Raw genomic sequence first — 50909 nt, forward strand, 5'->3', positions numbered from 1 at the left:
ATTTACTCCCCCCATCATGTTGACCAGTGAAACACCATTTTGCCTCCTGTTGTTATTCACTGCATACCTATGTTGCATGAAAACATTTCATAGGTGTCATTTCCTCGTTTTTAAAATATTTTGAAAACGTTTCTTATTCCCATTTCGGACTTTATTTATGCTTATTTTTTTAGAAAAACATTCGATTTCACGTTTCCATTTCCTATCAAAAACATTTTTTATTTCTGTTTTCGTGCAACATAGCTGCATATCCCTCAGGATAAACAGCACAATAGGAGGTTTTACAAAGCCCATTTGCTCTCATATATAAGAAGAGAGCTCTTCTTCACAATAGTTGGACTCAGGGAAAGAGTCACATTTATATACATACAGTCTTTTAGTTCTTCTGTTTGCTCTTTTATAAAGAAACCATTTTCACGAACTCATGGCATTTTAATCACAAAAGAACAACTGTACAGTTAATACTAAAACCAACCCTCTCATTTCCTCTCAATATATAAACAAAGAAATTCTATGCAACAAAAATGCCACCAGATATGATTCTAGCAATGTTGCCTGCGTAAAATTCTATGGTGTGAATAGATCATTTCACGATCTTTGTATCCGTAATCCACTCGGAATATGACAGCTTTGAAAGGACTATCATGGTGAGAAAATTTATCAGTTTGTTTCCTCAATGACATTAGGTGGTCTAAACAAAAAATGTGTTCTCAGTGGACAAAGCTCCCTGCTTAGTGAGGGTAGGGATGAGTTCGTACTTGTAAGCAACCTTGCCATTGTTTTTTTTTTTTGCAAGAAGACTAGTTTTACAACTAAAACCTGTGATCTTCTAATCACAAAAGAATAGCCTTATTATTGTTATCAAAACTCCCCTTACATTAGGGGGTTCAAAAAACAATAACTCAAAAGAACACTGCAATGGGGGCTGGTTTAAGCAAAATTTGAGAATGATTCCTCTGTAAAAATAAACATAAAATAGAAAAGAAAGAAAGTATCAAAATAGCCTCAAAGAAGCAATTCAAGAGTTCTCGTGCTCAGGAAACATGTGCCAATCGGAAAAATTCCTGTTTCAAACAGATAGCTTGATCTCTAGATTCAATAAATATAGATTGATATAAAGGTATTTGAGAATCAAAAGCTATTTCACAAATGTTGCATAAAGGCAATAGTTCATGTGCAAGGAGTGACTTATTTATGACCAAGGAGATGACTTACTAGAGTCTCTGGATCACAACAGAATTGGCTAGTCCAGCCTGTTCGATTGACTGGTCCAGATCGGTGAGTTGTTTGGGAGGGAATCCCACTGTCTGCAGTTGATAGGTCCTTGCACCGGAAGGCCTAGAAGCATCAATGAAGGCGCGGATATCCCTGATGGTATGGTGGAAGTTGAAACGTGAAACCATGCGTGTACCATCTGACAATCTGAGCTGAATTGAGGTCAAAGGTAAGGAGTCATCCATGATTAGACCCATGGAGGGTGGTGGAGCAGTATTGAGGGAATTGGTAGACGCTGTTGGCTCCGCAGCTGCAGTGCTGCCTAAAGTTCTTCCAATGCCCTGAAATGGTAAACTTCGCTGCTCTGGTACCTGCACAGAGAAAACCCAAGCTGTGTTAAGTGCTGGACATAGACAATGAAGGGGAAAACTGTAAGACGTTAGAGAAAGAAATAAGAACATACAGGACAATTTTCTTCTTTCCTGGTAAGATTGACGTGGACTACAGTTCTCTTATCTGCTGGCTCAAGTTCTTTTGGACACTCGGACTTTCTGATGCTCTGCGTAAGATGCAGGAGAAATTTAAGACGATGTCCTCATAAATAGAAAACTGCAGATGACTGCATATGATCAAAACCCTTTTGTGGAAAAAATGACACATATTCCATCTAAACTTGTATCAGTTTGGAAACGTAACAGCCAGCTGTAAGGTTAATGGGAGTCATCAGTGGAATAAATTCCCTTCAACACTAGCATAATAAAGGGATGCCATCAGAGGAGATAGACCATCTTACACGAGAACAACTAATCAACTGGCCAGAATAGGATATAACCATAAATCTCCCATGAATTTCATTAAATTCATTGAAATGGTCAATGGAGTAGGAGTCTCCCTGTAAGTCAAAAAGTGAGCTTTCAAATGAAATACTCAACCATTCAAACTTTTTCCAGATTTGGCTTGCATATATTCTGAAGCAGAAACCTTTAGCAAGTTTTTTCACATGAAAAATGAGGAGGAAGTAGAAAAGTAAGAGAAAAAAAAAAGAGTAGCTATTTCAATTCACCCCACAATGCTAAGGGTTGTTCTTCAGAGTGCAAATTATGGATCATTAACGAGATTGGGACTCATCAAAACTGCTCAGGATCAAAACTAATTCAATACTACCTCCAAGAAGGGTGCATTCTCTGGATCATCCAATCTTTGCAATGGACCACCATCCACTGTGAATCCATTACTCCAGAAAACGATATTGTGTGTAATGACTTCAGGCTGCTGAGGAGCAGGTGTCCCAGTCTCTCCTGAAAGTAATCTCCCTGTTCCAGTAAAGCTTCGTGAGCTTGATGATGGTCGAAGGTCATTGAAAGGTCCTTCTACAGCTCCTGCTTCTCTAGCTTCAGTGAAAATTGAATCCACATCATTGATTTTAGACGGATCTTGGACATGCATTCCACTGAGAAAATTAACAAAAGATGAATGTCAGAAGTAAATAAATGTCCATTGAGAATCATTTGATTTTAGCACTAAAAACAGATATGTTCAAATGTAATTAGAGGAACCTGTATGGTTGAAATACACAAATCAGAGACATTTATTGATTATTTCAACAGTTAAATGCAAGCATTTCAGTTAAATTTGGCCATAAGATGTGGTTAAAATATGTGCCAATGGATAAAATCAAGTTTTTGCCATAAAATGATAAGCATGCCTCTAATCAATTGACTCTAAGCATGTTGGTGCTTTGTATGGCCGCACATATAACTTAACATCCTCATATTTGTTATGCTCAAATGTTGCACATGTTGGTCCTTTAGTACTTCGCTATCCAACCTTTTGCACCACATAAGAAAGCAGATCTTATAATTGTCTTATAAAATTTTTCTTTTAACTTTAATAAAATCTTATCATCACATAAAACATTGAATGCACTTCTCCACTTTGATCATCTTGCCTTAATTTTATAGGAAACTTCCTCATTAATCTCCCCATCTTTTTGGATGATTGATCCAAGACTAAACCAATCTTTTATTGGTATGACTTGATTTTCCAGTTTTGCATAACATCATCCACACATATTTTTTACTAAACTTGCATTCCATATATTTGATTCTCACTCTACTCTACTTAAAACCTTTAGACTCTAAAGTGTTTCCCCATGTCTCAATCTTAGTATTCATGCATTCTTTTATCTTACCCACCAACACAATGTCATCTGCAAATAGCATACAACATGACACCTCTATTTGGATAGTTTAGTGAGTTCATCTATTATTAGGACAAATAGGTAAGAGCTTAAAGTAATTCTTGATGTAATCCTACTTTAATATGAAAAGCCTCTCCCTCACATGTTCTGACACATACTTTTGCTCTGTGAAACATATCTTTAATTGTCATAAGCTTTTTCTAAATCTATATACACCAAATGTAAATCCCTTTGTTTATCTCTATATCTTTCCATTAGGCATCTCAGAAAATAAAAGAAAAGATACAACCATTGATGAATCATACGTGATGGAGGATATCGGCATGAATTGAGCTAACTTTTATGTAGTTCCAAATTTCCAATGCAGCACAAGTATGGGATCAAGGTTTTTAACATTTAGTCAAAAAATTTAAAATGAATTGAACAATGAGAAGTAAATTGGACAAAGAAATCATAAAATTCAAAAGGTCCAATGAGAAAATAAGGCATGAACAAATCCAAATAAAGCCAAATCCAAAATTTGATACTCCATTTGACCGACGTATAAGACTAGCATAATAGATCCAAATGAGATTAACTAGTCACCATATTACACCCCCCATCCCAAGCAGAAACATAGAAACACAAGTCAATCATCTCATGGTGCCCACTTATAATCACTTGAGAGCAATGAATGTGTTATAATCAACTCTCTCTCCAGCCAAACCCCCTGCCCACTCCCACCTCCAATGCGTGCACAATGTGTCCATAAGGGTGCATCCAATGCACGAGGCTCCCTAATTTATGAGGATTGGGGGAATCTTGTCTTTGGACACACCCTTACCCTAACCAAATTTCATATTAAATTCAATTTCAACCATATTTATTTAAAGACTCATACTGGCATGCATAATGAACACCACCTATTTGGTGTGGATACCAATATTACTAGCAAAACTGAATGAAGGACCTATGGAATCCTAACACAGTAGCATAAACACAAAAAAATCATTCATTTATCACAAAATAGAATGGCATGACAGTACCATTTTCATCACCACAACAAAAAAACTTGAAATCTATGCGATTTTGTAACACACCCTAACCTTAATCAAAATAGAAGACAGATATCGAACATTAATACTTTCACAAACTTCTTTAGCCAACATCCAGGTATGTACTTAAAGAATTCCAGCAAAGGATTCAGCATAACAAAACTCAGGCTTTGAGTCTCCAAAACCACTTGGTAGGGCTAAACAGCACTACAGGTAAGCTTCAGCATTTGTTCAAGAAAGCAATGCGGTGCTAATGGGCAAAGCCCTCTAACAAATGTCTAGAGTAGCCAATTTTCATATTTACTTTGTGTACAAAAAATTAAAAAATAAAACCCTAAACGGCTATAAAGAGGTACACGGAGGGTATGGATTCGGAAAAATTAATAATGAGGGTAAGTCTATTCTAGATTTTGCTATGGCATATGAGCTCATCATAACCAATACTAAGTTTAAAAAACGGAACGAATACTTAATCACATATAAAAATGTCACATCAAACACCCAAATAGATTACTTCCTCATGAGACAAGAAGATCGGTTCTGTTGTAGAGATTGTAAGGTGACACCGGGGGAATGTTTAACTACTTAACATAGACTTTTGGTACTTGACGCCCAAGTAAGAAATCGGAAAAGAAAAAATCACATACAACAAAATTCAAGAATTAGGTGGTGGGATTTAAAAGGGGAAAAACAATTAATTTTCAAAGAAAAATTAAGGGGTAGAAGGGAATGCAATGGAATGGAGAAGGACAGGCAAACCAATGTGGAGGGAAATGGCTACTGCCCTGAGAAGCATGCCAAAGATAGTCCTTGGAGAGACAAATGGTAGAGCCCCAAACCTTAAAGAGTCTTGGTGGTGGAATGAAGAGGTACAATTGAAACTTAGAAATAAGAAAACTTGCTATAAGGCTGTATATCAGTGCAACAATTAATAAAACCTAAAAAATTATAAATAAAACAAAAAAGACAGTAAAAAGAGCTGTAAGTGAAGCAAGGTCAAAAGCATATAAGAATCTATATAAACGACTTGATACAAAAGATGGAGAAAGAGATATATATATAAATTAGCTAAAGCAAGAGAAAGAAAAACAAGGGATCTAAACCAAGTGAAATGCATAAAAGATGAAAACTAAAATGTATTAGTGAATGAGGGAGCGATTAAGGAGAGATGGAAGGAATATTTCACAAAATTATTCAATGATGGTAGGAACACAAGAGTTAGGTTGGAACATCTTAGTAACTTTGAAGGGAATGTGAACTATACATTTTATCGACGCATAAGTTCAAAAGAAATAAGACAAGCATTAAAGAAGATGAAAAATTATAAGGCAGTGAGACCGAATAATATACCAATAGAAGCATGAAAATGCATGGGAGAAGAGGGCATCTTCTGGCTAACGAAATTATTTAACGCGATCCTTAAATAAAAAAAAAGATACCAGATGAGTAGAGCAAAAGTACTTTAGTTCCTATATACAAGAACAAAGGAGATATTCAAAACTATGAAAATTACGGAGGAATTAAGTTAATGAGCCATACTATGAAACTCTGGGAGAGAGTAATAGAGCAAAGGCCTAGAAAAGAAACAGACATCTCGAAAAATCAGTTTGATTTCATGCCTGATAGGTCAACAATGGAAGCTATATACCTATTGAGGCGCCTAATGGAAAGGTATCGAGATCATCAAAAGGACCTGCATGTGGTGTTTATAGATCTAGAAAATGCCTATGATAGGGTCCCTAGAGAAGTATTATAGAGGGTTTTAGAGAAGAAAGGAGTCCGAATAGCCTATATACAAGCCCTTAAGGACATGTATCACGGTGTAGAGACAAGGGTCAGAACATGCGGAGGGGATACTAAACCGTTTAAAATTACAATGAGACTGTATCAAGGTTCTGCACTAAGTATATACTTCTTTGCTTTAGTAATGGATAAACTCACTAAACACATTCAGATAGAGGTGCCATGATGTACGCTATTTGCAGATGACATAGTGTTGGTGGATGAAACAAAAGAGGGAGTGAACACTAAGATTGAGTTGTGAAGAAACAATTTAGAATCTAAGGGATTTAAATTAAGTATAAAGAAAACAGAATATATGGAATGTAAATTTAATAAGAATGCAAGAGTGGAGGATGTTATAATAAAATTGGAAAATCAAATCATACAAAGAAAATACCATTTTCAATATTTGGGATCAGTGATTCAAAAAGATAGAGAAATTCACGAGGATGTCACGTATAGAATTAAGGCAGGTTGGCTAAAATGGAGAAATGCATCAGGAGTGTTATGTGATGGTAAAATCTTATTAAAACTGAAAGAAAAATTCTATATGACAGCTATAAGGTCAGTTTTGTTATATAGCTTAGAATGTTGGACAATCAAATACCAGCATGAGCAAAAGACGAGCGTAGCGGAGATGAGGATGCTAAGATGGATGTGCGATCATACAAGAAAAGATAAAATTAGAAATGAGCTTATTCGTAATAAAGTAGGAGTAATGTCAATCGAGGAGAAGAATATGAGAGAGACTAGACTAAGATGGTTTGGTCATATGAGAAGAAGACCAAGAGACACTCCTGTGAGGAGAGTTGATGAAATACAACAATTAGTCAAAAAAAGAGGTAGAGGCAGACCGAAGAAAATTAAAACTGTGGGAAAGATATTAAAGTTTGATATGAAATGTATGGGTCTAAATGAATATATGACAAAAAACAGAAATACATAAAAGTCTAGGATTCATGTAACCGACCCCACATAGTGGGATAAAGGTTGGATATGTTGTTGTTTATGTATTTGTTAATCATCGAACAATTTATCTTTTCTTTTTTAAGTATCTCACAATTAAATCTGTACTAAACATTTAGTTGACTGTTATGTCATTGCCCCATTAGAATCATAACTTTAAATAAAGGCCTGCAGTTGAAAGCCGTGTACATCATCAGCGAAGTCCAGAATTCAATGAGAGATATCAGAACGTTACATGTATAGTAGCAGTAGGGAAGTAACGATAAGCGGACAAATGTGACAGGGAACTATTTATCTAATAGACACAAATTTAGACATTGAGATCCTCCACCTCTGCATAGCCAAAATATGGTAAAGCAGCCACGATCACCAGTCTCCTTCACTCACATTCAACCAAGTATCATAAGTTACCAAAAAGTTAAGACTCTTCAACTGACCGACCCTTGTGGGTAATACATTAAGCTATCATCAGCATTTATACAGAACATAAATGATAAGCAAAAATCATTTGCCAATTATGAAGACCCTATGAATAGCCTAGGAAACACACAAATTTGCAAAACCAATCCATCCCTGGACTTTGTAAAATTCTGGAGAAAATACTCCACCCAGAATTACTCAAAAACTTATGTGCATACTGGCAAAAAACGTAATGCCAAAGAATCAATACCCAGCTTCCTTCTCTCTTTTCTTGCATTTTCCCGGTAACTAAACAGGCGGCAAAGGGCGAAAAGTGAATTAAAAAAAAAACAATTGGCATGTTACAGAATATTTTATACTCTTAAAACGACTGATGAATGGAGCTCAATTGGCATACGAGGAAGCTATATATATCCAAATATAGACCTAGATTCCGCACAAAATCTCATCTGGAATTAACGAAAGGTAATGAACTGCAACTAAGAGCCACCAGAAACAAAAATTTTGAAGAATCAAGCTCGGTTTCCTTTCCATCATTTTCTCTTGCAGTCTCTAGGGAACAAAACGCAAGTCAAAGAAGCACGCACCTCTTCTGGCCACCGGCGTTGTACTCCGGGGGCTCGTAATCAGAATCACTACCAGAGCCATCTCCCGACGGCCGATTCAGATCGGACAGCGTGTGAACCCCGCCGACCGTCCGGCTCCCGGAGGGCCCCTTGCCCGATCGCCGGCCGCGGAGATTGTAACGGGCGGCCGCCGGCGGAGACGGCGAACGGGAGCGCGAGGGAGACGAAGGCGGCGAGGCGGACGGCGAAGGCGACAGCGATGGTGGACGGTCCCGGGGCTGGAGGCCGGCGTCGGCGGAGGCGACGGAGGTCTCGTAGTAGGTGGAGACGGCGGCGTCGAGGTCAAAGTTATGGCTCTCGAGGAAGAAGAGGGCTTCTTCTTTGGACGAAGAGGTGATTTCGCAGAATGTGTTGATCAGATTGGTGTTGGCGGCTGTGTTCTCTTCTTCTGCAGCAGTAGCAGCTGCTGCTTGATCGTTCGCCATTGTCGGATTCCCTTCCACTCTTTGCGTGCTCGACACTTATGGGATATTTATTGGGTTGAAAAGGATCCTGGCGCACGACGTCGTTTGGCGGACTCCCCCGACCATTAAAGTGTCCTTACAAATCGTCACTCTAATCTATCTACCTTTCAAATTAAAATTAAGTATAGTAATTTGAATAATAATAATAATAAAAAAATGGGGCCACCGTAAAGCAAAATGATAGAATTGCCTTTGCGTTAAGGTTCGTCATTCCCACTAATATATTGCGGCCATCAAAGACTATTTGTGCAGACGAATAGCGTTCTCACGTCATTTTCTTTTTTCTTTTTATTGGATCCTGACATCAATTATATTGATTTTTATATTATTTATCGTCTACTTAGAATCAACTATAATAATAATAACAAAGGTACAAGTTGAATCGACGGTGATACGATGACCCAACATCAACGTTAATAGTAGTTTGAGTTTATTTGTAATATTTTAAAATTTAAATATTTAAAATTAATTTTAATTTTATTAAAATTAAACTCCATAAGAGACTTAGAGGCTGTTTGGCTTAGCAATTTGACCGTGTATAAATTACATAAACAACTTTAAAGCTATATAACTTTTTATGATGAAGTGTTTGACAAGTATTAACAGTTTTAGCATTATATAGCTTATCAGCTATTTTAACAGTGTTGGACAGAAACTGGTGCGCCCCAGCTTTGGGAAAAAAAGTTAGAGAATTGACCGAGAAAAATACCATTTTGCCCTTATATAATTTTCATATTTACACGCGTGTTCCTTGTTACCGTTACATCTTCTTTCCCTATTCCCCGAAACTCTTTCTCCTATCTTTTCCAGAAGGCAAAAGGTCTACCATTATCGCACTATCGCCGTTGTCGTCTAGCTAAGCCGTCGCACACAGCCTCGTGTTGGTGGGTCGCGCCATCGCAGCATCTGGTTCCAAATCTGCCGCCCAGCGCCGTCAACCGACCCTTCTCCATTATTGCCGTCTTCGTAGCCCATCTCAGCCGCAGCTTCCCAATCTTCCTCCTCCTCCAAATCCGCGGTTGCCGTCACCTTGTAGGTCTCCTCCTTCTCGCTCTGTCGCTATTCTTCTCATTGCATGTAACGTATATATATATATAACACAAATAATATATATTATTATTATATATAATATATATAGTAATATTATATTAATATATTTTTAATAATTATGTATAATTTGTTAATATTTAATAATAAAATTTTATATTATTCAACATTATGTCTATTTTGATTTTTTTGGGTCAAGTTTTAATAGTTTATTAGTTTTTTCAAACCAAACACATAAATATTAATTGATAGCTTAAAAGTATATTTATTCAATCACAATATCAGTTTAAACACTATCTAATTTTTAACTTGAAAGCTAGATAGCTTAAAAGCTATGAAAAAAATCGATGAGCCAAACAACCTCTTACTGATATTTTAGAAAATTATAAGCTCTTGGAAGGGATAGGGAAGGAGAGCCCAAACATAAATTCACAAAAGATTGTGCCTAAATGTAATTTAATAAAAATTATAAAATAGGCTTGATTTGCTAACTTAAAGGAGATGAGTTTGAACACATAATTGGATCGAGACAAATCAAATTGGGTAGAGTCCAATATTTAGTAATGTAGACGAGATTAGAGTGAATTTGTGGGATTTAAGTTTGTTAAAAGTCAACAAACGAATTAAAAGTTATTCGAATTTCAAATTGGTTCAAATGCATGACGAATTAGTTAGATAATCTATTTTGAATCTAAATAAAATTCAAACGAGTTCAAATTAAAACATATTGAAAAATGGATATCAAAGTAGGCACTATAATACAAAGGTACTACAAAATTTATATAAAAATAATCAAATTAGAAATAATCGAATTCGAAAAATTGTGAAAAAAGTTGTCCAATATATGACAAACAACTTAGGTAAGTTATTTTAAGGCAAAAATATGGGCAAATGATTATGAATCGGATTAAACCGTTTCACAACATGCAAAGGTGACATAAAAGATAATATGTCGATATATTTGATACCAATTTTTCAACCACAAACAATATAACGCCCCGCTTTTTCGGGCGCGTTTTATAACTTGGGGCAATTCTGGGACAAATTTTTTTTCTTTCAAACACTAAAGCTAAACCACATCGTTCCTCGAATCATCCCAAAATTCCCAATCATTAATCTCGAAAGAAAATCATTATACACATCAAATGCGGAAGTAAAGATCGAAACTTGATATCTTAATATTAATCATAAATAAATTCTTATATCTTCAACATTTCTCAAAACGTTCAGAATCTAAAGTAGCAGAATTTAAATATAGGGGCTACGTAACATACATTTCATTCTTCATGCACTCTGCTAAGTGCCACTTCATGCATCATTTATCATTGAATCTGCTACAATCTCCATCTAGAACGTTTGAATATTTTAGGGGCAAAAACCCAAATTAGATGATGAATCATCTAAGTAAGGGTACATAATGTTATATCATGTGTGTATGCAATGTTTTACCTTATAGGTGTCAACTGCACCCCTCATGTTACCTATCATTTTTGCGGCCCCCTCTTTCGAACCCGAGGTGTATGGGTGCACCCTTGGTAAGGTAGTGATGCCAGTTCGTACTCCTTACGGTCTCAAATGCGAGTGATAAATGATATCAACGTGTATTTATGCATTTCATAGTCATGTCATGTATTCAATCTACGTAATGGATACATATCAAAGCATGTCAATATGATGAAAATATTTTCGAGGAACATAAATCACTTACAATCCAACCATTTTCCATAAAACTAACTTTAATTGGGGAGTACCACTTACATTTTCAAGCTTATCGGGCTACCTCGATATCCGTGCCTTGCCTCTTGCATCGCCTCGATTCGCGTGCCAACCTCAAAATTTGCACGAGTCTCTTCAACTTCAACCTCAAAGCATCCTAATCACCATAATTATTTAAATAAATATTAAAACCTATTTTTTCATAATTTCTGACATTTTCTATAATTTTCTCTCTATTTCTTCATATTTTTCCTTAATAATTCCAAATTAAATATTTCTAAGAATATTTTCTCAAATATTTTACTATGAAAATTCATAAAATAATATTCTGGAATTTTTGAAATTTTCTAAGAAATTTTACTCACCTTAACTTAGCATCCTCGGTTTCCTCAATATGCGTGCTATATTCCCAAAACGCGTGCCCGAACTGTTCTCTCGCCCAAAATCTCTGAAATATTAATAAATATTAAAATCCTATTTTTTTCTCCCTTTCTTTTTCCTCCTCCTCCCGCTCCCTCTTGCGGGACCTGCAACTCCCTCTTCCTTTTTTGTCTTTTTCTTTCTTTCTTCTTCCTTATCTTCTTCTTCTTCTTCCTTCTCTTCTCTTCTTCCTCCTCTCATTTCTTATTCTTCTTCGTTTCTCTTCTTTCCTCCCTGGCTAAACCAGCATCGCCCGCGGCCGTCGCTGCTGCCAGCGGCTTCCGCCTCTTCCAGCCGCTGTACCGGCCGCACCGTCACCTGCCACCTGCGGCTCCACTACTTCGGGTCGTTTCTCGGCCCACTGGTCACCTCCGCACCTCACATTGCTGCCTCGGCCATCGCATGACCGGCTACCTCTTCTTCCTTGACCACCATGGCCGAGCATCGAAGCTCTGCTTCGCGGCCATAGCTGCTGGAAGTGGCCACTCTCGAGCGCTTGCTCTCTCTCCCTCTCTCTCTCTCTTTCTCTCTCTCTTCAGCGAACTATCGCTTCCTTGCTGCTCTTAAACAGCCAAAACGTATCCAATTTATAGACCCCCACCTTGGCCACCACTCCACCTGTATACATATAAATATATATATATATATACAGCACTATTGCATGCTTGCCCGCCACGCACATCAGAAAATCCCTATAAATCTCGCTGCCATTCCCTCAAATTTTGCTGACATTCTCTCCCAATTGCAGTAAACTCTCGGCCAAGAAGATGGCCTCACACGCACAGCGCACAGCCATTTATATATATATATATACTATTTATTATATATTACACATATATATAAAAATTATGCATTAACCCCAAATTTTATCTTAAATTCATTAGAATAATTATTTAATTACAATACTATCCTTAAACACTGAATTAATTGACATTACGATGCTGAAAACACAAAATTAATAACTTGAAACCTAGTTAAAAAGGACGATTTCGCCCCAGTGCCTTATTGAGCTGTCGTTTCATCCCGAAACTACTGAAGGGTTGCTCGTTACGCAAAATCGGAGCCCTCCTAGGGTTCCGTTGATTTTTCGAGAGTCTCCTACCACGATTTGATTTTACAGCCTAAATGACAGCTGTATTTTAGCTGTACCGAAAACTGTTTCCGATCCGATTTCTTTCGATATCATAAATCCTAACTCGGAACGTATATCGAAATTATATCATTTTCCTTAGACAATTTCACTCCGAGACATTTCCTGCAGTTGATTCAGTACTTATAACTGCTTTCAAGCCACTTTTTCGATATTCTACACTCATCGAAATTACGTATCAACCTTATCTTCACATGGGGTATTACAAACAAGAAGTATTAAAGTGAAAAATTGATGGAATAAACTAAAATAACCTAGAGTAAATCATGACAAACTTATTGGGCAATTCAAGAATTGACCAAATATATTCTAAAAAATCTCTTGGATTCGTCCATAGCCAATTTGAAACTTGAAATGACAAATAAATCTTGCAAAATCCTAAGAAAATCAACCAAATTTGGCAAAAATCTACGAAAAAATGAGTGCACACATCTTGCATATACAAATCTAAAAATTAGACTAAAAAGGATACAATAAACGTGAAAAGGATAACACAGATGTTTAAAATAACTAGCAATGACAAAAATGTGTTAAGTGATGACTAATGATGGTCGAGGTGATTGACGAGGTTACTGTTGCGTGTTTGGGTTGTGAATAAAATCAACTAAAAAAAATCTATTTTTTCTTTAGTTTGGAGGTACAAATGAGAAAGGATGAGAAAAAAAAAAAAAAAAAGGAAGAAAATGAGAGAAAATCAAGATTTTGAGCCCTTAAGAAAACTAGTCCAGCAACCTAGTTTAGTTGGAGAATAGTGAAATATTTGAAAATTTTAAAAATCTTTGGATATTAAAACTACTTGTTTGAATTAATTGAAATTTGTATAAAATGAGGGCTTAATGATAATTCGATAAATTATCAAATCTAAGGAGGAATTCAAGAGGACTTAATGGGAACATAGGAAGATATAACGCTTAAGTATAATTTGTTAAAAATTTTAACATGGGTTAATTGGACTAAACTAAATAACCAACTTGGAGCCTAAAATTTGATCAAATTAGATCAAATTGGGTTGAACCCAATACAAGTTTCATAGACAACATAAAGGCGAACCTATGGGATTGAATTTCATCGAAAATTGTCTACTTTGGACCCATATAAAATCCGATTGGGTATCGGTTGAGACAAACTAAAAAATAAATATCAAAATAGATATAGCCAAAAACACGATGGTACCTTTGCATCCCAAAATAGACAATTAGATAAAAAAAAATGATTAAGATTGTGGAAATACTTGTCGAGACACACGAAAAACAATTTAAAAAACGAATTGGTGTGATTAAAATAGGAGTCGACAACAAAATATATCTCTTAATGAAAAAAATACAAGAAGTAAAAGATTAAAAATATATATAATCGACAACAAAATCATAAAGTTGATGTAAAAATAATTGTCCAATCTCTCGACCTCGATTAGGTTACCAAATTTGAGATCAAAATCGATTGAAAGACAATCAAGGGCTAGAACAACACGTCAAAAATTGGAAGGCTTGGTAAGATTCAGCAAACTTTTAACGAGAAATTGACTAAGGCACATGGCAAATTGGGAACTCAAAATGAAAGTTATTAAAACCATAAAATGTGACATTTAGGCTTGTTTTTGAGCATCTTAATAAGAGTATATGAGCAAGATAATGAGAAAAAAAGAGATTGGAGATTTTTTGGTGGTCAAGGGAATGGGGAACTCGTTATGGGAACAATTTCAACTATCTTTCAAAGATAGAAAAAGTACAATGTTTGTTGGTGGCGACTTCAAGGTAGCTAGAAGTGATTGCTGATGGTGGTTGTAGTGGCAAGGGTGGCCAAATTGTTGTTGGCGGTGAGCGGTAGCCTTGGAGAAGGAAAAGGACAGGAATTTGTTTGAAAAGTTCAAACTTTGCTAGGTGACATTTCTACCCCAAACCTTCAAATTATTGCACTTAAACCAATTAGGTTTGGTTAGTTATGAATACACCCTCTATTTTCATTCAAATTTCATGATACCTTGCAAATGGTTTGTTATTGCAATTATGACCATTGACATTGCATGAATTGCATTGGTGACATGAGATTCATGCATATTATAGTACTAGCGAATACCCGTGCCTAAAGTACAGTATAAATAATATTAAGATTAAAATATAATAATGTTTACTAATATTGTAAAAAAAAATTATAAACATTGAATAAAAAATAAAAGTTAGATTTATTAAATCTATATAATAAAACACATCAATAAGTGCTCTATAATCTGAACAAATTAAATTAAAAATTAAATATCAAATAATACATACTAGCTGCTGCCTGCCGCCATGACCGCTACCATCAACAGGTAGGGAAGGAGAAAATACTTAACAGGTTACAATTAAAAGGAGAAGAAAAAATATAAAAAATAAATTTGAAATTAACAAATAGAGAAATTGTCTTACATTAAAATAATTTTATTTTTATTTTATGAAGAAACAGTTTTTAGTTGTTTACAATTAAGAGCATCAGTATGTAAATTTAATTTTTATTAAAAATAAATTTACAAAAAAAATCTTAATTAAAACTAAAACTATATTACATGAAATAAAGGTGAAAAACAAAATATAACATTAAAATTTTAAATTAAATATAAAAAAATTTAGTACCTCTGTAAATCATAGCTCATAAATCATCATTTCTTTATATCCACACAACTCAAATGCACTTCACAGTCACAAAGATATCCCAAAAAATTCATTTACAAAAAATAAAAATTAGAAAATCATGTTCAATTGAGAAATATTTTTAAATAGACATCCAAAAAATTTGTTCTTCCAAAAATTGGTTTACAGTTTGTGGAATGCAAAATAATAGACCAAAATACTTTATCTAAAAATTTGTTAATAAATGGAAATACATTAATATTTATATAATTTATTTAAAAATATGTTAATAAATGGAATCACTATAATTTACGTTTTCATTAACAAATCACTATATATATTATATTAACAAATAATAGTTGTTAGATTAAGCATGTGGGTCAGCACTAAGCTAGAGTAAGATAAAAACATAGGACCTCCCATTAAACTGCAAAGGGTGGACTGTGGGTTGAGGATTGTGGAACGTGAGTAGTGGTGCTTTCTCACTTGTAGAGGCAAAATTGTTCGGAGAGAATCATGCTCCCTTCCCACGACCCAACAATTTATTTCTGATTTCAAATTAATTAAAGATTATAGCTATCAATATACAACAACAATTAAGGAACTATAATATACACACATTGACTTATACACACAATTAAGGAACTATAATATTTACTTATACACGAACTAAAGCTATCAATGTACAACAACAATTAAGTAATTTTATTAAGTAAATTATTGACCTTCAATCAATTAAAGGAACTAAATGCATTGAAACTATATACACACAATGCAATAGATACACACAATGACTATATGCACACAGCGACTATATACATACAATAGATACATACACACACAATGAGGAGAGAGAGAATGAAATATACATACATACACACACAATCGCGATGGAGATTTAGGGGCAGCAGATATACATACACACACAGTGAGGAGAGAAATAGATAAGGTGGTTGGGTTGAAGATGACTGAGCCCTAGTCTTCTTAGATAACCTAGCAGTGGATGTGCTATCACACTGACACAAACCAACAAACAGTGAAAAAAACTAAGAATCTGAGATGGATTTTGAAGAAATAACATATAGATTTTTATTTTATCTTATTTTTCCTTTTTTTTTTTATTTTCTTTTCTCCTTCCCATCTTCTTCTTCCTCCAGCTTCTCCTTCACGCACGGCCAAACCACCAACGCCAGCTGTCTTCAGCCTGGGCCCTCGCCAACCATCATCGCAGCCTTTCCTGTCGCTGTCTGCAGCCTTCTAGCCATCATAGCGACGTCAATGCTCGTCTCCGATCGCCATCTATGGCCGCTAAGAGTCGCAACATCCGATCGCCATCGGTCGGCCATCGCGGCTTCAAGCTGCCGCACCTAGCTGCGAGACCAGCTCGTCGTCTGCCACCTCTGGCCACTCTATCGTCGGTCGTTGCTGCAATCGGCTCTACCGGCCAACCCATGGCAGACCACCGTTCGGCCTTCACTGTTTGCTCTCTGTAGATAAAGAGAGAGATGGGGGGTTGGCCAGAGAGAAAGGGAGAGGGAGAGAGAGGCGTGAGTAAGGGAGTGGGTAGTCTGTAGATAGAGAGAGAGGACGACCAGAGAGAAAGAGAGAGGCGTGAATGGGTGGGTAGGGTCTGTTAGAAAGAGCGATGGGGGGTAAAAAAAAGGGCAGAAAGAGTGGACGAAAATTTAAAATTGAAATTGATCTCAACCATTCATGCATAATGAGAATTCATCTCAGTCATAGGATGGAAATATATTAGAGATATTTTCAAAAACTGTTGTGTTTTATTATATGGATGGTATAAAAATTATTATTTATTGCACAGAAATCCATATGTTATGGTACACAAAAATTCATATGTCATGATATACATGTATACATGACCATATCATTATCTATCTGACTTGTTGGATAATAAGTGAATGAATTATTTATCAAGGTGATGACTGGCATTTCACTTTAAACTAAATGACTAAATGATGTATGTTTGTTTGATAAACGATAAATGGTGATCATTACATCGTTCATTAGCTAACCCGACATATTCCCTTGCACCAACAAGTGATTCGAGCATGTTTACACCTAATTTTTCCAAGTGATGTAATTTGGAAATTCAACATTTTTTTCAATAATTTCATTTTTAACCAATTTTTTTTCAAAATTCTGTTTTACTCCCTTGACTAACCAAGCTCAAAATAAAAATAAAAATATATAAAGCTAAGTTAGGCATTGAGAGTTTTAACACAGAACGTGGCATAGATCAACTTGAAATTAGGGTATAATTACCTTAAATAATTCATTATTCCCAAATAAACTTGAATAAATACTAAAATTGATTATTTTCCAAATAAAGAAAAATCCACAACTTTAGACATAACTAATGCAACTTGAAAAGCTATAGCAAATTCATAACTTATTTAAACATCACATATCACATAATTTCCTTAAATTAGAAATAAATAACAAAAATTAGGCAATAGCAGTTTGGAAACTAAAGTTCCACCGTTTCTTTACATTTTATTAATATACTTTGTCTACTTAACACATTTAGGGGCGGATCTAAAGAGACAGGCATGAATTGCAGTCAGTGCCAGCCTTAGCCCTCCCTCAATTTTTTTATGAGATTTAGACTATTTGGGAGGGGAGGGAGGCTAAAATCACTTATGAATCTGGAGACACTCCTCCCTCAAATTCATCCTTAAATCTACCCCTCTCGACATATTTGAATATGCCAATAAAAGATATAAGCATCTAATTAAGAGTAAGAATAAATTTATATATAAATATAAAAAATAATATGTCATATTTCTATATTACAAATTATCACTCTCTAACATCGAGGTTGCACAACAGGTAATTCAGAATAACAAATGAATCTACTTCTGTCACCAATTAGTACATGGTTATCATGCACATGAAATGAAATTGTCAAGAAATGATGATATTGTTCAAATATGTTGAACATGAAATGAGAAAAAGATAGCCACTCACACAAATTTTATTATGCTTGACTATTTAAATATATGTGCCTATCTTGGTTTGTGTCAGATTGTTATTCAGACCTTTACTTATAAGTGTCCCAAGTCTCAAATCATATTTTTTAAATTTTTTGACATTTTTTTCAAGATTTTCCTGTAATTTTTATTTTTATTTTTTTCCTTCATTTTCCCTCTTTTATTCTCCCCTATTCCTCTTTTTTCCTTCCTCCTTATTTTCTGGCCCAAACAAGTTCAAAATTGTTGAATTTGAGGCCACACTAGACTGACCTTTTTTTAACAATTTATGATTTTTTTCCAACCCTTTTAAAATTCACCGATCTTAATATTTTGCTCTTAATATCTTCCTCTTTGTCAATCTATCATGCTTGTCCTTTTGTTCACAAAAAGCTCATGAAAAACCCTTAATTTTTGTGAGAGAAGTCGCAACTCCAGTAAAACTTAGACCTTATTCTCTTTATTATTTTGAGATTGTTTTTAATTTTTTAAAATAGTAAAAATATGTTTATTTTTATATTTTTAAAAATAAAAAAAATTCAAAACAACAAAAAGTCATTTTACCTGTTTTAATTATAAACACGGTTAAAATTTCAAAACGCGAAAAATACGATTAAAATTTTAAAAAGCGAAAAATACTACAGACAAAAAGAATATTTTTTCAACAATCTCAAAACAGACACTCAAACACACACATAAGTAAAAATGAATTTAAAATTTAAAATTTAAAATTAAAAACTAAAATACAAAAAAAACAATCTCTTAATTTTTTCGTCAAACTTATATCTCTCTTTAATCTCAACCACAACATCTCATGTTTGTCCAATTCAAACTCAAAGGTCCCAAGAACAAAAGCTCTCTGTTAAAAGCATTCAAAACTACATCAAACTCAATTTGGACTAACTTTTGTGAATTTCCTTTGACTAAAGCTTCCAAATTATGGACGAATTAAACCAATCCAAAGGCTTTTCCAGCAATAAGGTTATCATCAGCCTTATCCAAGAGGTTCAAATTTTAAAAATTTAGTTTAGTCCTTTTATTTATTTCACCAAGGCCCAAACAGCTTCTTATTATTACGCTTAGACCCATTCTAGCTTACAAAAATTTCATTTTGACCCCTTCAAAAAAATTTATTTTCTTCCTCCAAGTCCCTAAGATATTTCAAGAATATATGCAAATCAATCCCTAAGACATTTCAAAAAAATATTTGCAAGTCAATCCCTTAGTCATTACTAACCTTATCTTAATATTTATAAAAAACTTTATCCTTAAATTTTAATTTATTGTATTATTTTAATCTTATTCACATATTTAATATATTATATTATTTTCTAACATTTTCAAAATCCCCCATTTATTTTTCTAATATTCTATCAATTCTCATAATTTTTTGAGATGTTATCCATAGTAATACCTATAGTTTCCTTTTATTGTTTTTAAATTTTGGGGCATTGCAACCTTGTAAGGAAAAGAGAATGTGGTAGAAAAAAAAAATGGGACTTGTAAAAGTTTACCTTGTCTGTATTTTAGTTGTTCTTGAAACTCTTGAGTCGACTTTTTAAGTTAAATGGACTCGATTTGGGACATGTAATAAATTTCATTTCAACATAATTTCAATTCTTACATGATTATTTAGGTTCAATCTCGGAACTTTAATTAATCACCTTAATTGTAATTAAGAATTTAAGTAGGGAATTCATGAAAATTATTAGGTGTAAATGTGATTTTTTTTAAAAATCTTGCTTTTCGAGACAATAATGCACTAGAAAAGTTAGGCATTACAAAAACGTGCAAATGACAATTTTGGTGGTTTTTGATATTTTTTGTCGCAACATGGCAACGATGAGTATTATATATCAAAAAAAAAAAAAGGAAAATGCTTTTTTACACATAAAATAGCCATTTTATATATTTTGCATATGCTCTCAAATTTTGTTCAAATTGCACCAAAAACCTTGCAATTTACATTTTATTGCACATGAGATTATTTTATTGGCATAAATTACACTACATTCTTAAAATTTATGCACAAATGTAAAGTTTTTGTTTATTACATTAAAACTCACTTTTAATAACACACATTCATTTATGACTATATCATTACTTATTATGACTTGACTAATAAATAAGAGGATATATTGTTATCAAGAAGGTGAATAACATTTCATCTTGAACCAAATTACAGAGATTCAATTTATAAATAATAAATGGTAATTATCACATCATTTATGTATTTTATTATATGAACGGAAAAATTATTTTTGAAGTGTCATTAGGTTATTCATCGACTAATTCAATATATTCAAATATGGTTAACCAAACACATCTAAGGGAAACAAAAAGGTGGTTGAATAGAAGATTATATTTTAGTATTAATTTTTTGTACATTAAATTTTTTACAATTCTTGCAATTGGCTAGACGCAACTTGGGCATGTAATATTTTTATTTCAATGTTTAAATTTCAGTTATTGAATATCAATTAGGTTTGATCTAAATTATATTTCGTGTAAAACTCTGATTAGTCATCTTAATTATAATTAAAAGGCTAACAAAAGAAATTCATGAAATAATGTAGGTGTAAATGTAAATTTAAAAAATTTCCAACTTTCTAGGATAATAATGCATCTGAGAGATCAGGGCATTACATTATTACTTGATTCACTAAACCTAGACATCAAATTTAGTTTGGCTTTTAAGTGAGAACACTGTCAAAATAGCATTAAAATCAACCTAAATCTACTACTTAGACTAGGGAAGCGTTTGGGATTGACTTTTGTTAGATTGATATATAATATCTCCAACTTAATAATGACAATCAGAACTTAAAAAAAAAAGGTCATTAATAGTCTATTTATAAAATTTTAAATATATTCCTTTGCCTTATAAAGAATAAATTAACTTTAACTAATATTTTTAAACGCATTCTCAATCTAAAAAAAAAATTAAAACTTAATTCAGTCAATTTTAAATAATTTGATTACTTTTTATACATTTTAAATTTACTGAAATAAGATCAAAAGATGAACCAAACACTACAGTCATTATCTCATCTCTGTTTGGGATGTTGCTATTGCCTGGATGTGACATGGAGGCAATGAAAGCATGGCATGGACCACACTAAATTGTTAGTCTTAATGGTACAAGTGTATTTTTATAAAACTTATATATATATATATATATATATATATTTTCTTAACGTATCATCACTAGTGCCTCTGCTGCTCGACTCTATGATTTCAGCAAGAAATATAAATCAGTGAACCCAACAGTCAATTTCTATTCTTAGGGGAACCTGACATTTTTTTAATTTTCAGAATAGTCCCTGTCTGCTGAGTTTTCTCCCCTAATCAGGATTCAAACACGAAACTTGAAAGTCCAAAGAACAACATCTTAGTGGTTTTTCCTTTGCCAATTAATCTATGTCTCGGGGGCCAAAAAAAAATAAAATTTATTCAAAATTCAAATTAAAACTTATATATTTTGATGATAAGGAAAGTTGTTTAAAACTTTTAGATGAGTTTAAGAAGTCTAAATAATTATAGATGGTTGAAGAATATTATTTATTTAAAAATTCATCCCCTACTTTAACACTCATTCGAATGTTCAAAGTCTTTGTATGTCTGGACCTCTCTAAAACCTTATCTTCTATTGTAAACTTTATTCAAACATCTTAATAAGCTCTCCCAAACGTCTAAATGAAGGCATATCTTTGATTGTGCTATATTCAAAAGCTTAGATCATGTATTTCATACATCTAAATAAATATGATCACACATATCCTTTTCAAGGTTTTATGATCGTTAAAAGGGCACAAAAGAGAAGATTTTTTTGAACCTTGTTTGTGACTAATATCTCTATTAAAAATCAAAATTTCTTTAAATTATTTTATTACAAAGCAAGTCAAACAAAATTGATCCCTACCAAATTGGATATGTAGACTTTTTGTTACATATATATTATTACGCTAGTATTTTGGTAATTTCATCTAGAATGTGTTTGATTATACACATTTATTATAAAAAATATATAATTATTATACATATTTTCTATAAAAATAATCAAACACTCTTAATTTTTCTATAAAAAATATGTGTATAGTATAAGTATTTAAAACTTATTTTCATAGAATTCATTTTTCAAGGGGTTTACGTGATATTTGCTTTTTAAGTAATCATTACCTAGAATTAAATTTTAGGTAATGTAATCAAACACACCCTTAAAATTTGATCACTTCCTCATATTTTTAATGTCCATTAGATTAAAGAGATATTTCTCCATATTATTGTCCTCTACTTTGATTATACATTTGTAGGTTATTGATATCTCGTTAATGAACAAAAAGGTAATCTTTAACGGGACTTACAAAATTTGTTTTCTTTTTCTCTACTTTGCTAATTTTTGAATTAAGAGTCATAAATAAAGACCTCTATAGAACTTTAATATAAATAGAAATTTGAAAACATTTAGAGTGTGTTTGATTGCACATATTTATCATAAAAAATGTATAATTATTACAATATTTTCTATGAAAGCAATCAAACACTCTTAACTTTTCTATGGAAAAATGTGTATGGTACAATCATTTAAAGTTTCTTTTCATGAAATTTATTTTCCAAAGGGGTGGGGTGATTTTTTTTTTCTAGGCAAATATTACCAAGAATTAAATTATAGGAAGCAATCATTTACCACAGAAAATGTGTAATTATTACAATATTTTCTATGGAAGCAATCAAACACTCTTAATTTTTTTATGAAAAAATGTGTATAGTACGATCATTTAAAGTTTCTTTCTATAGAATTTATTTTTTAAGGGAGTGGGGTGATTTTTTTTTTCTAAGCAAATATTACTTAGAATTAAATTTTAGATAATGCAATCAAACACACCCTTACAAAAGTATTCAATTCTCTTTGAGGCAATGAAAGTGTACTATTGAAGTTGAAGCATTAAAGAAAATCTTTATTTACACCTTCTTTATTTGTATTGTATTTAAAATTCTATAAATTGTAATTTTGTATGTGTGTATGTGCATGTATATGTAATGGATCACTTAAAAGGGTGAGAATTTTCACCTTAGTAGTGTGAGATTTATTCGTATTTACAAAAAGTTTTTAGATTTGGCAAGCGGTTTATTAAGCATTCAATTCTCTCAAGACGACAAAACGTCTATTGTGGGAGTTGTGGAGATTGTTCTTATATGCAAGACGATTTTTTTATTTCGATAAAATAGTCTCTATTATTCTTTAAGATATTGTGTGTTAAAATGAGCAAGATAAAGGAGTATCAAGATAAGGGCATAATGATTTTCAGACCAGATATGAAATGATTAAGATAAAGTTGAGAAGCATTTCAAGATTTTTATCAGATTATTTGTTAAATTCTTTGAAATATATTAGAGGACACAAAAGTCATTTTTTTCTTATATATAAGGACAAAAATATGCTTGTCTTGAGGGGAGAAGAGATATGCATATATTGAAAATGAAAATAAGAAATTATTAATAATTTTTTTAAAAATGATTAGATAAACTTAACAAACATGTTAAAAATTTATATCTTAATTTTTTGACCTCATATATTGATTAAACAAAAAGCTCCTAAATCTATTAGAAGATAAGAATTCTAAGTAATAGAAATTTAGAGGTTATCTTGAGAAGAGAGGGTGTGAGAATTGAAGAACCGAAGCTGTACAAATTCTTCATATTCTTACTTGTGCATGTGATTTATTTTCATATTTTGCAATCATCCCATATCATCACAAAATCAATTTAAATTAAAATCAAAAAGGGTAAATTCGTCTCTTCATGATGTTATTTGAGCAACAATTTCGAAAATTTTGAAAAAATTGAAATAATGAAAAAAAACACATTGACAAATAGATTAAATGGTTAAAAAATAAAAAATAAAAAACTAAAATTAAAAATATCAAACTTGCCCTCCAGTGACAGAAAGTAGAGCTAATTGATGATTTGAGAGGAAAATTTTGATAGAAAAGTGAGAAAATATAACTGTATAATCTTAGTCTCTAAACTCGAGCGAAATCTTAATTTATTTCTAAAAAAGTATTAAAATCAATTAATTTTGTAAGATAAACAAAATCTAATTTATCTTTGAATAACAAAAGCAAATCAGCTTTTAATTTATCTTCAAATAATGGAAGTAAAATGATCTCCAATGAATTAAATTTTTTTATTAAAGTTTCTTAATTTTTTTCTCAATAAATACAATTTTTTATTCAATTTTCAAATCTACAATTCTTCAAATTTTTTTCTCAATAAATACGATTTTTGATTGAATTTTCAAACTTTATATTTGTATTCTAATTTCAAAAGTTAAAATTATTTTAATCCTTGGCAACAAACATGGCTAAAGATTTCTATAAACTTACGGCAACAAATTATGTTTTAAGCAATCAAAATATTTAAAAGTACATGTTTTACCCTTTTACATATTTATTATTTTCATTATTTTTCATGTCTTTCCAAAATTTTTGAAAGCAAAAATACAAGCAATCAAATAATATTATTTTCTATTTTTATTTTTAAAATAATAAAATTAAAAAAAAAAAGAGTCCAGCAACAAGCCCTAAGAAATTTTTTTATGGAAGAAATAACAAAACAAAATAATATGATTTTATATGGTCACATTTTTCTCTATTTTTCTGACTCAAATCCTATATCAAAATAAAAAATAATGTAAGCACCCCCGCCCGGATATCCCAACCACCCGGTCTATCCAAACGAAAGCGCTTACGTAAGGGAAGATAAACAAATACAAGACAAAATACCCTGACATGCATTCATAAAAGAAATGCCACAGCGGAAGCAAAATGAAATACATGCATGTCCGCAGGTACCCCGCTGGGACAGCGGTCAAGGAGTATATATAAAAAGATACAGACACCTGTGCTAACAATAGGAGGTACAAATGACAACCTGGCACAGTCAAAAATAAAAGAAAGCGACTCTAGCAAAACATCAGAGATGACGGGGGCAGCTAACTGTACACCTTACCAACGCGGCCGGCTGCTAAATGGAACGATCCTCGCCCTCGGCCTTTGCTTTACCCTTACCTGGAATGATGGAAAGCAAGGTGAGTCGCAAGACTCAGCAAGTTTATCAGAAATGAAAGGCTATAAATAAAAGAAGAAACCATCCCAAACACAGCCCCACAAGTACACACAAGTCATGAGACGCTACAACACAACAGTGCAGTATAGTAAGAGCACATACCGGTCCTTGGGGCCCACACAAAACACCTGGCACCCAAGTCCCATACCAACCTGCCGCTGCCCTGAAAGGCAACAATATCCTCAACAAACCTGTGCGCACTGTCCCGGGGCGGTACTCCCGTCACCCATATCCACGTCGGTACTCCCGACAACCGAGCCATAGGCTCCCTCGGAACGGTACTCCCGTCCGAGAACTAAATACTATCAGTAGCCATGCAATGCACATAAAATGCAATGGCGTAGTGAGCATCAACGTGATACCAGGCGCCCATACATCCAAGCATCAGGCCATGCTCCGCCCATATAGTAAGCCACACACGATGCATATGCCCGTGCTGGATGCATTATAATCAAGCTAAAATGCCCGTGACCAAGCATAACCAAATCATGTTAATCCCAACATGCAGCCCGTACCCATGTGCACATCAAGCCATGCAACGAGAATAAAATATAAGCAGGCATGCTATAATCACATAACGGCTAAGCAAGTTAGCAGTGCCTGGCACCGGTCAACGGTCAGTGGGTAGGAGAGACTCGCCGGCGACCTAAGGTAGACCGTACGACAGTCACTCCGTCACCGAACCGTCGATCCTAGCCCCCACTGCACAACCGCTCCAGCTAGAAAATAACCAAAAATCCAATTAATACCCGAACCGCTAAGAACCTAGCCCCGGGTGAGTACGGCATCATTCCCAACAGGCAGGGGGTGGCACAAACCCCCGTAGGCAACCAACGAATAAAACCCACGAGATCCATTTAATAAATTAAATCTTAAACTAACCGTTTAAAAACTTCATAATTAATTAATGGCCGAAACAAACGAAGGGAGGCCCAATAAATCGCCAACGAAAGAAACGACGAGATAGGTAAGAAGAACTTGCCTTAACAGAGATATCCTTGGGCTTGTTGGGTCCAAAAGCAGTAAAAATTATACAAACTGCAATATCCCAATTATTTGCCAAAATTAATAAAATTGGACGCAAAACAAAATTCTGACCGTACAGAATATTAATTACTAGCTGCTCTACATACCTGGCAATTTAAATCGCTGATTAAACTTGATTTAATCTTGATTTTTCTCGAAAATCTTCCAGGTTTTTTGCTCGCGCGCTCGTTGGAATTTTTTCTGCAATTGCTGGCTGTTCTGTTGCAGTTAAATGCGCCCGAATTTGGGCTTAAATATAAGCAAAAGGAATGGATGGGAAGCAGCCGCGTGGCAGCTGCTTGGACCAGCTTTGGAGGCCACCGCCTCTTTAAGAAAACGACGCCGCTTGGCTTCAAATGTTGAGAATTAAAGGTTTAATTGTGCCTTCAATGCTAATTTGCTTCAGCTTATCACTTAAAATTAAAATGGCCGCTTGCTACTTGCTTTATACTTCTTATTAATTAATTCCAAGCACATTGACATTCCAGCAAATTGACATTTCAGAACTTATAAATTAACCCTCTCATTTCCTTACATATTAATTAGATATTAGCCATGGTCCCCTTTTAATATTAACTATGGTTAAATATTATCATTAATATATTATTACTCCTCTTTTAATATACTTCTTATTATTATTAATATCAACAAGATATTTTAATATTTCTTTTAATTTAAATTACCCCCAAAATTAAATTAAATTGACATTTACGGGCGTTACAAATAAAGTCATCTTAATCAAATAAAATAAAATGGTTCATTTGAAAATATGTTCAGATCAAAGGACCTTCTTGTACCCATCTCAAGGCAGGGAAGTTTTTCTTCGGCTTGTACTCAGCCATGTGGAGAAAATTTTCCTGTCATATTCCGATCTCTAATTTAGATGATAAGCAATCTTGTAGTAGAATATATGAATATCTGACACAAAGAAAAATTCCCATATGGTACAGGGCCTATGGTGCTGGATGGAGTCTTCTTTCATCCCTGATTGATTTATGGGCAAGCTGGGCTGTACTTGTGAAGAAAAACAATTAAACATCAAATCATATAACCTATAATCTTAAAACTTCATGTTTTTCACATAGTTTGAAGAAGGAAAAGATACCTTGATCCATTAAATTTTCAAGATGTAAAAGATATTACTAATTGATGAAGAGAATTGAAGAATATTGATTTATCTCATTTAACCCCTTAATCTTGATGATGGAGAATTACTGTACGTTAGTTTGATTTTCCTTTCGGGGGTAAAGCGAGAACCAAACTCCTATTTATGTACTGATTTTCCTTTTGGGGGTAAAGCGAGAACCAAACTCCTATTTATGTGCTCTAATTGTAGCCTTCTATCAAAACTTACCAAGAGTCGTGTCTCTTCAAAACTAATAGGATTTAAATATTTAATTATCTCATTAAATCCTTTGTTATTTTATAAAATAAATAGGATCATATATTGTGTCAAAATAATTCTTACACGGGCAAGAGAAATGCAGCCATGGACCATCATTTTGACACTACCTTACATCCAGTGTTCAAGAGAAGTGACTGCAGCATCTCAACGTACAAATTTTGCTTTAATTTAACTGGAAATGAACTATATCTAGTGATCAAGTCTGACCTGGCCAAATGAGTTTACTTGTTCCGGTTGGTGATATCGCTGGCGTTTGAAAGGCGCGGGACTACAACTGGCACTCCGCGAACTTTTTCAAGAGCAAAACTTATACGCAATGGTCGACCTAAAAATGCCTGGAAAGAGGATTCAATCGTGCATTACTTAAACATTCAGAGCAAACACCATATCAAGAAATCCTAGATAAAGAGTTCCTGTAATTCATCATCCGCTCACCTTCCCATCCATTGCCTCTTTCGCAGATTTGGCCTCTTCGTCTTTTGAAAAATATACAAAACCAAAGCCCCTTGATCTCCCAGTGTCTTTGTCATACATTATCCTCACTGAAGCACAAATCAAGGATGATTTAGCAAAGTGTTATCTGAGGCTATAGAGAAATCAATATATGTCAAGGGTTTATGTCTAAAGCAACAATATCAACTTTATTCTAAAACGAATTACAAAATTTCAAACAAACATATGATTGGATATACAGATTGGGGAAAATCTAGTCACCCTACAATCAGCAACTTGTACGGTTGCAAAAGGTAAAATAGTATATTCGTAAAAATGCCTATAGTTTTTATTTTGCTAAATTGATTAAGGGAGAAAACAGGCCTATACTTAAGTCTTCAACAATAGAAGAAAGGGAAAAAAAAAAAAAAAAACAATTACAAGGAAAAGCCTTGTTCCTAGGTACTTCCTCAAATCTTCATAGTAAGCTTTGATTTAAGCCAAAACTAAATCCACCCAACAAATCATATTTGATTACCGTGTTTTACTTGAATTAGGAACTATCTTTGGTCAGTGGGGGTTGGTTACATTTGGATGACCTGATATGAAGCAATATTTGACTCGGTAGATGGCAACAAATATGAAAGACAAAGGCCCTAATTAGTTTTTTTTTTTTTTTTCTTGTTTTTGGGTGGGGGTGGGGGGAACCAAACTTTTTCCATGAGTATGCGGCATGTTACTTTCTGCTAATCCAAAAATAAACAGACAACAGAGTAAAGTTTCTTCTACTATACATTACAAAACAAATGTGATTCAACACAAATGTTGGCTCTCTATCCATACTTCCTTCTACACATCCCAAAGAACAAAAGCCGTCTATAACAATCCAGACTTTACAGAAATGAAAAGACGCAAAAAGAAAAGAAACTTTGCAAGCAATTACCCTTTCTCAATTTACTACAATCTCTGAATGAAAATCAAGTGAAATCTTAAGCAAAGGAAGCATGATAGGAATTTAGAAATGACAAAGGTGCTACCATTCTTCATACAATGATTATATATAATCATCCAGTACACTCGCGGCAGTAAATAAATGTTCGTCATTCTCTTAAACGTGAAAAATATAAGCATAACTACTCCCCTTCTTTAAGAACTGAAACACAAAAAATACTTGCAAATAATGGCAAAATGAAACTCCCACCTGTCTGACCAATTCGGAGACTGCCAAGATCTACATGTTAGATTAATCTTAACCCAATAACCATCTAGTCATTTCAATCCCATGAATAAAAGTAAGAGACACCAAACTCCCAGTAAAACTTGCCCAAAAAGTCATATCTTTGTTACTCGCATAAGCGAAAAGTCAACAAGCAGTAATCACCGATCTGTCGGGCATTTCATCGAACAGATAGAGCACAACCCAATCAAACAAATAATAGAGAAACGCGTATAAAATATTGAGTCAATGGGGGCTTTAAATATAAACGCAACAACCTTGAGTGACATCCCCGTAAGAAGAGAAAGCATCATTCAATGTCTTCTCGTCCACCGACCAGGACAAACCTTCAACACCAGAAAGAAACATCCATATAAGTTAGAGAAAAATTAACCATTAGCTTCACATGAAGCATAAACCGAGTTTATAAATGGGTGAAGTATAAACCGCCGACGAAGAGCCTGTTGTTGTTGCCGGAGGACGGTGAGCAGTAGAAACGCCAATCCGAAGATGGGTTTTTACGGAGATTTATGACTCTTCTTGCGATGGAGGCCAAGTTCTGATTCATTGCTGACAAAGCCAACAGTCGCTTGAGAAAGAGGTTGCAAATTGCGAATTTACGCTCTGTCCCCGTGGTTTTCTATGTACACGTGGAAAACAATAAAACAAATTGAATAAAAATTTATTAGATGATGTTGGATAATAATAGTTTATTTTTTAAATAAAATAAATAAAGTTATTTAAAAAATTAATTATTATTTTTGTTGTATCATAAATAAAGGCCATCAAAAATTCAAGAATCCAAAACTATATTTTGAATTGAAATGCATAAATTTTCCATACGCAGGGAGTTCCACATAAAAAAAAGTAAACTAGATAATTTCGATATTCGAAAATTTCTTCAAAAAGATAATCAATTACCCATAAAAAATTTTAATTCTAAAATAATTTTAGAATATTCGAATAAATATCATTCATAAGAAATAGATGCATTCCATAACAATTTTAATCTCGACCAACTTAAAATTAATTAAAATAAAGATTATCTATAAAAGATAGATGTTATATATAATAATTATAGTTTCAACTAGAAAGAGTGCCAAGAAAAAAAATCGAAAACATATGGATATAGAACAATAATTGACGCCATCTGTGGGAAATGTTCAAAAAACTTATAAATATATCTCTAATACTAGTTTTAATATAATTTTTTTTTATCATACTTAGTGTTTAATTTAAATATCAAAGTATTTGCGTGGAAATCTCCCCAATTTCTCTAATTATTTTCTTATTTTTGTAAATTTAGATGACTTGACGATAACGTTTTCAATCAACTAAATTTATTGTTGTATTGATGCAATAACAATTTTAAAGTTGAGTTTAAATCTTGTTAATATAGTTAATTTTTTTTAAATAAGATACAAAAAAAAATATTTAAAAAATATTTTATTGACAGAATTATATATAATATTTTATTATATAATAATACAGATATAGATATAGATAGATATATATTTGATCAAATATTATATAAGAAATTTATTTTTCTCTGTACCTTACGACGAGAATGGAAGACAAATTCAACTAGGATAATTTCCCTGCCATAGGGGCTAAAAATGCACACACACACACACACATATATTTTATATGTTTCTAAGTAATTAATTTGGAGATTATAATAAATATGATGTTGGAAAGGAGAGGGTGTCAAGCTTCATCCTTATCCTTGGCTCAATGATTGTTCTCTGTGTCTTCAACTTTGTCATTGTTCCAATCCTTGAGCTGCTTCTCCCCATCACTAGGACCATACTGATATTGCTGGACTTTGTATTGGTGTCTGGTTGCAAAGGTGAGAAAAGCAAAGAAATTGAGCAGTGACAGCACAGCAAGCGTCAAGTAGAAATAATTGAGCTTTGCTCTGTTCAGGTTGCTTCTAAGCCAGCTCCCATCTGTCACCTTATCCACCAATGACACCAACAGACTGCTCACAAAGTAGCCCATCGAGAGGGTGCTGAGGAAGAACCCTGTGCTCATGGATTTCATCCTTTCTGGTGCTTCTCTGATGAAGAACTCGAGCTGTCCAACGTAAGCGAAGGCTTCCCCCGCGCCCACCAAGAAGAACTGGGGGATCAGCCAGAAGGCGCTTATTTGTGTCTTCCGCTCCACCGCCACGTCTCTTCTTCGCTTCTCGACCATGGCAGCAGCCACCATGCCAATCACTGACAGAATCAGCCCCATTCCAACCCTTTGGAGGCTGCTGATCCCTTGCGCGCTGTGGGTGATTTTTCGCGCCAGGGGGACGAAGACACGCTCGTTTAGGGACGTGAATAGGAGAATGGTGAGGAAGAGGAAGACGGAGAAGGAGCCTGCAGGGACAACAAAGGAGCCCATATGCCGGTCCATGAAGGTAGCTTGCTCAATCGTGAAGGTGTTCATCTGTGAGTAGACTGTCCAGAAGAGGATACATGTGGACCATATTGGCACCAGCCTTATCGCCATTTTCACCTCTTCCACCTCTGTCACAGTTGAGACTATCCAATGGTTGCTCCTATTTTCGTCTGCAGCTCCATGGGCATCCAATATTGCAGCCTTGTCCAGACACCTGCGCATGTTCCATCATATACATACATATATATATATATATATCAGTTGGAAACTTGTTAATTTCTATACATGAAACATGAAAAGTTAATGTGCTTATTGTGGATTCGCTGCTCTATAGATATAGAATTCGATCGAGTTTATAGTCATCATAACCTGAACTTGTGTGTGTGGGAGACTTTGGCCCTGTGGTACTCATTCAAGTGGCTAGGATCACTAGGGTAAGGGAGATTCCTCTTCTTCCAGGCCAAGAACACAACCCTCCAAATAACTGTTAAGGGGCTGCCCCGGGGCTTCTTGTAGCGATAAAGCCGGGTTCCACAGAGCAGGATTGCAACCGCTATGATCATTGTTCCTCCTGAAATCCCATATCCCCATCCTCTTCCCACATTGTCCTGAATGTACACCAGAATTGTCACAGCAAACAGGGAGCCGGTGCTGATGCAGAAGTAGAACCTGTTGAAGAAGTAGATCATGGACTTCTCCTCCTTGGGGTCTCTGATGTCGAATTGGTCCGACCCGAACCCCGAGACGTTGGACTTTATCCCCCCGCCGCCCAGCGCTATCATGTAGAGGGCGGCGTAGAGCAGAGCTAGTTGGTGGCCGTTGGCTTCAATGCACTGCTGTTTGCTTGAGTCCCTGCAGGGAGGAGGCCTCATGCTATGGATGCTCGTGGCCAGTGTCAACAACATCACTCCCTGTTCCAAATTATCTACCGTTTCAGTCTACTTTCTCTAAATAGTTTTGCACAGCAGTGATGGGTATCACCCAAAAAAAAAATGTCCGAAACCTTAGTGCCCGGGACAGTAGAACGATGGTTCTACCCTGGATTGAAAGCTGGCCGCTCAGCTTTCAATGCAGGGGCAGACCCGTTCTTTAACATCTAGGAGTCGCTACATAAATCATTATCCAACACTATTACTAATTTCTTCTTTACATTTATTTGCGTAGATAGATCGAGAACATGGGATGAATGAAGCATTTCCTATATATTCTGCTTTCATAGCTTCAACCAAGGCTAGCTTAATTACCAGACCAGTAATGGAAGCTGAGATTGCGACGGTCAGATAACGGCCAAGTCTGGCATCGGCGACGAAGCCGCCAAGAAGGCCGAGGAGATTGAGAGTTCCCATGAAGTTTGTTACAGTGTTTGCAGACTTGGATGATGAAAGATGCAAAACTCCAACCAAATAGGTAACTAAATTCATGGATATCCCCATCACACATATCCTCTCCGATAGTTCGGTTCCTGCAGCAAATTAAGTTGGTTTCTGTTGTCAAAAGCATGCTCATACTCGTCCAGAATGAAAAGAATTTCTAGCTGCTCATGCTATTCAGATAGATGGAGATCTTTCTGATCATATGCGTAAGTTTCGTGTATGAGCATAGCGCAATGAGCATCTACATGCTCATGGACATCTTTCTCCTTATGAAATGTCAACTAGAAGCTGATTCATGCTTAAGAAAAATCACCTAAGATGAGGCCTGCGGCCAGCCATCCACCAGTCCTCGACTTGTCGGCTGGATTTCCACGAAAATCCAGGATGGCTTCATCATTAGCAGCATCTTTGCCAGCACCACTATCAACTAAAACCTGTCAAAGTGAAAGAACAATAGGTAAAACAGAGAAAGACTGACAAATTAGAACCAAAATTGAAGCTGTTTTGATCTCACCATTGATGCAGGAAGAAGAAGAAGAAGAACGCTCGTGTGTTATATGAGCTTCCAAGGTTGCTGCTAATATAGAACAGAAGGGGAGAATGAATGATTGGGAAAGAATGGAGTCCACATATATATTATAAAGGTGAAAGAAAGATTCTGAGTTATTGCGGGTTTGTTTGCTCTGCAAACTTTATGGAATTATCAGTCCGTGGTGGCCATAGGTGCTCATAGCCCAGAGCTGAACAAGCCATGGAAAGTGACATCTATTCTTCCCAAAGGTGAATTCTTATCTCTAAGCTACCCTCTTTTTTCAGAAATTTCACACAGTAGAAACCACAATCAGTTTGGACTTTGGGCCATACTGATTCCAAGTATCCTATGGTGCAATTTTCAGTCTTATATATAAATATATATATATATTTATATATATTTCTTGATTTCCTTTTGCAATCAGTTTCATGTGGGATATTAGGAGGTGGGTTTGTTGGTTTCAACAAAACCCAGAAGACATATTGCAAGAATGATTATTAAACTTAGACCTTAAATTTAGTAATAGTTGTATTTGTTTCCCCTTCCGTTAAAGAAATAGGGAAAGAATAAAGCAAGTTTGATAAGAAATCTTTAGACAATGATAAAATGAAATACACGGGTCTTACATTAGATATCGACATTGATGGTGCTGGTGACTAAAACTTATATTGCCCACTCAACTTTAAGTGACAATAAGACTTGAAGTTTTAGTTATTAAATAATTAATGCTATATAGATAAAAACAACAAAATCGTCACCTCTATTTCTATTATCGCACCATTCTTACAAAATTTTTTGAGCTAAAAAAATTATCGTAAAATGTTACAATAGATCTTTTCTTTCTTTTTTCAGATAAATTCTACTCAAATCTATTGTGAATCAGACTATTTTTACGATCACCCCCTTATTATTTAATTTTTATATTTTAGGCCCTTATTGTTTACGAAAAAATGAAAATCATAAGAAATATCAACTAACCTAATTAAGAGTTTTTTTAAAAGAAAGACTTAAAGATTTAAATATTAAAATTAAATCACATTAAGTGGAGTTTGGTACGGGAGAAGTTTTTAAATTTCTGGAATTCATAATTTTTGTAAATGCTTTCGAAAATATTTGATTTTTAGAATTTATGTAATTATATGTTTGGTTAGATTTAAATATTCTCAGAAATGTTGGGTATTCTTTTCTAAAAATCTTACATTCTTATGTTTGGTTTAAATGCAACATTCTTAGAAATTTATATATTTTTTTCTAAAATTACCCTTATTTGATTTTTTGTTTAAAAATAATAAACTCCTTCTACTATATAAAATATTAGGACCCATAACATCTTTAAAAAGTCAAAAAATGTCATTTTTTATACATTATGTATATATATGCCTGTGTATATATATAATATATATATATGTTTGTATGAATATTTATTTTAATATATATAATATTTTATAATAAATAATATAAATATATTATATATATATATATATTATGTTGTTATAGGGTTATAAAAGAGTAAGGGATATTTTAGTTTTCTTTTTTTTTGGTTAAAAAGATTCTCAAGTCCATGGGAAATTTAAATTCTCAACTCCCATGAAATTTTTTTTTATGAGAAAGTTATTTAAAAATTATTTTCAAGAATCTTATTTTTCATGATTTTTTTATAAATTATATCATATATAAAAATATAAATTCTTAATTTAACATTTTCAAGAATTTTAAAATTTCTATCGTTTCAAACGCCGAGTCTTTTGTAAAAAGAAACCAAACCATAAAAAGTTGAGATAAAATTTATTCTTTTTTTATTATAAATCCATTCAAATTCAACTCAAAAATAATGAAAAAAATGTGATTATTCCCAGTCATAAACCTTGTGGTAAAGTGGCTGTGAGCCACATGTTGGAAACACAATTTAATTTCATTTTAATTGAGGAAATAGGAGATGGACACTGTCACATGTGGCATTGGAGGGAAGGCTTTGTTGCCTTTTGGTGATGGAATTGATGATTGATCACTTGTGGAGGGGGGTGAGAACAACATTTTGCTGACAAGAAGCACAGATATGCACAAGAGGAACCCTTAACGATATAACGCAAAGATCCCTGTGGTCCTTCTCATGATAATGCAAAGGTCCCTGTAAGTAAGCATGCTCTACTTTTAGCCTTTTCCTGCAATTTGTGCCACTCATTTGGAAAATCATGGGCTTGGCTATGGCCGTCTAGAATCTTACAGAGTTAATTTCCTCCCGACGATGATGATTCTCCGCACGCATTTAGAAGATTGAGATATCATATAAGTTATAAATTTTATTTTATTTTTATGTGAAATTATATAATTATTTGTATCTATTGATGATCAAATTTCAAATTTTAACTCATAATGAACATATTGATTCACCTAGACTATCAATTCTAAAAAAGGTGAAATGGTTCAGGTCAAAATTTGTTTGTGATCGGGAATTTCTTAAATTTTTCACGTTACAAAAAAAAAAAAAAATCTTATATATTTAGAGTTTGAATGATACCAAAAAAATACATCACCTATTTATTTTATTATCTACCTCAATTACATGGAATCTAGTTAGTCAATTATTTTTAAAAACTAAATTAATTATATTTTTTTAAAAATTTACTCTTTTGCTCCAAGCACACATAAATATTAAAATTCACCCAATCTGAACTTTTTAAAATTAGCCAAGACGCCCCCCTCAAATAACCAAACTTAAAATGTCTCGTGACTAATTTTAGAAAATTTAGTAACTGAATAGACGAATTTTATAATTTAGGGGTGTTTAAGCCAAATGAGAAAACTTGATGATATCTTATTTTTACCTATATATCTTATATTTTTGTAAAGTTATTATAACTTATATATATATATATATATTTAAGTGTCTTTCACCATTTTTTTTCTAAATCTAGTTTCACCTCTTTTATTAACTTCTCACTTTACTCCACCAAGACTCAATTAAATATGATATTAAAATGGATTTTCACATAAACTCTATATAATACTTGAATTCAACCTCCATATAATTTGAACAAGGTAATCTATTGAAAAATTTAGCATACACTATTGAGATAGAATCATATTATAAATATATAAAAAGCCTTCTTTTTTTCTTATTAAAATTGAAAAAAAGAAATCACTATCATGGTAGCTTTTACAAGCGTTTAATTTGAGTAAACACTTGATTTGAGTAGTTGGTATATCTATGGCATTAAAAAATAATAGCCATTATTATCATACATTGATCTTGACCAAGAGATGGAAGTGTATTATCTATTGCAAGTAAATTCATTTTCCAAATCATTTGTAAAATAAATGAGTGCAAATCGAACTTACGAGTTCTTAGAAGTATTATTTTTACCTATGATATCTTTTTTACCCGACTACTTCTCTTGGTGATAACATGCAATTTAAGTAATTAAATAACGTGATATTACATTATATGTAATAAAATAAATGCGTACATGAAATATTAATATCAAGTTGGTAAAGAAATTATTTTTACATTAAGACCGTATATTTCTCAAGTTGTGGAGGTCTATCTACAATTATCAAATCTTTCGATATCAACTCATGGTCCTCATCCCATCCCATTCTAGCTAAAGGATATTGAGTCACTCGCATGGGTCAAACTCTCCCAAACTATCTGAAACTTTTCAGCTCAACAATTAAGCCACTTGTTGCAATACAGTAGACAAGGAGTAGAAGCAAAGAAGAAGAATAGAACAAACAAGAAACCCAAGCTTTGCAATCTCTATTCTCTTTTCCTCAAACTCTCCATTTGTGCCTCAAATTGGTTCATTGGTTGCCTTTCATGTGTCTCTCCCCAAAATTAATCATCAAAGACGACACATGTAAGCTATTAAATCTAGCAAAGATATTTAAAAATATCGGTCAATCGTTTCATATAAATTGGTCATATAACTTAGTTTTTTGGTAATTGTGGTCACATAACTTAGTATTTTGGTAATTGTGAATTTAGGCTCTACTACTGTTGGAAAGGGTGATCTTTAATACCTAAACCAAATAAATTTTCCAAAATATTCTTCCTTTTTCTATTCAAACAATGATAAAAACAAAACAGAAAAGTGAAGAAGGGGGAAGAAAGGCGAGTGTAAGATGAGCATCGGTGGGGCAGAATGCAAAGGATAGAGGACAGCTCTCAGCTCTGTCATGTCAATCAAAGCTTGGGTCAATGATTTTAAGTTGTTTTCTTCTTCTTTTCTTTGTATTCAGAAATGATGATAAGTTTGATCCATCCAAATAAAGTGACATAAGGGCTTACTTGCAAGAATTGGATTCAGTACAAGACAGAATCACATGACAGGGGCTCGGCATGTTATCCGCACCCACAAAACCCACCAAATTTAGGGTTTCTAGAATGTAATGTGGCCAAACCGCCATCATAATTCATGTATATCATATGAATTTTCTTTCTTGAATAACATATTATTATTGTTAAAATATAATAATTTTATTTATAAATTTGAAAAATTAGACATAATAAGTATAGATAAGAGAATCAAGATGATTTATAAGTCGAGAGAAAATAAAAGATTGTTGCTAAAAAAAAACCTCACATCGCTATTTAAGAAGAAGAGCTCGTTTTGTTGTCCAAGAAAAATTAAGTTACAACACAAATAAACGAATATAAATTTAATTAAATTTTCTTAATATTAGTTATTTTTAATAAAATTTGATTGTTTTAAGTTAAATCATATTTTTTATATTTTTGTTTAATTCAATTTTGTTATGTATAAATTTAGTTAATTTGTCTTATTTATTAAATTGCTCTACAACATACCCAATTAACTCAATGCCATAATCATATATCTTATAAAACAATCATCCAATATCATATTTAGGGTTTCCCACTAAAGTTTAATTCGTTGGACTACTCTTTTGATTTTTGCCACTAACTTTTTTCATTCTATTCAATTACCTTATTAATGTGTTTATTAATCTTCATATTACATATCTAAACTATTTTAATCGTATTTTGTTATAATTGTGACTCGGAATTCAAATTTGATTGTGATTGAAACTTTTAATTTGATAATGATTATGACTTTAAATTTGACAATTAAGATCTTAAATTTGATTATGATTGAGATTTATCTCAATTGAAGATTTATCTTCTTAACTCATTTTTTGATTAGAATATAATTTTTTATTTATATGTACAAATAAGTTTTAGTTTTATAAATAAGTGTCTAATGTCCTGAAATTAGTGTAGCTATAATCATAATGATATTTTATTCTTTTTGTCCATAATTTTTTTCAATTTGGATTCCATGAACTAACTTGCTCTATTTAATTTTTAATTAAATTTTGATGGTTAACAAAAATGATATTTTGTACCTAATTGTTTTTAATTAATTTATAAAATATTTTGGTACAATATATGTATTATCAAAATTAATATTTTCTATTAAAATTATTTTTCAAGTAAAAAAATAATAAAAATATTTTTTTTTCAAAATTTAGACAAAAAATTAAATTTTTCACTATTGCTACAATACACTATAATATTCAAACCATTGGAGTAGTAATTAGACCGTTGGAATAGTAATCAATTGTTAGTAAATAATGCGCTACAGTGACAATAAACAGTATCTTCCAGAATGCTTATAAATAGGCTGAAACTCATTTTAGAGATTATTTATTGCTCATATTGCCTATTTAAAGCACTCAAAAGCTCCTAAAAGCTTTCAAACTTTCAAGCAATTCGAGACTCTCGAAACGTTATTGCAAATCTATCGAGGAGCCACAAGGCAAGAAAGAGAAAAAAGATTTTCAAGTCTATTCCGAATTTCTCCATCAAACTTGAGGTTATAAATTTATTTATTTATTTATTTGTATTTCATTGTCTTATAAATTTGTTCTTAATTACTTATTTATTTGTGTCAAGTGTGGACAATTACTTGTAATCATTTAAATTATTGTTGTGAATTATATAAGATTTCTAGAATCATTAAAATCTAAGTGAATCTATTTTAGGTAAGCAATGGTGGAAACATTGGTATAATGGTTGCCTAGAACCCCTTGTAATTTAAGTGTGTATTTAGTTTTCAATATGAGTTAGTATGAAAATCTTGGTGAAATTGATTTAATGGAACTCCAATGATGATTAGACCTTGAGAGAGTGGACTAGATGTGTGTAGAAACACCGAACTACTATAAATTATCTTATACTTCATTTTATTTATCCTTGTTATATCTTATAGTTTGCATTTATTATTAATCTCAAACATAATTTACTATATTTATCAAATATATATTCTCTAATAAAATCATTAATCAAGAATATTTATTAAAATTAAAAAAAATTAATCACTCAATTCACCCCCCTTTTGTGTGGTCATATCTTAAGGGACCAACATGGTTTCTATATTAAATTTTGTATTTGTTTGTGGGGTTGATAGTTTGATTATGGTTTGTATTCAATTTGAAATCATAACAAACAGCTCCACCTTAACACGAAATTCAAATATTAAATTATTCATAATTCTTTCTCTCAAAAAAATCACAAAAAATTAATCTAATTGACGAATACCAACAAAATTCACACCATGGAGAATACTAATTGAATCCACACAATGGGGAATATCAATCAAATCCACTCAATGGGGAATACCAATTAAATCCACATAATAATCACTAGAGTGAATATCTTCAGCCACAATCAAAGTATAGGCAACAAAATTAGTCTCAATATATCTTTATTGAGTTTAATGACTCCACATTCACTAATATAAATCCTTTTCGTTCAAAATTACATGTATCTTAATCTACCATAACGAAAATCTAATATTTCAATCCAACAATGGAATATCATAGTTCAAAGTAACCATTATGACAATTAAATAATCTCAAATAATATTAAATGATCAATAAATAAAAGCTCAATAGAAAAAAGACCAAGATAGCGAATCTGGGCAACAAATTTGGGCGAATCAAGGTTGGATAAACTTGACAGGTCTAATCTAATCTGCTGGGTTAGATCTGATCGGATCTAGGCAGAGACAATCTGGGCAAAGCTTGAAGCTTGAATCGTGTGTCAACGACGAAAGCTAGATGGTTAGCAATGATTGAGTCCTGAAGGCTGACAGCGATGGCGACTGATGGTGGTGACTTGGCAACCAATGGTGACAATGACGAAGGATGCTAGAGTCATTGTCGATAATGGTAGAAGGCAAAGAGACAATCAACGATGGTTGGTCCAAAAACGAAAACAATGGCAATAGGATGTAGATCGACAACAATCAATTTCGACAGAGAATAAGGTCGACGGCGACGATGGTGGCAAGCCAAGAGATGGCCAATGGTGGCGGAGGTGATAGTGGTTGACAATGACAAAGGTAGCAATGGTTGATAATGGTAGAGGCGACACAGCCTACTAAGTAACAAAACCCTAGTTGTGGATAATGATGAAGAAGTGCAGATTCAACGGTTGAGATCTATCAAAAGTTGATGATTTTATTACAATCAGTTTGTTATGATTTTAATTGTGATTTTGTTTTTTATCCAAAATCATAACATATTTAATAACTTAACTTTTTTTTAATAAAAGTTATCTTTCATCTTAACCTTATTAACCTTATTCTCTCAATAAAGATGCAAGCCGGGTAGGCAGAGTGGACCAATCATTTTTAAATTAAACTATTAAAATAATAAAATAAAAACATTATTATTTTGAAAAAAATAATATTTTTGCATGACAGGGTACCTATTCTATCACTATGATTTCTTTCCACTGGTTTGAGCATTTTGCGACAACTTTATTAGTATTATGGGTTTTGCTAATAAATGTTCCTAAGCTATTCCTTAATGCACTTATTTTTAGTATTTAAATATTTTTATTGTTTAATAATAAATATGTCATATTTTAAAATACTTTATTTATTAATAAAAATACTAAAAATCAAATACATTAAATACACTTTAAGGAGCCAAAACCCTATTAATAATAGTAGTGTTGAAAGAAGAAGAAGAAGAAGCAAATTATGCATTCTTGAAAACAAATCCCCAAAATTACCAAGTTGAGTTTACAAAGAAAAGGGATATAAATAGTGAAAGAGATACTTATTAATATCATCCTTGAATTCCTATTATGAACATAATTAATGGGAAAAAAAAAACAATTAGGTTACGAGCTCAAAACTGAAAACTCAGCCACATACAGTAAAAGGGCGTTCCCAAATCCCAAATGCCCCATCATCCCCGCTTTGCAAGAGTTCGACAAAAGTGCCAGATTTTAAACTTTTCCTTTGTCTTTTTTTTTTTGGGGAGGTGGAAAAGAGGACGTTTACAATTTAAATTTAAATCTGATACCTCCGATTATGAAAGTGCAATCATATCATTGCCACTAAAACTCGCTATATATATATATATATATATCCATCTCTTTGACATGAAGTCAATTTACTTGAGGTGTCTTTAGGAAGCAGCAACCAGGAGGGGGAGATTAGGCTCATATTGAACACTTCGGCCCTGCAATTGATTCAACATGGCCAAGACACCAACCAAAGGGGCTGTGTTGTAGGTGCAAGCCTCAGTCTGCATATAATTCCACCTTTCATCACTGAACTTGTCTTGACAATCTGGGCCCCCAACCAAGGCCCCAACCAAGACATTAGGGTTGGGCCCATCTTGGCTATACCAATTGTCATACCCTTGGGTGCACCCAATGAACGCTTTGTTGTCTCTATATGACACAATGGATGCCCCTCTGTGGTGCACCCTTGTGGGGTATCTTGGGCCAAAGCCCACTAAGTAGCTCATGTTCATTGGGTTGGAGCCCAAGATGTAATCGACTTGGGCTTTGGCAAGGTCCAGGAGGTCTTCAGGGTTGGCAACCCCTGCATGGCAATGGAGGAGTTTCCCGTTCGATTTTTGGAGGAGTCGGGAGTATACCGAGAGAAGGAACGACGCCGATGACACGTACTGCATGTTGTTCCACTGCCGGACGTATAGGAGGCCGCCGGGGGTCCGCTCAACGTTGTTCCCGGCGGTGTTTTTGCCGAGGCATGAGCAGATGTAGTACTCGGCCTTGGCCCGGTACAGCTCTAGGATGTGTCTATGCTCCCTGTGCTTGTCTTGCATTAGCAGCTGCAAAATGCAAGGAAAATCAGTGAGATGAAAACAAAAAACTTGTTAATCTATTATTAATCACTTATTAGCTTAAGGAGGCAAAGACAACAAAATGGCAAAACCAAGTTTGGTGGTATGATTTGATTGGTTTACTGATAAAGAAGAAGCTTAATAAAATCATTACAATAATTATATGAACGTAGTTAATTAAAAATGCTACTATTGGATCATTTTAAATTAACTTCTTCACACATGAAACATGAATGTCGTTTTCCAAAAGTTACGACCAAACTTGAGGTCAAACAGCCATGAGCATGTGGATCTATTCCAGTAATCAGAGGTTCTGTCACATCCAATTAATGGCCCAACACCATCATGTAGGACACAGAAACTCTAAATAGCAGGCCCCATTCCACAGTTGATGATAGAGCCACCATCCTACATTAACGGAGTTGCATAGAAAAAAGCAAAACCATAAGAAAGAATTTTATAGTATCTTACTAGTTATACATCTTTCAAATTTCTCCAACAATAATAATAATAATATATATTGTCGGATTAATCTCTAATTTTAGTGAGAGAGATTGATTATTGCATTCTACTTTACCAAAGGTATGGATTTGGGAAGCAGGAAAATAGCATTCTCAGTGATGAGTTAGCAGCATCTAGAGGTTGCTTATGTGCAGATAAAGCATTAGAATTTAGAGGCACATGGGTCTGCTTTACCCCTTCCCTGGCAAAACTGATAGATGCCTTCACAAACCCACCCCTGCCTCCCTCCCATCTTTAAATCCTGAAAAGTATAAGGGCATCTTTGATTGTAATTATTTTCCATAGAAAATGTTACATCAATCAAAAAATTTTCATGTTTGTATGTTTGATTGACTAACATTTTTCATGAAATATTTTTATGGTACAATACATAGATAGGAATTATTTTCCATAAAATTAAAAAATACATTTCCTTTCCATCTTTTTCCAATCAAACCCACCTAAGTGTAAATCTAAAGCACATTATTTCACCTTTGAACCCGGGAGGAAAAGTAGCGCCTCTATGGCCGATTTGACAGGTCCACGGAGAAAATTTGAGAGAGAGAGAGCCAGAGACCCTCCAAGATAATTTGAAGTCTGAAAATGAAGTTTTTGGCCACTCCCTTCCAAATTTGGAATTTGGAGTCAAAGACCTCCAAGGGTTTGGTCTAGTCATAAGAAGTTATGATTATTATTTTTTATGGGCTTATGTTACAGAGAGAGCATCACCTAAAAAACGCAGTGTTTTTTGTTGGGTCTTCATACACAGTTAAAGTCGCGTGCAATACGCAGCAATCAATTAACATAGCTCGGATTCAATATTTGAATGATCTCACAGTAATGGAATAATCTACTAAACGTAGTCGGTAAAAAAGAAAAAGGAGTTGAGAGACGTGTACCTTAGCAACCATGATCTGGACTCCGGCATACTTAACATCCCAGCTGAACTCAGTGATGGCCCAGCCAATGCCGCCAAAGCAGTGAGCCTTGTTGACGACGTACTTGAAATACTCGCCGTCGCCGGTGGCCTCGTACAGCCACAGAGCCGCCCACAACAGCTCGTCCATGTACCCGCTCACCGACGCGTAGTAGTCTTTCACCACGCCCACGCTCCCGTCATACTTCCCTCTGTATTTGTCCCCAAATTCGAACAACTGCAGCCCACAACAACCAATTCAAAATTCATCCATTAATGGCTGCTTAATCCCTGCAGATTGATTCGCGATTCGATCCGATTTCATTTTCACCTGTTGGGCGTGGCGCAAGAGCAGGCGGGAGTAATGTGGGTTGGCTTTCCTGAACAATATCGAGGCGGCGGCCATAGCGGCCGCCGTCTCGCCGGCGAGATCTGACCCGGGGTTGTGCTCGTCGACCTTGTAGGCTTGCCGGGATGTCGTCATGTCCTCCGGCCGCTGCCAGCAGTAGTGGTCCGTGTCGCCGTCGCCCACCTGAGTCACCGAGCCAAATCAGTTTCAAGTTTTGACTCGGTTAATATGGGTTTGCTTTCGGGTTGTTCTCGGTTAATGAATTATTGCGTTGTTGCAGGATCATAGATGTAAACATTAACAACAAATCGCATTACTGTGTACGATTTATGGTATTGGTATCGGAGTTGATTCCGTACCTCTGCCCATAGCACATTGGGTCGGGTATGAGCTTTGATGAAGTAATCCGTCCCCCATTTGATCGCCTCCAGAGTGTGCTCCAGCTCGCCGGCGGCGGAGATGTCTTCGCCGTACTCGATAGCGGCCCAGGACAGCATTGTGACGGTGAACGCCATCGGCAAGCCGAATTTCACATGGTCGCCGGCGTCGTAGTACCCTCCGACCAAGTCCACCTGAAACGTCGACCGAACAAATCAAACAAACAATTCGCCAAACAAGATTTTTACTGCGTCGCCAAAACCACCGGCAAAACTTGAACCGACCCCTTGCTCGAGGCCGTCCGTGAGGCCTGAGCTGCCTCGCCAGGCGACGCGCTGGCCGTGCGGCAGGCGGCCGGACCTCTGAGCTTCGAAGTAGAGGAGGCTCTTCGACAGGGCATCGGCGTAGTCGATAGGATCGGCGGCGGCGAAAATAGCGGAGAAGAAGGAGATCAGGAGAAGGCTGCATTGGCGCCGAATTGTGGACGTTCGTAGGAGGTTCCCCTTCTTCTTCTTCTTCTTATTCATCGTCGGCGTGGTCGCCATTGAGCCGCCTTTCTCTCCTAAAGAGGTTTTAGGAGGGAAAGTGAAGAGAGAGGGGGAAAAGAGAAGAGAGCTACGCTTACTGCATGTGATGTGGCATTTAAAGCGTTTCACGAAACCGTCACCGACTCGCGCTCTCTCTCTCTCCCCCGTCCCCCCCATCTCCCTCGGCGACACCAATACAGTTTTCACTCTCACGTGGAAGTGTTTTCGTGTAATAACGCTAATTGCCTAACACGTGGATGGGGTGTTTGTGAAAATATCCCACACTATGATGGCATGTCGTGTAAATTACTTGGGTGTTTTTGTGTAAATAATATATATATATATATACTCGGGTTAAATATTTTTTGAGAGCATGACGTGGCAGTTCAGTAGGAGATTGTCACGCTAGTGAGTTTGGGTTCTGATAAATCTCAAATGTGTTATAATATCAATTTGTTACCTATTATGAAAAATTATTTAAATAAGAAAATACATAACATATTTTTGAAACAAAGTGAGAATGGTAAGAGGGTTGCCGACACACAAGACGGGATCATGGATGGTTCGTGGGGAATGGGGTCTGAGGAAGATTTGGGGGCAAGATTTCCCAATTAATGCAATTGGAGGGTTCTATGTTATGTTGTAAAATAATAATAATAATAATAAGGTGATATGAATCTTATCTGAGGGTGTAATAAGCAATTGAAGTTATCATTGGTATATTCAGCTCATATGAAGATCCCCCGGTTGACTAATTTCAGATTAAAGAATAAGAAAATACTACTTGCACATAATGAATGATTCAAAGATATCAATAAAAATATTCTTACTTGTAATTGCTTCTCTTTCATTTCTCATGACCATGACTGTTTCCTATGTTCTCTCTCTCATTTTCATGGGCACCTCAAGCAATCCCTAACAGTTATCGCCTCTTTTATTGTTGACAAAATAACGAGTGATTAAAGAATTTTTGAGTCTTTCTTTGTATATCTAATTATAAATTTTTATTTTAGATTTTGTTGTTTGATATGAGCAAACGTCTTCATATGATCTAAGTCACAATGAATTCGATTTTGAGTTCCTAGGCAACACCGTTGATGAACCTTACCTAAATTAGACCAATGTTTACATTAATAGCGTCGAAAACAGAAAATAAAGATCCCCAAATAAAGTCTTATCAGACTTTATCCATGGAGACTTATTCCAATGAAGTCCAATCGGGCTTCGTCCTCCCATGGAAACTTACTCCAATGAAGTTTAATCGAGCTTCATCCATGGCCGCAACGAAGTTCTCTGATTTGCAGTAGAGAAGCACTTGGAAATGTCAACAACGGTGGAGGGTGGGGACGACAAGTTTCTCTGGAGAGTTTCGTGAAAGTGATTTGAGATAGGGGTATTTTTATTATTTTATCATATATGTATAAAATTATGCATAAATCTCTACTTGTATGAAGTATTGCCCAAAAAATAATATGGGGGCTTAATTAAATTGTTCATAATATCTGGATCCCTGCTTAATTAATTGATTGGCCTTGGCAATTATTTATCTCCAATTTGGGAAAGCTTTCAATTCTCCCTAATTTAATAGAGACGTATCACATCATATATCATTATTAAATGCTATTTATATTTGTTAATTCATTTTATTGACGTAGTCATAGTCATCCTAAAATCCTAATAACTATGGTATTGATTGGGGAATCAAATAAGGATAACGTTGTTAACACGCATTTAATGCAGTTAAGATGTATTTAGTGAAGTTTTAATCAATGTCACATGTATATTGCATGGCATATATATGCCCTTATCATCGTAACTTTAATGACTTTAATGAGAGCAATTAAGTCATAAGAGTTAAATAGGTGAGCTCCGTATAATCATTATATTTAAATTTAATCTTGCTATTTGGATAGAATCTATCTAAATAGAATTATTTTTTTTTGTCATTTCAATTATTAACGTTAGGATAATTATGTCATTTAATATTTTATTTACCAACAATACCCTCTTTAGTCACAATTCAAAATTTCATTCTCTCTCTTTCTTATTAATTTTAAATTTTAGTCTCTCACCTAATTTAAAAAAAATTTAGAATCTCAAGAGTCATAATGGCTTTAAATACAGATTATACTATTTTATTCGAATTGATTAATGCACGAGATCATTAAAGACATCAAATAATAAAAATATCAGTAATGAAACCCGCCCAATAATTTAGCCAACCCCCAATTTCTAGCGGACTACATCTAAATGCAGTCCACCAGATGCAGTGCTGCCTACTACATCTAAGATGCAGCGAATTGTATCCGCTGCATCTTAGATGCAGCCCACCAGCAAATTTAGATGCAACTCTCCAGCGGACTACAATCGCTGGCGAGCTGCATATGCTAGCGGATGCAGTCCGCCTAGTGTGGGCGAACTTCAATACAAATGAAGTCTGCCAGTTTAATTCGAGGCAAGTTGGTAATTTTAAGATAAAGATATTTTTATAATTTGATGTCTTTAGTCATTCTATGCGTCAATTAATTCGGACAAAGTAAAATAATTCATGAATGAAATAAAATAGAAAGAGAATACATTGATTACGGTCAATGGTGTGCTGCCACCTAAGTATCATGATTGTCATTATTTATTTTCATAACTATTTTTTTTCTTTGGAAATGTGGAAGTTTAATATGTTGGGCAGTAATTTTAGACGGGGGTTTTAGACGAGTGAAGTGTTAGAATTTTTATAAGTTTAAAATTATCTTTTTATTTTGTTTAATATAATTAAAATATTATAAAATAAGCATTAAATGTCTTTCTATTCGGATAGATTCTATCCAAATAGATTTATCGATTTAAATTATCATATTATTATTACTTAGTATAAATGAAGTAATAACTTATTTACGAGATCAAAACTCTTTATCATTAATCAATATAAATGTTTTATATTTAAGACTAAGGTGCAATAAATATTGTTTAAAAATAAAATATATTTATTGTACATTAACCATTATCCTTATATCAATTGTTAGTATTACCCGTTTTTTAGATAAGGTGTTTTACTTCCATAAACTTTTTTTTTTTTTTTTTTGAAAGGTATTATTTGTGTTGCATTTTTTAATATTTTAGCAATTAACAAGAGTATTTAAAAGTTGAAAATAAGGTGTATTATACCTTAACTAATATTGTAAAAGCACTCTCTAATGTTACCCTCCGTCTTAATAAGTGGTCTAAAACTATTTCCTAATTTAGATTTCAAAAACAATTGTTATTATTAGTAATATATTTATAATATTAACCTATAAAGATATATTTAAATAATAATAAATATATCTTATTTTCAAATAAGATAAATAATTATGGGCACACCCAAATAGCTCTGAATAATCCAAATTTTAGATTGGGTCTTAAGTTAAAAATGGTTCAAAAATTGGGCTTATCTCGAGACTCGACATCAAACAACTCAAACTAACACCAAGGTGGGCTAGCGCCACCCAAACTTACACTCATAATCGATTTACTCGATTCATCTAAAGTATCACATATAATCGTTCACGTGGCCTCCTCTATGCCACATTGATCACACAATCTGTCTATATAAAAGTGTGGTATCAAAAGGTCTAAATAGATATTTATTTATATTTATTGTATTATTATTATATCATTTTTAAGTATAGTGATTAATTTGAGTATTAAAAGATTTATCGGAAAAATAGACCTTACCCTATTTTTTGCAAGAAGAATCAATTCAAGACATGCTTGGCCTTGAAGAGTACTTAGATAGCCTAAAAAATGTAAAGAACCCAAAGAAAGTGCAACTCTATTGCAAATTAGGTGGTGATCAATTCTTTAACCCTGTTAGTTTATTTATTACATTTTGTTTTCAATATTCAAATAATTCTATTAATTGATTAAATAATTCAACAATATATTTATCATCAGTCAATAAAATTATTTAGATGTTAAAAAATAAGATGTAATAAATGAATCTTGTTTAAAAGTAAAATATAATTATTGTTGTTTAACCAGTACTTAGAGCTATCAATAGATCATTTGACTCGATGATCTAACCCGAACTCAACACGAAATTAGTGGACTTATGTTGACTCTTAATAGATTTGGTTCGTTATTAGATCAGTTTGATAACAAATTATATCAAAAAACAAAAAAAAAACTTGAACTAACCCACATAACAAGAGGAATTTAATTGAGTTGACACGAAATCCAAAATTGAAATTAATCCATTATAAATTATTAATTAAAATATGTATTAATTTCTAAAATATCCTCAACAAAATTTTTAATTTCCATTTTGTCACTTTTGCCAAGTTATTTTTTCACACAATACTTTAATATTTTGATTATTTTTCTACTTGTATCATGGATGATAAATGTATTATTCTTAGTTTATGTCTTGACTAATTTGGATTGTTTAAAAGAATCAAAATGAAACTAATAACTTAATTAGTAATTTGTGAATTATTTTATTTTATTTTTATTTTTAATATTTTGATTAGTATTTAAATTTAAATAGGTACTTAAATAGAATATTGAGTCAACATAATCTGTACATGTGAACTATAATGAGTATTTAATAGATTAATTTATTTAATTAATATATTTATGTTGAAGTTGACGGTTCTTAACCTAACAAGCTAACATATCAAATTCAAGTTGAGTCTTAACATATCATGATTTGTTAGCAATCCAACCTTTTTTTTTTTTTTTTTTTTTTTGACACCCTTACCATTACTCTTAAGGCAATGGTTCTCCTTACCCTAACCTATAATCTCATATATCACTTCATCTCCAATTTAAGATATGTATATATACATATTATGGGTAAAAGACAATAATTACATAGCAATAAATGTATATTATTTTTAAATAATAAAAATTTATCACATTTTATTTAGACCATTCAAATAATTTTATTAGTTGGTAATAATACGTGTTTTGGACCATTTAATTAACTGATAAAATAA

The 50909-nt window shown here is 33.7% G+C and overlaps 4 protein-coding genes across 4 annotated transcripts; all 4 read right to left on the reverse strand.

Annotated features, from left to right (window-relative positions):
- Nucleotides 1–929: 929 nt before the first annotated feature.
- Nucleotides 930–8701, reverse strand: LOC127792691 (plant UBX domain-containing protein 4-like). Its single transcript, XM_052323314.1, has 4 exons — nt 8205–8701; nt 2380–2665; nt 1679–1774; nt 930–1586 (listed from the first exon to the last, which is right to left on the reverse strand). The coding sequence occupies exons 1-4, from the start codon at nt 8666–8668 to the stop codon at nt 1215–1217; spliced, it is 1218 nt and encodes a 405-aa protein (XP_052179274.1). The 5' UTR covers nt 8669–8701; the 3' UTR covers nt 930–1214.
- A 19506-nt stretch (nt 8702–28207) lies between these two features.
- LOC127792218 (glycine-rich RNA-binding protein 4, mitochondrial) lies at nt 28208–30496 on the reverse strand. The gene is made up of 4 exons (XM_052322655.1): nt 30294–30496; nt 30125–30193; nt 28634–28740; nt 28208–28533 (listed from the first exon to the last, which is right to left on the reverse strand). Exons 1-4 carry the CDS (start codon nt 30412–30414, stop codon nt 28420–28422), a joined length of 411 nt encoding a protein of 136 aa, XP_052178615.1. The 5' UTR covers nt 30415–30496; the 3' UTR covers nt 28208–28419.
- Nucleotides 30497–31423: 927 nt separating this feature from the next.
- Nucleotides 31424–34278, reverse strand: LOC127792649 (protein NRT1/ PTR FAMILY 6.4). Its single transcript, XM_052323248.1, has 5 exons — nt 34122–34278; nt 33921–34041; nt 33479–33696; nt 32604–33145; nt 31424–32448 (listed from the first exon to the last, which is right to left on the reverse strand). Exons 1-5 carry the CDS (start codon nt 34122–34124, stop codon nt 31578–31580), a joined length of 1755 nt encoding a protein of 584 aa, XP_052179208.1. The 5' UTR covers nt 34125–34278; the 3' UTR covers nt 31424–31577.
- Nucleotides 34279–42289: 8011 nt separating this feature from the next.
- Nucleotides 42290–46092, reverse strand: LOC127791447 (endoglucanase 11). Its single transcript, XM_052321335.1, has 5 exons — nt 45694–46092; nt 45391–45603; nt 45014–45214; nt 44666–44920; nt 42290–43253 (listed from the first exon to the last, which is right to left on the reverse strand). The coding sequence occupies exons 1-5, from the start codon at nt 45952–45954 to the stop codon at nt 42582–42584; spliced, it is 1602 nt and encodes a 533-aa protein (XP_052177295.1). The 5' UTR covers nt 45955–46092; the 3' UTR covers nt 42290–42581.
- Nucleotides 46093–50909: the final 4817 nt, after the last annotated feature.

Source organism: Diospyros lotus, chromosome 15 (assembly GCF_014633365.1).
Source record: "Diospyros lotus cultivar Yz01 chromosome 15, ASM1463336v1, whole genome shotgun sequence".
NCBI classification, from domain to species: Eukaryota; Viridiplantae; Streptophyta; class Magnoliopsida; order Ericales; family Ebenaceae; genus Diospyros; species Diospyros lotus.

What these genes read in the sequence shown, in the direction of transcription:
- LOC127792691 (XM_052323314.1), bottom strand. Translation starts at nt 8,668, where the DNA reads ATGGCGAACGATCAAGCAGCAGCTGCTACTGCTGCAGAAGAAGAGAAC. An exon ending in AACGCCGGTGGCCAGAAGAG is followed by an intron (nt 2,666 to 8,204) that starts GTGCGTGCTTCT and finishes TAATTTTCTCAG; the next exon opens with TGGAATGCATGTCCAAGATC. An exon ending in GGAAAGAAGAAAATTGTCCT is followed by an intron (nt 1,587 to 1,678) that starts GTATGTTCTTAT and finishes TTCTCTGTGCAG; the next exon opens with GTACCAGAGCAGCGAAGTTT.
- LOC127791447 (XM_052321335.1), bottom strand. Translation starts at nt 45,954, where the DNA reads ATGGCGACCACGCCGACGATGAATAAGAAGAAGAAGAAGAAGGGGAAC. An exon ending in CCAATGTGCTATGGGCAGAG is followed by an intron (nt 45,215 to 45,390) that starts GTACGGAATCAA and finishes TCGGTGACTCAG; the next exon opens with GTGGGCGACGGCGACACGGA. An exon ending in TCTTGCGCCACGCCCAACAG is followed by an intron (nt 44,921 to 45,013) that starts GTGAAAATGAAA and finishes TGTGGGCTGCAG; the next exon opens with TTGTTCGAATTTGGGGACAA.
- LOC127792218 (XM_052322655.1), bottom strand. Translation starts at nt 30,414, where the DNA reads ATGAATCAGAACTTGGCCTCCATCGCAAGAAGAGTCATAAATCTCCGT. An exon ending in TTACGGGGATGTCACTCAAG is followed by an intron (nt 28,741 to 30,124) that starts GTTGTTGCGTTT and finishes TTTGTGCTTCAG; the next exon opens with TGAGGATAATGTATGACAAA. An exon ending in AAGAGGCAATGGATGGGAAG is followed by an intron (nt 28,534 to 28,633) that starts GTGAGCGGATGA and finishes TCCTCTTTCCAG; the next exon opens with GCATTTTTAGGTCGACCATT.
- LOC127792649 (XM_052323248.1), bottom strand. An exon ending in GGCCGCAGGCCTCATCTTAG is followed by an intron (nt 33,697 to 33,920) that starts GTGATTTTTCTT and finishes AATTTGCTGCAG; the next exon opens with GAACCGAACTATCGGAGAGG. An exon ending in CAGCTTCCATTACTGGTCTG is followed by an intron (nt 33,146 to 33,478) that starts GTAATTAAGCTA and finishes AATTTGGAACAG; the next exon opens with GGAGTGATGTTGTTGACACT.